The sequence below is a fragment of the Bactrocera tryoni genome, chromosome 1 (assembly GCF_016617805.1).
Source record: "Bactrocera tryoni isolate S06 chromosome 1, CSIRO_BtryS06_freeze2, whole genome shotgun sequence".
In the NCBI taxonomy this organism is placed as follows: Eukaryota; Metazoa; Arthropoda; class Insecta; order Diptera; family Tephritidae; genus Bactrocera; species Bactrocera tryoni.
The window spans coordinates 72,421,181-72,489,957 of NC_052499.1; the positions used below are offsets into that span (position 1 = coordinate 72,421,181).

General features: G+C 35.2%; 5 protein-coding genes across 7 annotated transcripts; 4 read left to right on the plus strand and 1 right to left on the minus strand.

The window, feature by feature from the left end:
* The first annotated feature begins 738 nt into the window (after positions 1-738).
* LOC120782761 (sideroflexin-1-3) lies at positions 739-9,743 on the plus strand. 2 transcript variants are annotated; one of them, XM_040115223.1, is made up of 8 exons: positions 739-995; positions 3,160-3,548; positions 6,621-6,738; positions 7,938-8,013; positions 8,650-8,735; positions 8,792-8,919; positions 8,985-9,142; positions 9,218-9,743. In XM_040115223.1, exons 2-8 carry the CDS (start codon positions 3,218-3,220, stop codon positions 9,302-9,304), a joined length of 984 nt encoding a protein of 327 aa, XP_039971157.1. In that variant the 5' UTR covers positions 739-995; positions 3,160-3,217; the 3' UTR covers positions 9,305-9,743. The 2 variants fall into 2 exon arrangements, with proteins under 2 accessions (XP_039971157.1, XP_039971156.1); XM_040115222.1 differs by having other exon boundaries at positions 740-945.
* A 917-nt stretch (positions 9,744-10,660) lies between these two features.
* LOC120766595 (mitoferrin) lies at positions 10,661-19,801 on the plus strand. The gene is made up of 7 exons (XM_040092199.1): positions 10,661-10,924; positions 11,026-11,641; positions 16,844-16,932; positions 17,039-17,163; positions 17,233-17,468; positions 17,531-17,692; positions 17,797-19,801. Exons 2-7 carry the CDS (start codon positions 11,525-11,527, stop codon positions 18,250-18,252), a joined length of 1,185 nt encoding a protein of 394 aa, XP_039948133.1. The 5' UTR covers positions 10,661-10,924; positions 11,026-11,524; the 3' UTR covers positions 18,253-19,801.
* A 1,301-nt stretch (positions 19,802-21,102) lies between these two features.
* On the minus strand, positions 21,103-27,164 carry LOC120766594 (biorientation of chromosomes in cell division protein 1-like 1). 2 transcript variants are annotated; one of them, XM_040092197.1, is made up of 5 exons: positions 26,819-27,164; positions 25,856-26,748; positions 24,651-25,790; positions 23,863-24,570; positions 21,103-21,332 (listed from the first exon to the last, which is right to left on the minus strand). In XM_040092197.1, exons 1-5 carry the CDS (start codon positions 27,052-27,054, stop codon positions 21,196-21,198), a joined length of 3,114 nt encoding a protein of 1,037 aa, XP_039948131.1. In that variant the 5' UTR covers positions 27,055-27,164; the 3' UTR covers positions 21,103-21,195. The 2 variants fall into 2 exon arrangements, with proteins under 2 accessions (XP_039948131.1, XP_039948132.1); XM_040092198.1 differs by lacking the exon at positions 21,103-21,332 and adding an exon at positions 21,579-21,720.
* Positions 27,165-28,941: 1,777 nt separating this feature from the next.
* Positions 28,942-35,790, plus strand: LOC120782853 (muscle-specific homeobox protein tinman). The gene is made up of 3 exons (XM_040115384.1): positions 28,942-29,117; positions 33,486-34,426; positions 35,329-35,790. Exons 1-3 carry the CDS (start codon positions 28,942-28,944, stop codon positions 35,718-35,720), a joined length of 1,509 nt encoding a protein of 502 aa, XP_039971318.1. The 3' UTR covers positions 35,721-35,790.
* Positions 35,791-55,642: 19,852 nt separating this feature from the next.
* On the plus strand, positions 55,643-57,550 carry LOC120782663 (homeobox protein bagpipe). The gene is made up of 3 exons (XM_040115039.1): positions 55,643-56,252; positions 56,438-56,928; positions 57,086-57,550. The coding sequence occupies exons 1-3, from the start codon at positions 55,643-55,645 to the stop codon at positions 57,548-57,550; spliced, it is 1,566 nt and encodes a 521-aa protein (XP_039970973.1).
* Positions 57,551-68,777: the final 11,227 nt, after the last annotated feature.

Consider the following 68,777-nt stretch of genomic DNA (forward strand, 5'->3'; position numbering starts at 1 on the left):
AGAACTACAAGTACATATATACACAGTATTAAAAAGTTCGATATTTTGTCTCTGAGTAATCACTCAAGCAAATTTAAAAAAGATAATTTTGATAAAAAAGGTTTGAAAATAAACTGACGAAGCTGATTGATTGTTGATTGAGCGACTACACTTTAAAAGGATGTAAGTCAAAAACTATTTGAGATATCGATTTAAACATTTATTATGATATTTTAAAATATATGTCTTATCGCAAGAAAACATCGATTTATTTCTAATTAGGTGTTAAGTATAGTTTTTAAGACAAAAGAGTTTGGTTGTTCTTATCACAGATGAGTCTTCCATGCCTAAATGCAGTCATAATTTTACTACTGGGTTACTACACAATTAAATGGTCGCACACAAAATTTGTTTCTCTCCTTCGTTGTGGTTGTTGCTTTCTATGATTCCCTCAAAGTGCGCTCAGAAGCTTTCTTACTACCTATTACAGCAACACGCTCGACATTTGCGCACTCTTACCTATCGGCAGTTTTTAACTTGGAAGGTTGTGCTGATGCCTCCGATAGGAATGCGAGTTAGCGCAGCCGCCGAGTTGCTGTCTGCAGACGCACCGGGTTTGTCCGTATGTTCCTGTGTGTTTGTACATACATACATATAAATGTATGCACACGCGTCTGTTGATTTCCTTCGTGGCAATGAAAATAAAATGTGAAAGAAACGAGCTACAAGCATGGAATTGGTGCGATTGCGTTAAGACTGGTTATCGCTCAGCTGTCAGTTTTCCGTACACTGCCGACCGTAGCGGTTGAAAATCGTGTTTCGAGCGCGCATTATTTAAACGCTGACAAGTTATACATAAAACAGAAGAGCCAAGCGCCAGCAAGTGGCAGAGTGGGCAGCAAAAAAAAATAAAATTTTTAACAAACGGGAAAAACAAATTTTTCGACGCAAATCGCGCGGCATAAGGTAGGAACAACAATAGCTAACACGACACGCCTTCATTTTTTTGTTAGCAGGTGATTTCTTTATTTGGAATTTTATGAAAATCAAAGAATATTTCGACAATGTTCGTTTGAATGTGCTCTGTCGCGGTAAAGCCTATATTATTTATTAAAAGCAACTTTATAGACGGAATTATGTAAGATTCACCAGCGATAAGCAAGCGTAAATCAGCACAAAAGGTCGATAGAAAAAATTGATTCATGGATTCACTGATATGAATACACACACACACATAAGAAGCAGTATACAATGTATAAGTAAATATGTTCATATACAGATACTAACTGCATGTAACTGCAAATATCTGTTGTTTCCTACGAACCTTTTCTCTTAATGCGCTGAATACTGCTGGCTTTGTCAATGGTTACGTAGCTCCGCGTCCACAAAACGCTTGCCGCCATACAGCTGATCTGTTGAAATATGAACAAGCGTACATACATATGTATGTATGTATGTACATATGTATTTGCGTATTTACAAATGTGTGTACAGATTTATGTGGGATTTGTCGTCTAGTGCATATGATAAGAGCCTCTCCAGATCCGGCCGCCTGCGCTGGCGTTGTAAATCAATAAAATCGCTGTACGCTTGCATGCTAATCGTATGTAAACCGTTATTAGCCATGCAAAGAGATAAAAATATTGTAAAAATAGTTTTTATCAAAAACAGCTGATAAAATAATAATCGAAAATTAAGTGTGAATTCTATAATTGTGAGAATAAGCAAATACATATATGTATGTACATGCATATGTATGTATATATTGTAAATTTGTATGTATGCACAGATACAGTACTCCCTCAATAACCATAAGCAATAAGTTGTAAACAAGTATAAGTTGGAACAGAATTTATTTTACAATTTGTAGCTTGCTTTGCTAAACATAGGTGTGATTTGTAACTAAACATTATGATTATTTGGTTAAAACCAAAAAACCCGTAGCAGCTCCTAGTGATAATTAACAAAAAAAAAAATAAATAATTTTTCCCACTATGAGCGTATTCTTAAGAATGATTTAATTATATTTACCCTTTTTAACGGCACCTAAAACTTGTCTGAATGAACGAAAAAACTCCAGCTTTAAAAGTATTCGACGCAGTACCCACCGGTGGAAGCAGAGGAAGAGAAAGACCACTCCATTGGAGAGATTAGGTGGAGAAGGATCTGACTTCACTTGGTGTCTCAAATTGGCGCCAAATTGCTAAAAGAACGCCATTAAAGAAGAAGAATAAACTTTAAAGGCGTTTATCTCGAAGCGCTGTTTTCAGAGTCGGTGAGGTCGGCTGGACTGATAGTTGACGCAGTCTAGATACATATCAGTTAGGTGATCTATATAATACGATTTTTCATAAGAAATCCGATACTTTAAGCCACACTGAAGTGTAGATCCTTCACAAAAAGAAAAACCTTTTTTTGGGAGTGCCACCATTTTTTAAAAAATTATTCGTTCATAACCTGTTTTCATCTACAGTAATACAAATTTGTTCTGGTTTTTAAATTGAAGATAATTCTAAATAGCAAAAAGTTTTCTCACCGCCAAACACCTCTTATCCTTAGAGATCGACTGCGAAATCAAGTGAAATTTTTCAAAATTAATCAAAGATGTTTTTATTAAAAAAATGCTTCTTCAAAAAAGAGCGCGTTTTTCAGAAAATAGACATTTGCCATTACACTTTTATATCTGACAGTTTTTAAACCAAGTTGCGCTACGTTTAGTTAAGACATAAAAAATATTAAATATTTAATGTATCAATGTTTTTTTTTGACAATTTCTCGATGAAACACGTTAAAATCGTTATTTCGTCTGAAAAAATTATTAATATATACATATAAAAAAGAAAACGAGGCAAACCACTGAAATAAAGTATACCGCTGGTTACGGTTACTGAGTACATACTGTAAGAACATTTGTTGGAGAGAGCGCTGAGGAAGCCATAACTCTCTTTCAACAGTTGAAACTTTAACTGAACAAACACAAACACTTGCCCATACAAATATCGTAAAACGTGAAAGCAATTAAAATAGCAATAACAATAGTTGTTAATATAAAAATAACAACACTTGTTGTTTATTCTAACTATTACACAATAAACATAAGTTAATTAGCTCAATAACCGTCAATAAAAATTGATTTAAAACTTTGTGAAATATGCTTTATTCCTTTATTGCTATTTGCAGCGTTACGTGAAAACACCACTGCCACCAGCACCGCACACACATCGGCAATATCACAAACATGTCATCAACTGCAGCCGTCACACCACTGCCTGCCATCGATATCGATCAACCCAAATATGACCAGAGCACATACATCAATCGTGCCAAGCATTTCTTCCTGCTCACCAATCCGCTAAATCTCTTAGCCACCAACGAGGAGTTGGAGCGCGCCAAGCGCATCGTACACAGTTATCGTGCCGGCAAACCGGTGCACGAATGCGGCAGCGTTGAGGAGCTGTGGCGTGCCAAGTACCTGTACGATTCGGCTTTTCATCCGGAGACAGGCGAGAAGTCGCTGATTATTGGCCGCATGTCGGCTCAAGTGCCAATGAACACGCTGATTACAGGATGTAAGTACGAGCATATTTTCACTTATTTATTTGCTTTTTTTGATGATTAGAAGTAAAGTTTAAAGCCTCAAACTATATGAGTTATCAAGAATAATTTCGAGCAGTAATAGCATTGAACTGATAGCAACGATTTGTGGAGTTTATTTCTACAAATAATTATGTATTTAATTAAAGATGAAGATTAAGATTTATGAGATAGCAACAAATAAACTGGTATGCTCGTGTCGTTTTTGTCGAACATAAATCAAGCTATAAAAAGCTAAAATGATACAGTTTTCCAAACTTTAGGAGGAAGGGGTTGTTGGGTTTTCTTATCAATTAATTAGTTTCAAGAAAAAAATTCAGAATACGCAATAATTTAATTAATCAGGGTTGCAAATAATATTATACTTAAAAAATATATATTTTAATTAAAATTTAATTTTTGTTTATTTTGTTATCCAGAAAATCTTAATTATAATAAAGCTAATAGATATATACATATAGATAATATATATATACATATATATAAATGATCAGGATGAAGAGAAAAGTTGAAATCCGGGTGCCTGTCCGTCCGTCTGTGTAAGCTGTAACTTGAGTAAAAAATTAGATATATTGATGAAACTTGGTATAGTATAGTATTCCACCTTATGGCCAAAAATTGTCCAAGTCCAACCAGAACTCTTCAAGCCCATAGATACCGAATATTTGGACCGCAATACCTATTGTTGACATTATACCGAAAATATTGGTCCATCTGTCGGATTTATAATTGAAATTCAGAGATAACGCTTTCCTGAAAGTATTATGTCTGTGTGCTAAAAATGGGTTGAATTGGGTCAATACTTCCTTTAGCCTAAATATACCTAGCACAACTATTTTCGAGCCTCCGGGTGACTTTATAATGCATATATCGGCTAATATGTGATCTATCTCAATGAAAATGAGAAATCGTGTTTTTCTTATAACGGTGCTCAGAATGAATAAAATCGGGTGAAAACTCGCCCAACACCCCATATAACTAACAGTCTTTATGTACCTGAAAATGATTCCCTGCCTTTAACCCGAACTTAGCTCTTCTTTACTTATTAATTCTAATTTTGAGATAAAAAATTAAGTTTTTAATTAAATATTTAATAATTAAATAAAATAGTTCAATTTTTAATTAAGTCTTTAATTTTTGAAAATCTTGTTTTCAGTTATAATTTTTTTAATTAAACATATATATGCATATGTTGTTTTTTATGCAAACCTTTGAATAGTTGAAGTATGTTTTAAGAATCCTTTTGATCTGTTTTACTCACTTTTTTACGCTATTATGAATAACTTAAGATAGAGGACTAAAAATCGCCTTCTTATTCACATATTAATAATAAAACTGTTTTGCATTTGTCTATCGATTTCAACTTATTTATTATTTTGAATTACTGGCTAAGCAAAAAATCAATATTAAAGCCACAAGCTAACAACGAACATTGTTTAATGTTATAATGTTTCCTTTAAAAAAACATAAATTCACACAAAAAACACTGCGAAATAGCATTTTATTCATTCATAAAATCATTAATGAATGAAAAATTAGTAATGAGTGCTTCACATGTCCATTAACTCAGATAAGCACTCATAAATTCATTGAATTCCTTGAATAGTATCGAGTGATTGAATGCGAAGTGCTGAGACATCGTAAAACTTCAACGCGCTCAACAACAATTGTCGACAAGAATAATAGTGCAATCACTCACTACGTGCGACAAATTATAAGCAATGTACATATGTATGTATATATGAATGCGCCTAAAAGCGAACAAAATATTTTAAAAAGTTTTGAAAAATGTTTTGTACTGGTTTAAAACAAATTTTTTGAATTATTATAGCTTGGAATATATGCAATATTAGAGATAATAGAAGCAGAAGCCATTATTTTTTTTTAATTATTAGTAATTATGAAAATATGTGTAATATAAACAAACATTTTTGTTATAAAAATCTTTTGAGCTATACAATTTTAAATTTGATGTTATATATTTCCATCGTTGACCATTCGTTCTTATTTATATCACTTTGAATTGCTTTTATTTAATATATTCAGCGAGGCGAGAAAATAAATACGTTGATTTTTTATTATTTGCAAATTTACTGATTTTTTGCTCAGGTCCAAGTCATCAAGGTTTTGCGTCAATCAAGCAATTTTAAGCAATTCCAATGCAATATCAATTGCATATTTATTAACATATGTACATATGTCTTTATGCATGGCTACATATAATATACTCGAAAAAATTTTAATTTCGACATACGTGTTGTCCTCAACATATCAAATATAGTATATACATACATATAACAAAGCTCAGAGGTATGAAATAAGTAGATATATTTAAGGGGTTATATCCACTTGCAAGTCAGGACAAATCAGTATTTTGAGTTTTTGGGATTTTTTTTAGAGAAGCGTGTTATGATAAATTTGTATTCCTTTGATTTCGTAACTATTGTTGACATTATACCGAAAATATTGGTCAATCTGTCGGATTTATAATTGAAATTCAGAGATAACGCTTTCCTGAAGAACCTTTGAAAAAGGTTTCTGAGGGAGGGAAATATTCTTCTGCAACAAAAAAATATTATTAATAAAATTTACAATTACCTAGTATTTTTTAAAAAAAACGTACATATATTATTTTCGAACCTATTGGCTGGATAAACATACAATTTTTGTAGAATATTTGCACATTTGATAAGTCAAAAGTTCGATTTTTAGCATTATATGTTAGCGTGTTCAGTTCAAAAATGCCTAATTTACTTACTTAGAAATCACATTTAGGACTATATTTCAGAAATTCTCTCCTAAATAAAGAAAATATAGCCATTAACATTCCTATTTTGAATATACAATTTTTTATCACAATGAACATAGTAGTTTTTCCAACATTTTTTCAGTATTAGACCAATACTTTTGATGTAAATACTGTTCGCTACCGCTGGGTTGCCGCGTCTAGACAATACAAGATAAATAAATACACAAAAAATTATGCGCATTTGACTATTGTATTTTCATGAAATTATTTAAATTTTGTTGTTGTCATTTTCCTGTAGGTATGCTGTCATTCTACAAGACCACACCAGCAGTCGTCTTCTGGCAATGGGTCAATCAGACATTCAACGCAGTTGTCAACTATACAAATCGCTCTGGATCAACACCCATTTCCAAAGAGTAAGTGCAAATTACATTGTGATGAAAAATAACCGGAAATTGTAAATAAAACGCTAAATATTTAATTATTCATCAATATTTTTTGTCGTCTTCAAAGTAATCTCCATCAGATGTAATAAAGTTATGCCAACGATTTTTCCAGTCCTCGAAATACTTTTCATAAGCACTTTTCGGGATGGCCTTCAGCTACTTCAGCGAATTTTGTTTTATCTCTTCGATCGACTGAAAATAAGTTTCTTTCCGATGATTTTTGACTTGTTGTGGAATTCACATGATCAAGCATGTTCAAAGAGACCTGCTACGGTACTCTTTATGAAAAAATTCAGCTTTACCACGCCGAGTCGAGCAAGAACAAGTTTCATACCCAAAATATCCACCAAAATCATACCAACAGACTTGCGAGTGATGTCGAGCTCTCTTGCCATCTCTCTAACACTCTCTTGACGATTCAAGCACCATATTCTTCACTTTTTTAATATTTTCATCAGTCGAAGAAGGTTGTCCAGAACGAGTCATGTCTTCCACGTTGTCGCGACCGGCATTGAAGGCTTTGTAACACTCGTGGGCTTGTGTTTTTGATAAAACTGACTCACCATGAGCCTTTTCCAACATTCGCAACGATTCAGCACACGAAGTTTGGTTGGTAATACAAAATTTGAGACAAATTCCTTGTTCGATATTTTTATACTGAGGTGTACTGACTCAAGCAGCTGCTGTAAACAAAGTGGTTGACAGATCGGGCTCATATAATATTTGGCATATCAATTAAGGACAGTCCTACCAACTTAGCAAAATACATTTTTTTCAACTATCATTTATTCGGGGAATTTGATTACAATTTCCGGGTGCTTTTATGTCACAATTTAAATACGTACTTATATGTATGATTTATGTATGTATAAACGTTGATAAAAATATACGTAGTATTTGTAGCGCCTCCACTAAGAAATTATAACTTGGCAAACATACTAATTGTGTTGTTTTGTTATCGTTTCAATTGCTCATTATATGTACATTTTCGCTTTCGCTTTTTATCTGTTTGCCTTTTAAATTATACATACATACGCACATATATATAAACATCACTTAAGCGATATTTGTATGTATGTACATCATATTTGTATGTACATATATTTGGAGATTTGTATGTTATATGTAGAATATTTAAGATATTGAATCTAATGACGGCTCTCTTTCAGGCAATTGCTTACTTCATATGTATTGGCCACTGGTGGCGCGCTGACCACAGCACTCTCCCTCAACCGGCTAGTGAAGGTGAGTTGTTCCAACATCAAGCAATAACAGCCCTTTCGAGAAAGAACCTGGACGCAAAATGATAAATAGTACTAGTGTGAATTTAGTTACTTGGGGACTAGTTCGAAACTGAGGTAGACATAACGTACATAGTTACAAAACAAGAAAAAAAATGTAATTCGGTTGTGCCGAAACTATGACAGCCTTCACACACAAAAGTTTCCATTAATGAACTTAATTTTGATCGGTCAGTTTGTATAGGAGCTACTTATGTGCTAAAGTGATCCGTTCTAAACAACTTCTTCGGAGATTGTAACGGTAACGTTGTCTCTGACAATAATCCATGAAATAGTTTTCCATATAAGAACTTGACTTTGGGCGGTCAGTTTGTGTCACAACTATATGCAGACAGACGTACACGGCTAAAACGACTCATCTTTTCACGCTGATCATTTACATATATACTTTATAGGGTCGCCGACGTTTTCTTGTGGATTGTACATCCCTGTTTAGGGTATATAAGAGATATGCAGTCTATATGGACAACATAACTATCCTCAAACTTTATTCGAACATTTTTTTAGCTTTAGTTGCAATTTATTTGAACGTACTTTTCACTAACTGTATATTTTCTTTCGCTTTTTTGTTGCATTGCAGAATTTAAACCCGCTAATTGGACGCCTAGTGCCGCTGGCGGCTGTGGCAGCAGCTAATTGCATCAATGTGCCCATGATGCGCATGCAGTAAGTAATTGAAATTAAACGTTTTTTATATTACTAATTTAAATTAAACTTGAAAGAGAGTTGAAAAACGGCGTCACTTTGCTGGACGAAAAGAACAACGAGTTGGGCGTTTCAAAGAAGGCGGCTGCTGTCGGTATCACAGCTGTGGTGGCTAGTCGCATTGCCATGGCTGCGCCCGGAATGGGTGAGCTCTATGTCAAAGTCATGCTTTATTAGATTTTACATAATTTCCATCTTCTCTCTCTGAAGTGCTAACGCCACTGTTGATACAGTCGTTGGAGAAACGTGGCTTCCTCAAGCGCTTCCCCAAAGCCAGCGCTCCCATCCAGACGCTCTTCTGCGGTTTCGTCTTGATATTCGCCACCCCGCTGGGCTGTGCATTCTTCAGTCAACGCGCCGCAATCGGGGTAAGTTAAATTCAATTTTTTGCAGAGTTAAAATTATTTTAATCGATAATTTTCTGTTTTCTATGTACTGAACAGGTGGACCGTCTGGAGGATGACGTGCAGCAAGACATTAAAAAACACAATGCCGAGCTTAAAGAAGTATGGTTCAACAAGGGCTTGTAAGCCAAACGCAGCCTTATTGAGAATATCTTTTAGAGACTCTGCATTTTTAAAGGACAATAAAAAATTCCATTTAGTTGCTGACAAGCGCTTATCGTCGTGAGCATTTGTGTTAGAGAAAAATATAATTACTTGGCATTTATATGTAGTTAAAATAATTTCGCGATTTAATTGTACTTTAGAACTTTTGTAATCATTATACAAACGTTTCTCTTAATACTGCTCGGCTCTCCCACAGCGTTGCTTTGCAGCTTTGTAAAGAAATACCTCATTTGAGAAATGTTCATGCTTAATGATAACTTAATTATTATTAATTTAAAGTGTTTTCTTCATATTTTTAAATGTATTGTACAGGAAATTGTTTAGAAAGAAACAAAACTGTGTAACGTAGACATGTTATTGCATACAAAAATAAAGACTATTTTTGAATTAATGTAACTTCAATCAAAAATGCTTTTTATTTATATGATTATAATAAAATTAAATTTTGTATTTGCTTTTTTATTTTAGTTTGTCAAAACGAATTTTTTTGACAGTGAGTGTTAAAAAATTATTTAAAAATATATGGCAATATAAAATAAATGAAAATGGCAGTGAATTATTATTTTTTACTTTATTTCTCATTTCTTAATTTATAATAAATTTATTTAAAATATGTATAACATTTTTTATCAAATCTCATAGTGGTTAGTAACTTTTTTTTTTTGAAAATTGCGATTTATTATTTTTTTCTTGTTTTTATCGTTTAATTAATTTTATAAATTTATTTAGCATTTATTTCACTCATATTTATAATACGATATTACTGTTCCATTTTATGTAGATTGTCTCTTTATTATTAATTTGCTATCATTTACATATTTATTTTTGTGGCCTTCTTATTTTCTGTTTTTTTTTGTACAGTTATTTATTAAATACTTATTTTAATATTAATTTGATTAACAATTATCCTGCATAATGTAATATAGTACTAATTTTCATAACGTTAAAAATTAAAATTTGTAAATATGAAATATTTTTGTATTTCAAAAAAATATTTCATACGGAAATTCCATAAAATATCTAATAATATTGCTTTAGTACCAAAATTTTATTGCAATATACATTTTGTCATTACAAAAAAAAATATGAATAATATTCTTTTTTAAATAAAATTAATAAACTGAACTCCAACTTTTATACGAAATGTATGACAGCGACATCTGCATGTGATATACTTTTACGTGGATAATAAAGGCCTCGTGTGGCAACTCAGTATATTTGAATGTTTTGACATTTTTAAAATTTACGAAAAATTATCGTAAAGCAGAATACAAAAGATTAAGGAAAAGCGATGTATGTCGTCTTTCCAAGTGCAAAATTGAGTTGGGCGTGCATGTGTTTAATTCCGCGATCAGAGATAAACCTGGCCGCAAAGATATACTGTGCTCAATAAAAAGTAATTTTATTATAACTGGAGTAACTAAGAAGATAGCTTTGAATTTTTACATTCCTACTCGGAGAGATTTTGTAAAATTTTTATATAATAAAACTTCTGGCTTTCCAAATAACTTCTGATTGTGCTAATAGAGTTTTGAGATTTGTGTTCACAGAGAACTTGCGAAATTCAAGCCGTATAAGCAGGTAAAAATATTTTGGCAAACATGCTGAAGTCTAAAATGGTTTGAAGTAATAAATGAGCGGCAAAAATTATGTGTAATGTTTTTTTTTATTCTTTAATATAGCTGTTGCTGTTATCAATTACAGAAAAGTAAGTTGTCGATAGCGTGGAAAGTAAGAAAGTGGAAAACGTGGAGGAAATCAAACGCCAAAGCAAAAGAAACAATAGCGCAGCAGTGGAGAGAAAATCTGGGAATAAGCAGTAGAGCGAGTGACAACTACAGTTCGTGGACAATTGGAAGGGAGTACAAGGTGGTGGTGGTTGTGTATTGGCATCGTTATTCGCTCGGCAAAGAGTGAAAACACATTGCAAACGGTTAGTGACGCGCAGAAATCGGACGGCAGCGTTTGGGATCAGTATAACCATTCACAGGAGGCAAATTTTTTGCCTTTTTTGTTGTAAAGGCAGTTTGTTTACAGGCGATATATAGTGCATATAATTGCTTAAAATAGCGGCATTTAAAGCAATTAATTATTGAATTTGTATAGTAGCTGTGATCAGCACTAAGTTTAATAACTACATTACGTTCTTATTGAATTACTACTGATTTTGCTACAATCGCAATGAATATGGACGACTACGAATCATTACCCACTACCAGTGTGAGCATTAATATGACAGCCGGAGCAATTGCGGGCGTATTGGAACATTGTGTTATGTATCCATTGGATTCGGTTAAGGTGAGTTTTTGTCAAGTGCTTTAAAAAATTATATGTGAAATTAACTTAATGCTAAATCAATCGATTTAATTTAGTTTTTGTTGCAAACCAGCGGTTGAAAGCTGACTGCTCAGCTGTTAGCAACCCTGTCCTAACCTCACATTTAAGCGTCGTGATGTAATTCTTTCCTCTTTGTTGGCTGCTTTATTGTTGTTTTTCTTCCTATACGAAAATGTTATTTTTTTTTTTGGTTCGTTCGATTTCGGCATGACATACCAGAACATAGATGGGTATGTCTATTTATTATTGGTAATGAATGCGTGCTCGGATGTTTTTTATGTATAAATAAGTGCAAAAGAAATTATTTTAATGTATCAGCAGATGTTTGGTTGGTTAAGGATTGTTAGAGCAGGTGTAATTGTTAGTATGAAAACAGGTGTATTGTAAAATCATTGACTAAGCATAAACTATTAAGCCCATCTGCGGTTAATTGTTTGCTGTGCAAAATTATTGTTGATAATAGCAGTAATTGCAGATTTTTTATTTTGAAAAACAAAAAAATGTATTTAAGCATAAAATAGAAAAATGAGAAAAAAACGTCAACTTCAGCTGCATCAATGCTAATAGAACCCTTCACTGGTGCAGTTATTGTGGCTTAAAAGGGTATACAAATATCTTTATGCTCAACAATATGATCGAAGATTGAAGCGATGCTTTGGATAACAATTTTTGTCAAATCAAAAAAGGACCTCAGTTCGATCGTTCAGAAGTATGGCAGCTATATGTTATAGCGCTCCGATATCGGCGTCTCCGACAAATAAGCAGCTTTCTGGAGATGACTGCAAAATTTCAGATCAATGTCTCAGAAAAACTAATTCGCGTTTATACAATCAGGCGGATATGACTAAATCGACTCAGCTCGTCATGCTGATCATTTATAGTTCTTTTTGAATTTACCGCAGCTACTCTCAATTTCAATAAATTATTTATTATTTTTTAACAGTTTTGCACATTTCTGCCATTATTATTTTAAGTTTTTTTTAATAATTATACAATGTATGTCAGTAATATTTTTATGTGAGTTGCAATAAATATTGTTAAATTGCTCTGCCATTTTCGATACGACTCATTTATGGTAGTGGAATTTCATTATTTCAATGTAATTCACGTTCAGGTGCTTATGTCTCAAAACATGATTATGAGTCGGTAAATTTGCTCCATTTATTTTTTATATATGTACATATGTATGTATATAAAGTTTGAGATTGCACGTTGGTTAATTATTTTTGGCTGAAGTATGCTTATCGGCTACTAGTGTATTTGGCCAACAATGTACCTGACTGCCAACTGCTACATGATAAGATAATAACTAGATCTAGAACCTATTTTATGTGAATTAAATTTGTTACTTTAAAATCTAATGCTGTATTATATTATTTTTTAGATAAGGTGAGCGTGTTAATTCTTATGAATTGTTAGTTTGCTACTAAAAAAAACTTATGCGACTAAGACGTAGATCGTGAAGAATGGGAATTTACGTACTTATATTCGTTGTAAAATTTTTGTCAAACATAATGTCCAACAATTACAATATAATATGGTATATATTATTTTTCGTAAGTTTTAGATATTTATGAATAATAATTCAATTTCGTAACTTGGGTTAATATTGCTGATTGTTGATTTTCTACGTGCCGATGTATACCATATATACATGCCTATTATGTTCCCTTTTTATTTTAGTCATCCTCTATATGCAAATTTGCTTTGATAAAAATGTAATATAATTACCGTTCTTCAGTGTCTTATATAATTAATTGGGGGTTCACCATGAAGTACTCATAGGAATAGTATGCAAAAGAAAAAAATACACAAAAATTAATTCATATGTGATCAGAAAATTAAACGATTCAGTAAACAAAATGTTGACATTTGTAGAAATCCCCATAAATGTTTCTCAGAATCATCTGTACATTTATTGAGGCCCACAATATGTCTTGATCTGATAAATTGTTGTAAATTTTAAACGATGTGCTTTTGCATAACAATGCAAAATAATATATAAAGGCATTTAGATGACTAGTCGACATTATATAGAGCTTGAAACTAATTTCGCAAGTTTATCTTCTTACATACCACCCGCACTATTAGTTGGATCAACAAAAAAATATACATAGAATAATGTGATTATCATGCTACAATTTGCAAAAAATGAGAAGCAATTGTGAAGTGTTTGTTTAATCGTAATTTATCGTGGCTTCTGCTCCAATACATAAGTACGCAACACTAGTACATTTGTATATAATATATATGTACATACATATATGTATGTCTGTATGATTGTATGTTTTTACTTTCCGCGATTGTAATTGAACGAGTGCATGTTATTATTATTGTTGTTGTTTTTTCCACTGAGGTAATAAAGTGCGCAACAACAATTGTACTGGCATTTTTTTACTGTCATGTCTTGATGCCTAGTAATTATCTTTTAATTTTTTCTTACTTTTGATTGCAGTAATTTGCATTATTATAAATACGCATATACACTCATACATGGTTGAGTATATGAATATATGTATGTCTATTAAAAATACATTTAAATAATTTAATATAAATTTATATCTACTATACTCATATTGTATATTATATTGGTGCTCATGAATGAGCCTCGCGTGCATTATTCGGTTATAGAATATATGTATATGCACATACAAAGTTGTCTGTATAATATATATGTATGTATAGTAAGTATGAGAATACAATGTCTGTGTATTTATAAAAAATGGACGGCGCATACAGCGCATTTCAAAACTATTTCTCGCATAATGTTACGTAACCTCTCTTGGATTCTTTAACTTTTCTTAAATACACATAATCTCTATGCTATGCTAGGTGCGAGTTATCGATTTAGCTAAACACACATGAAAATACTATATCTACTATATACAACATTAACTGCTTATACGCGCCGTCATGGCATATAATAGTAAAAAAATTTATGTGCGTGATTTTTCGGTTAGTTTGTTCTTGTTTGTATTTTCATTTTAGTTTACACATTTTGCGCGATCTTGTTAGAGTAGCTACATATGTATGTATGTATAGGGCTTAGCATTTATTGACGCGTTTGTCACCTCTTCTTAATTTCTATATAACTAATACATAGAACTTAACATTTTTACCTATGCACGTTTGTATGTTATACTTTGCATTCATAAAAAACATTTTTATATATAGCAAACTTCATAGTATTTCCTATTTTTATACCCTCATAGCTTGTAATACGCAAAAGGAAACGTCGAAGACCTTATAAAATATACATATGTATATAAAAATGATGGGCGTGAAGAGCTGAATCGATTTAGCCATGTCCGTATATTTGTCTGTATATGCGCGGACTGAAGGATTAGTTTGAGAGATACCGATTTAAAATTTTGCACACGTCCTTTTCTCTACAAGAAGCTGCGCATTTGTCAGAACCGCCTACATCCGGCCAGCATTATTAGAATTTAGTTGTCAAACGATCAGAAATAATTCCTTGTGTGGAAAACGTTTTATTTGATAAGATGTAAACATAATTTGGCTTAGATTACTGTCAAAAGCAACGCTACAATATCCAACCATTTTTTTGATCGGACTACTATAGCATATAGCTGCCATAAAAACGGGAAAGTAGAACGGTAAAAGTTATTGTACGGAAAAAAATTTGTATTTGTGACGAGAATTGTAGCTCGAGTGCAAAAAAAAATGTTTTTTCTTTTGGTTTTTTTATTTATTTTTTGTTAGGGTCATTATAGAACATTGAAAAATAATTAACATTTTCAAATATGCTCGAACACAAAGCGAAGTTCAGTTTAAAATTGCTTTTAAATACGCTTTCTTTGTGTGCATATTTTCCAAGCTCCTTTGCAAATGCTATGTTTAGCGTGAAAGTATTTTGTAGGCATACTGCTTTATATACATACATACATTGTATTTGCTTCGTGCCTATTATATAACCTATAATATATTATTCTTCGTTGTGTCACTACTTTCCTACTTCGATAATTGAAAATTTTATTTATTAAATTACTTAATTAACACTTTAGAGAGCTATTTTCTACTTTCATATACATATATCAATGAAATTTTAGCAACTACAAACACTACTTCTACTCAGCTCACACAATCGTTATACTTTTCACGATATCATTTTTCCTGCATCATGCCAATCAATCGTCGTCTATCTATTCGGACATAGGTACAAATGTGTTTTGTTTCCCAATTCGATATGACGATTGTGGCATAGGCATATATAACGATTCTAGGAAACCACGCAAGTGTCGTTTAAGATTTCAATGTTAGATAAGTTTTTACTGTCCGTTCCCCAACTATACTATACTAAATTTTTTTTGTTTTTTAAGAACATTTCAAGGGACGTAACAGCATTATAAATAATATTTTGTTTTTGTTTGAGTAGTGATAGCTGGGCGTTGTTTGCTTAAATCAATTGCCTTTTCCGAGCACACGACATTTTTACCACCAACTGGTGGACATACATACATGCATACACGTTTTTATGCATCTATCTACAATCAAAAACTGCACTCGACGACCGGCTTCTGCTGTGCACCGACCTGAAGTGCAGCAACTTGATGTAGAGAACTTTTCATATTAATTTAGATTACGAAATTGCGTAAAAGCGCTTTATTTACGAATGAAAATGGGATACTACAATTACTAAGTACTTAAAAACAACTAAGCGTAGCATCAAAGGTTAACACCTCACCACACAATTTTGTAAATTACAGTTGTATAGACCAACAAATCAATATTAAATAAAAATAGGCTTAATTTTCATTGCAATTACGTTTTTGTAGTTGCCCAATTATATGAAGTATTGGTGAACAATCAATACCGCTACATCACTCAGTCCATAAAAATAATATGTTTATACATATGTACATATGGATACAAGCGAGTGCGTATTCAAAACCAATATCGCATACTATCCCATAAACATAATATTTATGCATACATATGTATGTATGTATTTACATAAATATCGACCCCAACTTCGTTATTTTTGTACGCAAAATAATTTTCAAATATTAAATAGCAGACTTAAAAATATATTTTCTCAATTATGACTGGGCTCACATTTCATTTTACGACCTGCATATAAGATACACTTTATTATTAAACCTTATCATCATTGTTTGTACACGTACACATACATAATTTCAGACAAGAATGCAAAGTTTATCGCCAGTCACTTCCAACTATGACATCAGCACCACCTTCAAGAACATGATCAAGAAAGAGGGTATTATGAGGTGAGTTAATTGGTACTTTACAAGCCGTTTTTGTTATCTTCCATACTGATAAAATTTTGGCAATTCCATATTGTTTTTCGTAACTATTGATGGCCTGCTGCTACAGACCCATACGTGGTGTCTCCGCTGTTGTTGCTGGCGCCGGACCCGCACATGCGCTGTACTTTGGTTCCTACGAAATGACGAAAGAGCTCCTGACTAAGTTCACCACCAACAATCATGTCAATTATAGTGAGTATAATATTTCATATATACTATATTAATGTTTTTTCACAAAAATTTCTTGTTTTTAATCCTTAGTGGCGTCCGGTGCTATAGCGACACTCATACACGATGCCGTATCGAATCCCACGGAAGTGATAAAACAACGCATGCAAATGTACAATTCAAAGTATAATTCAGTTATTAGCTGTATGAAGGACGTATATCGTACTGAGGGCATCCAAGCATTCTACAGATCGTACTCCACACAGCTGGTGATGAATATACCATATCAGACAATACATTTTGCCACATACGAATTTTTCCAAAATATGGTAAATACCAATACAAATAGCGCTATTTATGTGAAAAATAATAATTATTTCCTTTCCAACAGTTGAATCATGAACGGAGATATAGTCCCGTAGTTCATATGGTGGCCGGTGGCGCAGCTGGTGCAACCGCTGCTGCCTTCACAACGCCGCTGGATGTGGTGAAAACGCTGTTAAATACACAGGAGAATGGGCTCACGAAGGGCATGGGTGAAGCAATCCGACAGGTAAAGAAAGCAGTGGTTACTACCTGTGTTTAAGCAAATTTCAAATCAAATTTCCTCCTTCAAATGTGCAATATAATCATTTAATTGCTTAACTTTGTTTGCAGATCTACGCCGTGGCTGGTGTAAAAGGCTTCTTCCGTGGCATGTTGGCACGCGTGTTATACTCCATGCCTGCTACCGCAATTTGCTGGTCAACATATGAATTCTTTAAATTCTATTTGGCTGGCTCCAATCACAGCACCTACAAGTCATCGATAACCGGCAAGAATGCGTTGCAGCGGCGAGACGATATAGTGGAACCCGCTGAGAAGACAGCCTACGTGCTGCCAGTGACAACGGCCGATGCCGTGGAGGAGCTACCAACAAGTCCAAGTGCAACAACAGCTACAGCGCCCAGTAGCAGCAGCGCGGGTGGAGCGACAGTGCCAAGTAGTTCTACGGCGATCAAAAGCGTTTGTGAACTGCCTAGTAATGTGACGACATCCGCATTAAATCTGCACACCAGACATACGGATGTGAAAAGTACGCGCCCATTTGAACGAGGATACTCGAGTCCGTAATTCAAAGAGTGATACTGAGAAATAGAACGAGTGTCGGAGAGAGGGGAGCAACATGAAACGAAACAAAATATTGTAATATACAAAACTCAACAAAAATCTAATTATCAAGCGACGACTCAATGCCAGCATGGAGCGCACGTTAATACAACATACAACTTTATTACCGTATTTGGCAACGCTGGCGTGTGCGTGTATATTTATTTATTTGTGGCGTGTCTTTATTGTGAGGTCTGGTGCGTGCAGTTGGGCGGGGTGGTGTGTTTAACAGTGTCGACGTGGACCGTCACACTGCGAGTCACCCCAAATACCTTCCTATCAGAGAAGACTAAAGACCACCAAAAGAGTGCTCAAGAACGGTATCTAACTGGCGAAAGTTTTGTTTAATGGTGATGAATGTGATAAATGTTATTTTTTGTTTGTGCAGTGTTTAAATACCCATCACCTGCCTGTTGCATAAACCGCATAGAAAAGAAGCTCAATGAAGAAAAACAGAAGACAAATTAAAATTAACGTTATAGATTATATAGAATATCTATACCACTAAAGAGAGAATAATCGAACCAGTGCTAAAAACCTTTGGCTTTAATTGTGCTGGCAACAGGTTGGAACATTTCGCCAACTCTTGGATAAAACGAACCTTATATAGTATTATGTAAATATGCAAGTCTTTAGCTACACCCCTGCTCAGCAACCATACCTACCGGCACGATGCGCCCTCCCCCTCTCCCCCGTCCGCACATTATTTGCGGTGTAAAAATTCATGTTTGTAAAAATAAAAAAAAAAAATAAAATTATCAATTCGGAAAGTGAAATCAATTTGAAAAATCACTACGTGTTTACTCTACACAATAAAATCTTTGCAAAAGAGCATCAACTTGTAATCTAATTACAATACACTAAATGAACCTAGTTTATACATATATATATAAAAGGAAAGAAAGGAGAAAAATAAAATCACATGAGCAGAAAAATAAGAAATGACGCCATGCGTAGTTTGTAGGCATAATACTCGTTAGCAGCATTTTGAATTTCCAAGAAATTCACAACACAACTATACGAGTGCATAAAATACAAGTCACGGCATCGAACTGCGTTTAAGTTCAGGTGCAGCGCGATCTAGCAGCAAGTTGAAACTATTATTTTGCCATTACCACGCTACTACATGGAATCGACAACACTTCCTAACAACATACATATACACACAATTAAACACATACATAGTTACAAACGTTGCAAGAGAATTTCTACTGTGATTACATATATATATTACACCATACACGCCTTATATGTTCGGAGTTAAGAAGATGATGCTCATTTTGCTACTTGAAAGACAGGTCTTGTCAATACATTTTTGTTTTCATTCTACATATTTAGATTGTGGTTTTAGCGTGGTGACTGCAAGATATGAAAATTGTTAATATTATTTTAAATTATATTAAATGTAAACTCTAAATATATGCTAACTTAAAAATTTTATTGTTATTAAATTACACAACCTTGTAATTTTCAAACAGAAAAGCTGAAAAAATAGTATTTTCGCCAAAATGTATGCTTTGCTTTTTCATTTAATGGGGCGCGGAAGGGGCAATGTGGTATTGGCAATTTTGCGGAAATAAAATTTGGTATGTGCGGCCCATATTCCATATTACCTCGTTCGTCTGCTTGTGTAATAAGTCAGTGATTACTTTCGCCGAGACTCAGATATATATAATAACATAAATATTTGTCGATTAAATATCTACAAGTCATATATGCTCCTATATTCCCTATATCAGAGTCTAATTGTAGGGTGGTGACTCTTCTGGCTAGTTCATCTTCATGCTTCACAGTTGCCAGCCATATCACTCTGAAAAGGGAACTTCGATTCACTAATAGATCAGGTCATTATTGCGCTATCTTCGATGAAAATTTAATAGACTTTAGTGATTTGAAAAACGCTTGGCTATCTGTGTGTAATATTTCTTGTTGTAAAGCCACTTTTGTCAGAAAAAGTGGGGTTTATTTAATTTCTGTGATCTCCGCTTCCAAAACACTACAGTTATCTGGTAGTCGGAAGGCGAGTCTGGTATACAAAATATCTATATATTATTAAAATATCATAGGAGAAGAAAATGGTATGACCAGCAGGTTTATTGACAGCGTGTCGCCACCAAAAGCTTTTTAGATAAATTTAGTTTGCCACAAAATTGTCAATACCCCGAAGGAGACGTTGAAGACCCTATAAAATATGACGATGACGAGCTGAGTCATATTCATTATGTCTGTCTGTATATATGCGAACTAATCCCTCAGTTTTTGAGACACTATTTTTTTTGCACACGTCCATTTCTAGCTGTATAAACTGATCCGGTATTTTTTGTGGCAGGAGTTATGGTCCAAGGTATAAAATATTAAATGACGTCGTTGTCGAGACGTTTGTACATTATAGCAATAATCGATTATTAATGTAAAGCTGTTGTTAAGTGTCACCGAACCACTACTCATCTGAATTAAAATTTCGATATGAACGGGCTAGTATTTAGTATTATCTTTTACTAGCTTTCTAATAGTTTTGTTGGTGATTAGGGGCTAATTGCATTTCAGAAAAAATTGTACCGCGTAGTAAATAAGTACCGGAAAACAACATTTTTACAATAACAAACTGGATCATAAATAACTCGTAGAAACGATTTTTTTTTTTTTAATGAGATGAAGTAAAATAATTTTAATTAAAGTTCTAAAAGGGCTTTTTATTAAAAAAATGTATTTTTTCTTTGTTATAATTTTTTTATTTACAAAAGAAAAAAATATATATTTCATCTCTTACTTTATCAAAGTGCCAAAATGAAAAACTGTTTTTACTTGTATAAATATATATATATATTTTTTTATGCAAGCAATGTATATAAATTTGTAATTTTTAAATAATATTTTTTTATGTCACCGATAAAACAACATCTACTTCTAGATTATAGTATCCATACCTCTACGACGTGAACGCTGACTTAAAACAGGACGCGGTTTGTACAAATCCTCGCTGTTATAACGCTGTTGACTCAATTTATTTACAGACGCAATGCGGCGAACGCATTTCACCTCATCTGTAAAGGACACACACATTAAAGTCGCTTGAAAGGGAAAATCAATACGAACATACACAAAAACATGTAGGTGAAAAGTAAGTAGCGGCAGATTATATTTAAAATATTTAAATAAAGAGACACATAGGAAATTTAAACGGAAAAAGGAAAATACTCAAATAATCAATTGAAAGCACTTCAAAATTAATTAACAAATTGCTTACCCAGCATGGTTTGTAGGATATACATTTTTGTTTTTGTTTTTTGTTTAAATTTTTTTTAATGAACTCTTTTATGACTGACTATGTTATTAGGTCATGCGATACGCGTAGACGCTACATTTTTACCAGTACTTAATAAACGCTTCATATTGAGTTTGGCTTTTCTTTGATTTAATTTGTATGCATATCTAAAAATCAATGAAGAATAGAGCGAAAAGTAAATAAAAGAAAACAACGTGATTACTGTTAATTAATCGAATAAGTAATTAGCAATTTCAAATTTCTTACAAAATTTTCTACCATATTTTTGTTTTCAAAATTTATTTTACAATTCAAATTACCATTTATTTTTGTTTTAATTTATAAGTAGAAAAGTTAGCGTGATTTTGCAAAAAATGAGTGTGTACGTATGGCACCAGTTTTTAACGCTAGTATTAGTAGTTCATAAATATAATTAGAGTGTAGATTTTTAAATTAAATAAATTGATTAAAGGAGTAAGATCTAAAATAATTTTTGTAAGTAAAAAGTTAATTTTCGGTTATATTTCCATATTATATTTCAAATTGCATACCTAAAGCGTTATAACCACTTGTGGATTTCGAAAATTATATTTAATATACATATGTGAATCGGATATACATATATTTGCGAATATTATCCGACGATTTTAAGAGCATTTTTCGTGAAACGATGTTTTCAGAGTTTTCGGGAATAGCCTGGATTGGCATACTTGAAAATTTCACACGATCTATTTAGATATGTACATATATTTGCCAGGCAATGATCGACGGAACAATATTTTTGATAATAATATTGATTTTTTTAAACCACTTTGCAGCGAAAGTCTTATTTTTTCATAAAAAACTACTTTTTCGGTCATTTGACAAAAAAACAAAATTTTTCCTTTGATTTACCTGTTCTCATCTATTGTAATTATAAATTTTAGGTTTTTGGATTTGAGATAACTTTAAGCAGGAAAATTTTCTTCAGCGCCATTATCAGAGGTTCTCCCGAAGACTGGCTACGGGATTAAGGGAGTCAACAATTTCTCAATTTAATTATTTTTCTACTGTATTTTATTATAAATAATTTATTATGTTTATTCATGTACATTCCATAATCCAAAATAAAAGAAAATGACAAAAAAACCTTTTTTATAACTTGAAAGTGGGTATAATAAGTCCTTAAATAAGTCATTGAGGACGTAAAATGTGCACAGTTCCATTAAAAAAATCAAAAATATTCAACTAATATTGACTAATAAAATAATTGTGCAATTTTTTTATTAAATGAATAAATTATTTTGAGTAGAAGATAAAGTTTGAATCAATGGCATTTGGTAAATGGATATTTTTTATTTTTTTCTAAATACATACTCAAAAATATTTTTTATTACGCTCAACTTATTACCTAGTTGTTTATTTGTTTTTGACATTAAAAGAAATTATTGAAATTATTGCAGAATGGATTCACAAACACGGCTAAGGAATTTTTACACAAATGCATAAAAAAATGGAAAATAGAGACAATGGTTAATAAAGAAGTATTCTACTTAGAGTCGCACAAATTTTTTTGTGCACGGTACAACTGTATACCCAACTTTTTTCTTTTTTAAATGTTCAAATCGTGACAAATAATTTATAAAACAAATTGCTAATAACAAGAAAAAATGTCAACCTCGATTGCACTCCACTATAATAACCTTCAGGGGCGTATTTTTTATAGCATAAAAGGGTATAAAAAAACGTTTTACTTGATTTTGATCGGTCAGTATATATTAAAGATATATGCTCTAGTGGTGAGTTCTGAATAATATGTTCAGATATTGTAGCGTTGCCTCTTGTACAATAATCTATGCCGAATTTCATGAAGATACTTTATCAAAAATTGGGAGACTAGTTCGCATATATGCAGACAGACGGACATGGTCAAATTGGTTCAGCTCGCCACGCTGGTCAATTAAATTCATACACGGTTCCGGACGTTTCCTTTTTTGTGATTTAAGCATCGTGGCAAACTTACACAGGGTGTATTAAAGGTATATGTATTTAATCATAAAATATTTAATTTATTTTTACTGTTAAAATATTAATGCGAGACATGTGAAAGAATCGAGCTTATTTCTAGCTTCACAAACCTTTTTACATAATTTTTAGGAGAAGCATGCAAAAAACAACTACTATACTACTTTTCATAAAGAATAACTTTTAAATAAAACAAAAAATATGTGTTACACAATAATGCAAACTAAGTAAATAAAGTCATTAAAACACTGCAAAAATCTACAAAAACAAAATGTGTGTTTTGCCAAAGCGTAATAGAAACTTACCGGCATTTTTATCCAACGCCATATTCTCTTTGGAGTTCGCGCTCGCATCGGATGGAGTGGGTGAGGGCTTACTTTGTACAAGGCTGCCGTTATTATTGCGTTTACGTTTCCCATGCAAGTCGTAGACGCCATCGAACGTGCTGCCGATCGGACTATCCGCACTCCTTTCGCCTCTGTTGAAGTATTCACGTTCTCCAGCATAGGTGGGCACACAATCGATTGTAAGAGTAGCACAGGTTTGTGGCCTTTCACTGCCGTCTGTCTCGCCTTCATTTTGTTGTTCTTCGTAAGTATCGCACATCTCATTGACACAATTGAAACGTAAATTGTTAACCACACGACGACAGCGATCCATTGCGTTATCTATTAAACGCAAGCGATCTGAAAACTGTTCACTTGCTTCTTCGAAGAAAAGTAACTGGCGCTCATTCTCCGTTATGAGCGGGGTGGCAGCTTGAGTATTCGGTACAAGTGGCGTAACAGCGCGTTTAGTTGATGTGGTGTCTATTTGACAATCTTTTAGAATCATTTCGGAGGTGTGAGTATAGGTAGCTGATGATGGTCCCAGATCGATGAAATTGATGTTGGGATTTTCGAGCATATCGCTTAAAATGACTACTTTATTGCCATGTGGTTGTGTCGCCAACGCATTTGTACTTACATCTTCGGTTATCATAGTCGACGCGGTAGCGGGTTTCTCTTCGAGATCTTAAAACAAAAAAAAAATATGGTATATTTTTATGACAATTGGCTAATAAGCTCTCTTGAAATTTTCGTTTCAAACTTACCACTTTTTGACTTCCCTTTTGGACTATGCGAAGAGTTTTTCGTATCTTTAACTTGACTTTGTTTCTTCTCGTTGTTATTCGATATGTTATTTTGACCAGCTTTTTCGTGCTCACCGCCGCCATTTTTACGATTAGCGCCACCAGCACTTCCACCTTCGTCATTCGAATCGGTTGACTTATGTCGTCGCAATTTATTCGCTTTTTCACTATTGTGATCGTCAACGGGCGCTTCAGTTTTGGTAGTTTCTGTATCATCTTTTTTTGAACTACCACCGTTGTTCGAACTGGGCCGATGATATTTCTTCTCATTTTCACGTCTCTCACGCTTCGCGTCGTGGCTCTCTGATCGGCTGGACGAACTTGATGAAGATGTGAAAGCGCTCGAATGTTTCGATGTAACTTGCTTTTCATTTTTGTTACTTGAACTTGTATCATGTGAGCGGCCAGTGGAAGAACTAGACCGCTTGGAGCTACTGCTACGCTCGGTACTATCGTTCTTGTCCTTTGTACTCTTGTCGTGTGTGCGTGATCTATCCTTTCTTCTATCTTTCTCCTTGTGGTTTTTCTCTTTATCTCTGTGCTTGTCTTTTTCTCTATGACTACTTTTATCGCTACTTCTATCCCTATCACTACTCCTATCCTTTTCGTGACTCCTGTTTTTGCTTCGATCCCGATCTTTATACTTGTCTTTAGAGCTGTGCGATCGCCGCTTATCTTTAGAATGTTTTTTGTGTCTCGAAGACGATGACGAGGAACCGTGATTTCTTGAAGTACTTGTTTCTTTTTTATCGCGCTGCTCTTGCATAGGTATTGGAAATACCTCATCTGTTACATTCGCAGGTTCAGCTTTGGGTTCCACTTCAACTTCCTCTTTGTAATGTTGAGTACTTATATCTTCTAAGGAAGAACCGAAACTGCTGTCAAGAGGAGTGGGCGTAGGTGTCGCTGCAGGTGTTGTGATGCCCGTGGGTTGTATGCGTTCCACATCAGTATCAATTGTTAAATTACCAAAGTGATGTGGTGCCTCCTTACTTTCTAAATTTTCACCCATAGTATTCACCTGTCTCGTCGATATATCATCACCTGTTATTGAATTACATTCGCCTTCTTGTTCCAACAAATTCGTTTTTCGCTCAGTACCTATAAATAAATTATTATTTCACATTACACATACATATATAATGGACTAATGCATCCCAACATACCTTCAAATTTAATTTCATCTTTTTTAATATCGAAATGTAGCTCAGACGGGACTGACTTTGCACCTAACATTTCCGATGAATTTTCACTGAATTTTGGCATTTGTGCCTCTTCAGATATATTCGCTGAAGCTAATTCAATAGCTGCTGCTGTTTGATCAGAAATTGTTTGTTGTGGCGTGTTGTGTGTACTAGAATTATCCATGAAACTATGTGATGCATTTGCTGTTACGTCAGAGATGTTACTGTCACTGGACACTTGTGATAGTTGAGAATCTTGCGATAATAGCGCTTCCGTTCCAAACGATATGTTGGCATGTTTCGCAATTTCGGGATCTGTTGAATTTGCCGATGCAGAAGTGTCCTGTGTTTCTGAATCTTGTTGATTACCTGTTTCAGCTTTTATCACACTTTCGCTTGGTATTGCCTCCACTTTAGCGTTGTTCAATTGCGGCTTCATATCAGCTAGATCTTCATTTTTAATCTCTGTCTTTATAGTTGTATTTGGTTCAACACATTTCACAAGCGGTTCGAAAGGTGGTGACTCGTCATCCTCGTCTGCCGTTTTATCATCGACATCCACGTCCATATCCATGACGGATGGGTCGTCTCCGTAACATTCCGATTTTACTGTCGCTTTATCGGAATCAGGACTCACTTGTTCAAGACCAGTAGGCAAAAGGCTGCTGGTTTCTATTTTCAAAGGCGGTCCAGTCAATGGCAGCGGTGGTAGTGGATGCATGATTGGTGGAGGCGGTTCGTGTTTGACGGGTGGTGGTGGCAGTCCTAAATATTTGTATGTAATTTCTTCAATGCGCGGTTGAAAAACGGTGCCTATTTTAGGGTTCACTACTTGATCAACTATACGTTCCACGCCTACATCCAAAAAACCAGATCTGCAAAAGCAAATTAGAAAAGTGTAAATATGTTTCACCACAACGAGCTCCACGCGTTCTATAGACTTACTCTGTGATATGTCTGCGCAATTTCTCACGTAATTGATTTTTATTCATGTCCGGCGTCCATTGTTGTTCAGATAGAAACTTTTTCACAGTACTTTCAACGCGTTGTCGAAGATTTTGATAAGCAGGCTTTGTGTCCACGTCTGCCATAGAATCTTTGCGAAATTCATCGAAAACGCCTTGTGACTTTACCTCATGCAAAATTCGGTCCTCAAGCTGAGGATCCAAATGTGAAGCCATAGTGCTGCTTTTATTTTAGCAAATTTTTATTAAATTAGTTGATAAAAACACAACTTTTTATAATAACATTTAGCTAAACTCAATTATTTTGTTTTTCTGCGCCTCCTGAAAAAAACATTGCAGCGTTGCCAGATGTTACAATGTGAAATGAGTAATTCATAACACAGCGTCCACACGCAAATAGGAATTCCATATATTTGTTGAACACAATATTGCTTATTAAGAGCGCTGACGGAAAGTGGTGCAATAGTAGAAAACTATGATACTAACTTGAAGCCACAGGAAATGGTCATAAATGCGTATTTTTTCTGAAAATTTTAGCGATAAGCTGGTATATGGTTTACTAGTTCCATCCCACTTTCTAATTTCTAGTTGAAAAGTTATTGCTTGGTGCTATAGTGGAATTCTGCCGTCAAGTACTAATTAAGATAAAAACTCACAAAAATAAAATGTATATGTGTTCTAGACAATTTTTTTTATTTAAAAATAGATACATAGAACATAAAGCAGATAAAAATATTAATACGAATTTTTACAGATGTGTATTAACATACCAATAAGACCAGTTTAATTTGCAGAATATAATAATTTCTAAATAATTGGGCATTTTTGATATTTTTTGATTTATAAAAAAGATATTAAATATTTGCGTATGCCATTTTATTAATAATTTTATCTAAAAATTACGCTAACAATTTTTACTAAAACTTAAATAAATGTTTAAAATTTTTTTAAGGAAATTTTTTAAATTTTATTAATTCATCAAAACTATTTACAATGTACTAAATTAATTTTTTGATTTTTTATTTTTTAACTTATAAAGGAATAACATTTGATTTTCGCTTCTTGTTTTTTATTAAATACATTTCCAACAAAAAAAAAAAACAAATATCTCCCAAGAGATTACCACCAGAAATAAACTTTAATTTACACATTTCCGAAAATAATTAATATTATAATAGATAAGATAATAGTAAAACGTCGTTACATAGAGCATGTAGAATAATAAATAATAAATATAATAATAATGAATAATAAGTCTACAATCTCTGATCTTTCATCCCAATTGGAAAGACTATTTTACTTCATGATGTTCATACAAAACAAACATGCCGCAAGACGATGTACAGAGTATTACCAAAATAAATAAAATAATTATTTTGCAAAACATTATTTAAATTTGAGATGGCCTGCTACAAAAATAATACATCAAAAGCCTCGCCAATGGCTCGTTATATCAAACGACAAAATGGCAACGAAACACTCATGAATAACGGAATGAAACATTCCGCCGCAATGTGATTGGTTGAAGCGGCAGCCATTTTTTAAACACACAAACCATTCACGCAATTCACAACATCGCTCACCAATGAAACGACGAACAAGGGGTGGGTAAACGACGGTAACGAAAGCCGTGTTTGTGTGCTTAAGCAAGGCACTCGCTAAGTGTGTGTGTAAATATGTATATTTTGCCCTGTGTCAATGCCATGGCTGACACATGGGATCAGTGTTTTCGTTTACAGTTAATTAAAAGAAGAAGGCAGTCAATCGGAACCAGTCGAGCGGCCCGTCCGCATTTAAATTATACCGCGTTTGCATTGTCGCTACGGTAAATAATACCAATTGCAAATAAAATAAATTTACATACCTACATACTTTAATACAGCTCATATGTACAATAACAAGAAACAATGTGTGGGTAAAAGTACTTTAGAAGGAAGTGGACTAACTAGTCAAAACAGGTGTGCAATTAAATCAATATAAACAATTTGTTTTTTTTTTTCTATTCATCTCCACATACACGTGTGTATGTGTCAGCGAGAATTTCAAGTGGACAGTGCAAATTGTCAAATCAAGTGAAGAGTGCCGTCGTTAAAGTTCAACAATATGTTACAACATCAACAACAATCACAGGTGTCACAGGGATACTACGATTACAATCAAACCAGTCCGACAAATTTTACCAATTCGGATTCTTTAAATACAACTCCGTTTTCAGTGAAGGATATACTGAATTTGGTGAACCAAAACGAGAGTTATGAAGTGTTTGGCTCCTTGGAGAGGTCAGTTGCATTTTTGTTACGTTTAAATATTCGTATTTTGTATATGTATTATCACAGTGGTAAAATTCAATATTTATTAATTTTAATTTGAATACAAATATAGCTGTATTTATGTAAATATACTAACAACATCGTTTCTAATATTTTTTTTGCAAAAAATGTAAATTGTAAAAAATTATATATAAAAATATAATATAAATTTTAAATTTTTTGTGTGTAAATTATCCATCAAAAATCTATTTATGTTACAATTATAAAAATAATGAAGCTAAAGCTTATGAAAACTCAAAAAATTTATTCGAATGTGATATAGTAGTAATTATCAATCGAAATGATAGAATTTTCCTTCTTTTTTAAGTTATGTAAGCAAAAATTAAACATACTGTTAAAATACTTGAGGCAAATAGGTTTAGCTTCTGTCAATATTTTTGTCAATTGAAAGTCATGATGTATAAATATGTAAATATGTATACAGTTCAGTTTTTAAATATGAAGCAGAAAAAATATAAAATATGTTTGTTGGATTAAAGTACAATTTAGGGCTCTGACATCATAATTCAATTGATAAAATGGCGTTAAGCGTTTTTTTTTGAAACTGCATTTTTCGAATCAGGAGATGATGATAAATAATCGTATGTATGTATTCACCAGACTGTAACATTTTCTAGTTTGTCATGAAGGTGCTATAAAGTAATTTGTGGGAGCCTCCGATATTGAGCCCAAAATTAAGGTAAGGTAAATTATCGATAGTATAGCTTCGACGCCGAAGTTAACATCTTTTCTTGTTTTTTGTTACTATCAAACCCTTTTTTATAAACAGTTCCCCTTATTCTTTCGGTTAAAAAATTACTTTCTTTACAACCCTCGGTTTATGTTGATTAAGATTCATTTGTGATTTTGTTTTAGATAGAACGAGTTCATATTTTATCGATAACCTTTGAGGTCTACTTGAAAAACAAGATTCTGAACATTGGCCTAGTAGCCGCTATTTTATTTCAAAACTCATTTATATGTTTAATTAAATATGAAAGAGGAAAATTCGATTTCTAATACCCTTAATGAATTGCCAAGATTGAGCCTTTTCTGAGGGTTCAAAACTGATCTAACCCCTTAAAAAACAGAAATAATCTACGATAAAATATACAAAACTCTTTAGTTTCATAGTATAGTAGTAGCCTTCGTATTTTAATCTATAAAAATGATGTTTCTCTTCTTCATGATATAATATAGCAAATTGATCTTTAGCGGTAATCGGTTTTGAAGGAAGTGATGAAAAGAAAATAAAAGACATATTAACTCTTTAAAATATCCTAATTAGAACTGCATTCTTGAGAATATAATAGATATAACGCATGGGAAACCTCGAGTAGCAGTTAATTTCAATAGAGAGCTTCAGCTTTTGTCTATCATGAGAAGCGGCTGCCAGCATAGAAAAGATCCAATGAAAAGGACCATCAATATGTGTATGTAGTTTAGCAATCAAAAATCCTTCAGGCAAGATTAGATAATAGCACCAAGAGACCAGCAATCTCGTAGATTACTTCTTGTCCGGGGAGGATGCAGTTCCCCCGATGTATCAATTGTAGAAACAAAAATTTGCAAAAATTGTTGCTCAGCCCCGTGCTCATTCGAATTGTTCCTGATCTCCCCCCACTTTGGACCATATTTCGTTAAAAAGCATACTTCGTGTCCTGTTGACAACTGTTAATAACATGTAATCGGAAATATATGTAATTATATTATTCATTACAAATTTTTATATTCACACACAGAGAAAACCTTTTTGATTAATTGCAATAACAGGTCAAAGTCCCAGACCTATCCCAGTTTTTCCAAAAACAATTTTTTTTTATCAATATGGTTTTCTACAAGAGTGATACACTGATTATAGCGACCCTCCAACTTTTCGATTCCATTTTTTACTAGGATTTGTTCTTTGCTTCAAAATAGACCTCAGTTTCGGGAATCACTTCTTTATTCGAAGAAAATTTCTTCCCACCGACAAATTTTTTGAGACCAGAAAATATAAAAAATAGTCCTTGGGGCCTAATCTGGAGAATACAGTGGATGTCCAATTAATGGATTTTTGCTATCGTTTTCATTGATTTGTGACACGGTGCATTTTGTATTGGTCAACAGCACTTTCTTTTTCTTCTAATGCGGCCGTTTTTGGGCTATTTCGTCCTTCAAACAGTCTAATAACGCTTTGCAATAGTCGCTGTTGATGGTCCATCTTTTTTAAGGTAGTCAATAAAAATTATTTTATGCTCATCCCAAAATGCAGACACCATAATCTTGCCAGCCGACTGTTGCGTTTTGGAGCGTGTTCGTCGTGTGCAGTCCGCTCGGATGACCGTCGATTAGACTACGAAGTGAAATGATGGAGCATGTTTCATCCATTGTCACATATCGACGCAAAAATAGCTCCAAACACTGCTCCAAATCATCAACTGGTCCTTGGTTTTGGTCAAAAGATGCGCGGCATCCACTTTACATAGAGCTTTCTTATACTCAAATATTCGTGAATGATATGATCGAACAACTTCACTTTTCGGCCATCCAAAATTATTTTGTGGACTTTTTTGATGTTTTCGTCGGTAAAAACCTCTTTTGGGCGTTCACTGCCTTCATCGACCTCGTTGCTCATTTCGCTTCGTTCAAACTTAGCAAACCACTTTTCAATGGTTGATTTCCGTGGTGCAGGGTAAAAATATGTTGATCAATCTTCAAACCTTTCCTTCAACAGTATTTTTGCCCCCAAAAAGCAATGATTTATTAACAAACGAAATTTCTTTTTATTCTTTTTTATAAACATATTTGACAGCTGTCAAATTTGTAAAAGTTTCTTTTAAAGATAGTGGCTGACTAAAAATTATATGGATTTAATTCTAGTAGCGCCTTCTATGTGTCAGGTCGGGAATTTTTCAATTCACCTTTTATTCAAAGAAAAAATGGTAAATCTTACAAATGAAAGTCACCCTAATGTCTGCTTATACTTTTCTGTTAACTATATTTTCCTTCCAACTTTGAACCACATTTAGCAGTAATAGCCACAACTATATATGTATGTATGTATGCAACCGTTGAAAATGTAGGAATGTACATACATGTCGGTATATTGTATGTATGTATGCATTTAAATAACTCAACACTGTCAGGTAGCCAGAAGAAAAGAAGCTGTCATTTAACTCTGTAGTTTTTTCTATTTATTTACATTTAATAACGCCTTATAAAAAACAATTTTGACCAATTTCCAAAGAAAACACATACACCCAGCAACTCTGTGTTTTCATAGGCAAAACGGATGCACACAAAGATACAACGGGCGAAAAGCAAAAACGAAGAAAAAATTATGAAATAAAATAAAATACAAATTTGAAAGAAAGGTCTGCTAAAGTCTTTACTTTAGACAAAATCAACTAAAGATGAGCGGGAAGCGCGGCAAGGAAAACATCCTACGCAAATATGAGTGTTTGTGTTTGAGACTACGCTCATCACGGTGCGTAGCTGCAGCACTGCTTTATGGCGAACGCACAAGAAAATTTGTTGTGGTTACTTTAAATTCATGAAAATTGTTGTTTTTGTTATTTTTTTTCTGAACTCAGCAAATTTTGTCAAATCATCGACATTGTTTTTTTAACCAACCTCTATGTGCATACACACGTTTGCAAGCAAGTAAAGGCATAGATACACATATACACACACATACGACACAGATGCAAATACATATTTACGTGGTTAACTTTTTTCTTTAAATAGTGTATGTAACTGAGCGTGCGTGTGATTGTGTTGCTGCTGACATATTTTTATTGCTTTGGAGTGAGGTCGATAGAAAGTTGAGACGCGGGCGCCTGCGCAGAAGATGATGACCGTTTTTGTCTCGAAGCAGCAATGTTTGCATATACATATGTTTGTAAGTGTGTAGTGGCTTCAAACTCAGCTGTAGGTAACGCTGCACATGTGTATACTTTGCAGTATATACATATGTAAATATAAGTACAGAAGTGGTCATGTGTGCACTCCATGTTCCGGTCACTGGTTGGCCGATGGTGTCAAGCAGTTCTATTTTAGTAGTGCCGCTCGGCATAAGTTCACATATTTAAAGCAATGTCCAGTGTTGTCACCAAGCAGAGGCCAGCGGGATTTGCGAAATTTTTAGCCCGCTCACTAGTCGCCATACGTTAATGTCTTGCTGCGCTCACATATGCACTCCGACTAATAACGGTCAATATGAGCACACATGTATTTCATTAATTATGCCTACGGGGGGGTGCTGACATGGGGAACCTTTTACTAAATGCTTATTTCCGCTTTTTAGTTTTTACTCATGTGTTCTCTTACTCTCTCCTTCTCTCTAACTATTTACAGTCCCATGCACAGTGATTCGACACCCGCATCTTGCGTCAACGATTACGACACGCAAAATTATCAAGAAACTCCAGTTATGTCACAACTCCAATTGCCCACCATGACGCCGGCGACAATGGCGGCGGTCGGTGCAACAACAACATCCGGCTACCAATATCCTCTGCACAACCATCATCCGCATCCTCACGCCGCTTTCGGTGATTATGCCGCTGCCGCCGCTTATCCGCCGCATGTACACCCACAAGCGCACTTGCACGGTCATCCCGGTCCGCATCCACACGCGCATCCACATTCGCACACACATACACATCATGTACCTCCTCCTTACCATCAACATTACGGCGCTGTGCAATGGTATATGCCAACACCAACCACACCTGCAATGACCAATGGCAACGCGATGTGTGCTCCAGGCAGCAGCAGCGTCTCACCCAGCGCGCCCGGTGCGTACGGTTTGCCAGCCGCGCATCCCACAGCTTACAGCTACAACTATCAACAGCCGAGTGATGCTTACGGTTTGAGTGGCGTGGGTGGCGCGAATGGCGTTGGCAACCTCGAAATGGCCAGCAGTAAAAGCGACTACACTTCCACACCATATGTGACGCCATCACCCACCTTGGATCTCAACAGTTCGACAGAGGTGGGCGATCCACATTCGGCCACATCGGCGATGACAGCAAAATTAACGGCATTACCATCGAAAGTTAGTGGACATGGTAAGTCCACGGTGGCGTCACAACAATCGCTGCAGAACTTAATAGATACGACAAATAACGGTTCCTCAATGCAGCAGCATTTAGCCAATAACGGCGCAGGAGGTTTGCACAATATGAATGGACATTTAAGTAACCAAAAAAGCGTCTCCGACAATGTGCAGGTTTCCAGCGAATCTATTGGAGGAAATACCGGCGGCAGCGGAGAGTGTGGAGTTTCTAAGCGCAGTAAGTTTAGTTCCTTATATATTTTTGAGGTGTACAACAATATCAATCAGTTATCCAAATTACCTTTACCTTAGTCTATTTAGTGTTTCTAACTGGTGAGCCGAAACTTGACAACCATTTTTATATTTTTTTTGAAACTTCAAATTTAACGGTGAATGTGTCCAATTTTCGATGACTCGTTCGAGCATTTAGACTGGTAACTGGCGAATGACATGCGCGATGTTTTGCTCCAAGGTCAAGGAAGCGGAATTGTTCGCATTCACTTTAGACTTTATATTTCCCCACAGGAAAAATGTGTGATATCACACGATCTTGGTGGCCAAACGACCGGTCCGAAGCGTGTCATTATTTGCTCACCGAAATGTCCTCTCAATAAATTCATTGATTTGAGCGAAGTGGATCAATAATCGCTGAACAAAATTTGGCTCGAAAACGTCGGTTCCTCTTGGATCTTTTCAAGAGCGTTTTCGCTTGGGCGTTTCGAGCGGCTTCAGTTCTTGCACAAGAAGATCTCCACGTAAAATGCGCGAAGTCGATCATACGCCAGTCCGAGTTACCTTGGATTTCGTGTACACTCTTAGCTACCGCTGCTATATTTTCTTCACTGCGTGCTAGACGTGATCTATTCGGTCGAATATTATTCAAAAATAAATGCTGGGTCTCAAGATGGACAATGCGATGGTGTTGTGAATAGTATGCTCACTAGGCCGATTATGTTGACCATGTTATGTTCTTTACAGAACGTGAATAATATCATATTATCAGTGCCATAATAAAATAAGAAAATGAAATTCAAGGCAGCTGCATTACTATTATTCTTTCCATATTTCATCTATTCATTAACGGCAGAATGTTATACTTTCGTCTCTTTAATAACAGTTCGTGTTCCATTTTCTTTTCAGGAGACACCTCACAAGTCACTTCTTCGCGCTCGGAACTTCGCAAGAATGGCAAACCGCGTTGTAAGCGCAAACCACGTGTGCTCTTCTCGCAGGCTCAAGTGCTCGAGTTGGAGTGCCGCTTTCGTATGCAAAAGTATCTAACAGGTGCGGAGCGTGAAGTCATCGCTCACAAACTGAACTTATCGCCGACGCAGGTGAAAATTTGGTTCCAAAATCGCCGATACAAGTCGAAACGCGGTGAAATCGACGGCGACACAATCTCCGTGAAACTGAAAGCGGACAGCAGCGCGACGGGCGTAATGACATCGGGTGGTGTTATGTGGGGCCAACTGCATCGCCAGCATCAAACACATCCACAGCAAACGGCGCTGCAAGCGATGCATCACTCATAACACGCAGAGCAAGGTGGATACTGGGAACACATACCCACACATACTTACGGTATTTATGTACGTGTTTGCATACGCGGTTCGCTGAGTGCAAGAATATTTAAATTATTTAGTGCATATTTTAAGTTTAATTTTTGATTTTTCGTTTTAAAAATTTGCAATAATTATGGAAATTCGGTTTACGCCAAGTACCTTCAGAACAAAATGAAATTAACAATTGTAACAGCAAAAAGGTCTATTATGAACGGAATATCCGAGCATAATGTATTTTAATATTAATAGTTAAATAAGTGAGTTGTAAATAAAATGACAATAATTGACTTCGGTCCAGAAAATACAATAATAAAGTGCCATTAAATAAATGAACGACATTTTTTTTATTTGATCACAATCGAAATTCATGGAACAAATGGGGAAAAGAGGAAAAGATGTTTTCATATAAATAAGAAGATGAAATGGTGATGACGTAAGAGAACATGCCGATTGAAGTTGTTTTCTAAGCGAATAATTAAGAATAAAATCGACTACTGGAAACCAAGCAGGAGAGGTGTGTCATTTGGATGGTATGCTGTCGTTGTTGTTCTCCTGTTGGACCCGATTTATGAGCTCCAATAACTACTATAAGTGCATTTATTTTAATTTTCTCAGGATTGCTTGATGACCGTCATTTCCACCCTTAAGACTCATTTCATCGTTGGATCAGAGTATAGCTTTCGCTGCGAATTCTTCTGTAATTCAATTTCTAATCAATATATTTCGGCAACCGGAGCTTTCTTTAATTGCAAAGGAGTGAAAATAGCACTACCGCAGTCCTCTTTGCGTTTATTCCACATCGGTTATAAGTGACGTAATACTTTTCTAAATGATTTTTATTGAAAGGTAACAACCTACACGACAGTATTTTCATAAGATAATGCTCCTACTTTTTTGAGTTCCAGAGCAATGTTATTCAGCGTTATCATCCATATAGGGTTAGTGTATCAGGACCACAGTTTACTCATTATATTCTTAGTCAATGCCGATTTTAAAGATATAATTTATATGCCTACTGATATTTGCACTATAGAAGACTCCATCTGTATCCAAGAGAATACGCAATGTTTACAAGTATTGACTTTATGGAGGTTTTCTAGTATAGATACTCTTAAAAAAGCCAATTAATTAGCAGAAAATACAGATACAATACAGAAAAAATCAAAAAATTAAGCATTTTAAAAATTTGCAGCTAATACTTATAGAGTGTTTCGAGGTTGTCAACAAATTGTCATTGGCATTCAACCCTCCTAGCAACCTAAAAATAATGTCAGAATCTAGAATAATGTTTGGAACCAATTAAAAGTTTGAAAAAAAAATTCACAAAATAACGACTGCTAGAAAAAAACAATTTTATGCCAATATTTTTGACTGTTTCGAATTAAAAAAAAAATAAATTGAATTTTGAAAAATCCTTTTTGTTATATCTACAAATGGACCATTCTCTATAAGTCCTACCAAAAATATATTTTAGTATTCAATCATTAAAAATGCACTTTATAGATTCTTTAGTTTTCATGGCAATGAAAAATTTTAGGCTCTCCTAAACATACATATGTACATAAGGAAACAACATTGGTTCCTTGCTGCGACTCTGGACTAATTAGTCTAGAATTATTTGCTTACAATGCATTGTGACTGATCCATCTGCTTCTACCTCTAATTATTGAACACTTTGAAGAATTTCACAGATTTCTCCATTCTTTACTAAGCGAGTGGTAATAGTATGCTAGCTAAAACATCAAAACATGCTGAAGCAACAATTTGTAATAATACATATCAGATGTTTGGCAGCTGAGACTTTGTCAATGTGGTTAAATACCCGTAAGACAACTTTATCCCAGTTGCTTGTTTGAAATTTTGTTTTCGCGATGGAATCACGGGAACGGAATCGTAGGAAATTTTGCAGAAATGCTTGCGGCATCTACTCTATAACGACCAGAAGTATTTGAGTGGCACAAAGCATTCAGTGAAGGGCGTGAAGTCATCGAAGACTTGACTCATGCGAGTCGTCCATCCGCTTATGACGACAACATCAAAAAGATTAAGGAAGCAATGCTGGAAAATCTCGAGGGAATTACGGGAACGGAATCGTTGAAAATTTTACAAATCAGATTAGCAGGCGTCTATCACGAAGAGGAAGACTTGAGTGACACAAAGCATGCCGTGAAGAGCGTGAAGTCGTCGAAAATTTGCCTTATGAGAGTCGTCCGTCCACTTATGACGACAACGTCAAAGAGAGAAAAGAAACAGTGTTGGAAAATCATCGTATTAGCATTAAAGAAAAGGCATACTATTTCATCATTTCTTATGGAGCACTCAACACATTTCAGTTAATGTTTTGAGTATTTAACGGTGTGTCAATTCTAGACTCGACCAAAATACCTGAATTTGTTGCAAACGTAGAGTAAAGGTCGCCAAGAGTAAGCTTGATAACGTGGCTGAAGACCATACATTCATCAAACGCTTCATTACTGGTGACGATGACGTCGAAACTGTCTAATAATCTAGCGAGTGGCGAGCCAAAAATGAGTCGAAACCGAAAAATCCCAAATAATTAAAGGTTTGTACTGTATCTAAGGAGTTTTCCATTGTTTTTGATGTACGTTTATTTTTGGTTGCCCTAATAATAATCACAAACTTCAGTCTATAATTAATGTTGTGGTTAAATAAAAAAAAGAGGTGATCAATTTCAAGATTGCGTACTTTTTTAAAGAAAAAACACAAAAAATTCAAATTTAATGGGGAATGTTTATTATCATTTGAAAGAGCATTCTTTGGTATTTATTTTTTGAAGATTATCTCTTTCAAATGTTGGCCGCGGCTACGTCTCAGATGATCCATCCGTTGAGTCCGATTTTCGATGACTCGTTCGAGCATTTCGACTGGTAACTGGCGAATGACACGCGTGATGTTTTGCTCCAAGGCCTGAATCGAAGCGGGATTGTCCGCATAGATTTTAGACTTTACATATCCCCACAGGAAAAGTCTAACAGTGTGATATCACACGATTTTGGTGGCCAATCGACCGGTCCAAAACGTGAAATTATCTGTTCACCGAAGTGTTCTCTCAATAAATCCATTGATTAATCCGATGTGTGGGAAGTGACGCCGTCTTGTTGAAACCAAATGTCGCCGAGATCACGAGCTACAGTTTCAGGCATCAAATTGTCGTATATGATGGTGCGATAACGGTCGTCATTGCCTGTTATTTCCTCACCGGCATCATTTTTAAAGAAATATGGACCGATGATGCCACCGGCCTACAAACCACACCAAACCGTTGCTTGTTTGCTGAAATGACAGCTCTTGAATCTCTTCAAGTTGCTCTTCGTTCCAAATGCGGCAGTTTGCCTGCTTACATACCCATTGAACCAGAAATGGGCCTCATCGCTGAACACAATTTGACTCGAAAACGTCGGATCTTCTTGGATCTTTTCAAGAGACCATTGAGCGAGGCGATGCTGCTTGGGAAGGTCGATCGGCTTCAGTTCCTGCACAAGCTGTATTTTGTACGCTTTCAATTTAAGTTATCGACGTAAATGCGTCAAGTCGTTCAATACGTCAGTCCGAGCTGCTGTGAACGGCGTCGATTCGACTCTTCACGATCTTCGTGTACACTCTAAGCTGCGACTTATATTATATATTCTTCACTGTGAGATGGACGTGATCTATTCGGTCGAATATTATCCAATAATGAATGCTGGGTCTCAAGATGGTTGATGGTGTTGTGAATAGTACGCTCAGTAGGCCGATTATGTTGACCATAAGTTGAGCGAAGCGTGCGAAACACATTATTTACAGAATATGATAAAATGCCAAATAAAAATTACATGACAGCTTGCATGACTCACACGTGATCAGTAAAAAAAAGGCTTTGAAAAAAGTACCTCTACTTGGATTTGATAAGGAATCAGAAGAGTGTAAAGCTTCTGATGATATAATGTGATTTCCTAATGTTGTTTCTGGTGCTGTTTTCCTCGGAAAAATAAACTACGAACTAAATATTTGGGCAGAAAAATCATTGTTTTGGATTTGTCACGTATGCAGCGGTAATTAAATAAAAAATTATCTATTCCGTCATTGCTTTAGAACATTAGCAATCATTTTTGAAAAAAAAATCGCAGGTGACTACAATTAGATGATGAAATGGACTCTGCTTCGATGAGTAAGAGCACGCATCGCCACATAATACATCTATACACAAATCAATATATGTATGTACATGTTTGTATTCTTATAACAGAGAAACATTAAAATGTGAACTCGTAATGTTCTGGTAGTTTGAAAACAGCACACGGATGATTTAAACCGATTTGGCATATTGAACTGGAGGTCTGTTATGTGATTCCGAACAGTTTGCCAGTCTATCGATCCATTAGCGGTCACATACGAGTATAGACATACAAAAGGCAGGCAGCAGGCTGCCAGACGGACAGACACACTAACTTACGTGAGACAGACAGCAAGAGCGGGGCCACAGTAGCGGATATGAGTATGGCAATATAAATTAATTTTTATCAAAAGCAACGATCAATTTTCGAAATATGAAAGGCATCGAAATAACAGCAGCAACGCCATTGATGGCCTCTCTGATGGCAAGAAGATGCAACATTTTCGATTTTTTTTTAACCTTTTATTTAACAATTTAGCTGATACGGGTGTGTGGACTGGTGGCTAATGGTGGAGCGCAACAGGGCGTTTGTGGCAATGCAACACACTAGGGCAGGGAGTTACAAGTTGCAATAACAAATGCGTTGTTGTTTTTATTATTTTGATTTGGAACCACAAGTACTTCCCCCCAACACTTTCGCTTTGTTGTCTGCCCTTTCGACACAGTGGCATGCAACTGTAAAAGATTGTGTGGCAATATGCAATATCCACAAACATAACTGTAAAGATGTATGTACATATAGTACTATATATGAGCATTTTGAGTTCATAAATAAGTGAATACTCAATGCAGCTGACATTTATGACAGAGCAACAATAGCAACAAGCCAGCACAACAGTTTGCTGGGGACGAATTGAGGTATTGCACGGATTGTGCGGCAGTGGCATGTCGAAGAGGCAAGGGGTTTCCGCCTTTTAGAGGCATTCTCGTACGCGTGAGTGGCGTATCAATTACACAATAAACATACGCCATTCACAAATCGCAAACCCCTCACATAAACACATACATACATATATGTATATAAATATAGGTCTATTAGCTCCTTCGCAATCAAGCCTACAGAAATATATGTATATCTATACATATATATATACATATAGACACTTTGGCGTTTATAGACATCCGGATGCGTGTCCATGCGCCGATGTCATGGAGTCATCAGCGCGATTGCACTTGCTGCGCAAATACTCAGCTTTCTTTGATTACCGTTAGGGGGTAGCACTGGAAGCAGCTGATTACACTTGAGGATCGCCTCGATTTCGATTTTGTTTGACTTGCTTGACACCCTTCGCTTTGGAGTATAAAGTTTCAGAAAATAATATGAAATATATACTATGCACATATATGTATATGTACCTATTTATTTACGTACGTACATATATACATACATATCGTCACGAGTTGTGAGGGCGGTGAAAATAGAAATCAGAACGTTTACAGGTTAATTCAAGAAGGTTAATTTAATTCAAAATGTTTACTCAAAGAAAAATTTTATTTTCGTTTTGTCATCAAATATTATATTTGTTTGCTGCATGAAATTAGTGAACGTAGACTAAAAATCTCAAATCGGCGCTCTATATTTCTCACTTGAGGAGTTATATCAACTTGTGAATTTCAAATACGCAGGGGGTAACTAATTAACAACAATATGTACCAAAGAAATTTTATTTCTTAATACTACTATGAGCAAAAAATAGTAAGACTTTACCCATAATTTTAAAATTTTTAATTTTTTTTTCAAAACCTATGACATCTTCCTAAAAGTAATCCCCCTTGGCCTTGCGCATATTTTTTTTAATATTCGATTTCCAGAATAGCCCTCAATGCGCTTAGGGGTATACGTTAAAAGTTTCCAATTGACTCAAACGGTTTCACCAGAGCTGACGTTTTAGTTTGCTGAATAGCTAGAAATCACACGGCGCTAAATGAGACCATTACGGTGATTGCGGCAGGATATTGATTGAAAATCAACCAAGAGTTCTGGCCCATAATTCTTGTCTCTTTTTACAAATAGCTTCGGGCAAACGCAGAAAGAATTAGTAGTGCACTGCACCTCGATAATCGAGAAAACTGTTTATATAACCTTGATTTTTTACCTACTTTAATGTATTTTTTTTGGATTAAGCTTATTTTTATCACGATTTCGGGTCATAAGCATAGATCTCAGACTAATCTCCAGTAATAAATCCTGGTAGTCGGAAAGCATTGTTTCACAGATGTTAAGGCGACGCTGTTTTTCGAAAAAATTTTGTGATTTTGGAACCAATCATACTTTCACCTTTCTTACGCCCAAATGATCTCTCAAAATGGTTTTCACTGTTCCTTCCGATATTCCAACGATGCCAGCAAGATCTCTGACTATTAAATCTCAAGCACCAATTGCTTTATTTTTTTGACATGTTGATCATCAGTTCAATATTTTGTACCAATCAGAAGCACTTGCACGCGACAAATAGTTATCACCGAAAGCCTTTTCCAACATCCTGATGAAATTTGATTCCGCATATAAAATTTAAATGTCTACTGAACACTTATGATTTTTTGATGTGATGTTTGGCACAGATGATACTGACTGTTATACAAACCCAGAAAAAAAAATATTTCGACGAATTTTTCCCCGAATTATTTGTCAAAATTTATTCAAATACCATGTACTTTCTTAAGTAAGCTTAAATTGCAGTCGGCCACGTAATAAGCAACGCACTGCATTAATACTTTTTCATTCACACTTACAAATAATTTAGCAAAGTTTCTTCTGTTGCGAAAGTAGAGCCATAATTTTTAATATACCCAATGGTGGGAAATCCTGTTTTGAGAATGATTTTCAATGCTATCAGTAATCAAAAATCGACAAAACCACAGCAAAAGTACCGCGCAAGAAAATACCTCGTTTTACCACGGCTAGAGATGACGAGCGTATCGTACACGAATCTAACAGCAAATAAAATTTGTGCTCATATTTGTGGAAAAAATGATAGTCCACTATCGATTCAAATTGTCAAAAGACGTTTAAGAGAAAAACGACCCCTTGAGAGGATTTTTTGGAAGAAGCCACTGCTGTCAGAGCAAAATCGTCAAAAACGACTTGAATTCAACAAGAAATATCATCATTGTATTCGAAAGAAGTGGAAAAGAGTCTTTTTTTTCGGTTGAAATGAAAATAAATAAATAAAGAGTTTAACCCCAAATACACTCGCGATTTGACGTGTTATTTTCGAAGGGTGTTGGGCCTATAACAAAAATTGAGGATCATATGCATCAGCATCAGTATATTTCTATACTGAGAGATGGAATGCTTCCCTATTCCGACGGCAATATGCCTGTTACATGTTAAATGGTTGTTTCAGCAAGATAATGACCCCAAACATATCACGCGATCAACTAAACGGTGAATGGACGAAGATATGATTTCTTTATTAGACTGGCTTTGGTGCAGTCCAGACCTGAACCACGGGTCAAGTCAGAACTATACGGAGGATGATGCATCAAATCGAAGTTTGGAGTGCTCAAAAATACAGTTGTTTCTGTCGATGTGTGAGAGCTAAAATTGGCGTCGTGAAGAGCGATCCGTATTTGACGGTTGGTTTTTCTGATTTCTTGAAACAAAATTGGGAAACAATTGGTTGAGTAGTACTGAGAATTTATTGATTTGAATTCTGGTGGTTGAGATATTTCCAGTTTTGTTTTTAAAATCAGGCGAGAATAACTTTTGTTGGATTTGGCGATGAGATTTGAGATGAATATTTTAAGTTACTGTAACGACTAGTATGTCGAACTTTTTGAGTATGTTTAAAGTCAAAAATATCAAGTTGTCAGATTACAACACCATATGTGTGGTGTTTTCTTAAAAATATCCTTATATCTTCTTGCCGAAATGTATGTATCTAATCACTTTTGATAATTTGGAAAAAAGTTTATATTACTTAAAAAAAACATACGATAAAAACAATATATTATTAAAAAAACATGTATACATACTTATGTGTGTATGTACGAATATACAATAGTTGCTAAACTAAAAATTTATGGCATAATTATTAGTGAATTAAAAAGGCTAATAACTGCAGAATATAAAATACTACATTCTCTATGCAGTTATTTGATTTTACTGAGTCAGTGAAAAAATCGACAGTTTGTTGTACACACACATATGCTTATTATCTATATAATATGTATGTATATATTTGTATAAGAGTCCGCTTACTGCAAACAAAACGCCTCTCTGTTGCATGCTAAACAAGCAAGCCTACTGCTTGTCCATTTACATACATACATATATAAGTACATATGTATATTACATATTAAAGTATAAGTGACACAACGCCCCATGTCAATACAATTTTCCAAATCGGGCGTATAATCGCTGTCCAACGCACACGTAATAGATTTCAAGGATACTCACGCATACCAACACAAAAATTCTCCACAGAGTTACAAACATCTAACTACACATATAATACATACTTATATAGCAATAGTAGTATTGCAAGCACACATATGTAGAATAAATTTGAACAAGAGCGCTTGAGTGTTGACCACAAGAGCAGACGCTATGGACTCGTATTACAAGTCGCCAGGCTCAACTAAAATCAAAAAAAACTCGTACACACATTTCTATGCTCGTATGTGGGCTATGAAGATTTTCACTAGTCTCGTGGCATGAAAATCGCCGGCGAAGACGACAACGACAACGACAGCGACACCCAACACCATACCTACCGTCGCGTCACACCGGCGCTGCTAGAAGTCTTCGGAAAAAACGGATCTATAGACACATATTGCAATTTTTAGTTACTGATTTAGGGGCAAAAGTGACAAAAACATATGATAATACATTTATTATTGGGTACTCCCATGAGCTCATATGCAAACGGCTACTGTTAGTGTCTGCAGTGTGATCTTAGGGTGGACCAAAAAAAATCGAAATTATGTATTTAAGTTTTACTTTTTTAAATAGTTACAGTTGTATATGACGATAATGCACATTAGAGCTGTGAGCTACGAGTAGTCCATCACTGCTGAGGCAGCTACTTGGCTACTTGGGACTTAAGAATGTAAGCTTACACTAAATTTCCTGAAGAAAAAAGATTTGGTACAAGATACAAAACCAAAAAATTGGTTATTCGAATTTTTCACCTAAATTTTGAGGTTATGTGTAATGTAGGTCTCTATAAAAAATTTATATACCTTTTCATTACCTACAACCCTGCCATATAACTAAGTATTAGCTATAATAGGACTCGTAATCGAGATAAACTGCTTTTAACCCTAAAAAATTCAACCTCCTATTCCTTTTCTCGACCTCAGATCGTCCGTAAACGATTTTTTTCTTCATGTTTGTTACTTTATTTTTCGTTTCCAATAAGTTTCATTCTGTTATAATGTTTTTTGGTTTTTAAAATTATCTACTCTCTCTAAATTTCGATTGGTTGCCTATCAGTTGGTGGATTTGAAAGTCAAAGACCGGTGAAAAGAGGATCGACACACCCCACCTCTTCGTCGATTTCAAAGCTTTTGACAGCACGAAAAGCTGCTGCCTTTATGCAGCTATGTCACAGTCATAACTTCGACGTCGTAGACAAACAGCCAAGTCGCGAGTGCGACTCTTATAAAACATTGTGCCCTCTCGATTCAGATCTCCAGTTTGAGTTATTTCCTTGAGCAGTAGATTGAAGAAGTCGCGCAATAGGGATTTTGTCTACCTTGGAACCAGTATTAACACCAGCAAAAATGTCTGCCGTGAAATCGAACGCAGAATAACTCTTGCCTAGGTGCTACTTTGGACTGAGTAGGCAATTGAGAAGTAAAGTCGTCTCTCGACGAACAAAGGCCAAACTGTATAAGTCACTCATTATTCCCGCCCTGCTGCATGGTGCAGATGCATGAACGATGACAACATCTGATGAGTCGGCGATAGGAGTTTTTGAGAAAAAGGTTCTGCGGAAGATTTATGGTCCTTTGTGCATTGGCAACGGCGAAAATCCGAATGGATGAAAACACTCCAGCTCTGAAAGTATTCGACGCAGTACCCGCCGGGGGAAGCAGAGGAAGACCTCCACTCTGTTGAAAAGACCAGATGAAGAAGGGCCTGGCTACACTTAGAATCTCCAATTGGCGCCAAGTAGCGAAAAGGAAGAACGATTGGCGCGCTGTTGTAAACTTGGCATATTCTCTATAGGGTAGGGTCATGTACTACATACATATGTATACATAACTGTATAATTCACTCATACAAATGCCGTTAGCATTTTTCGGCAATCCTCATCAAGTCCTTGCAACATCTAAAATGCTTGCATAACCTCGCATATGACTAAAGCACTTTCATCTTTTGCTTTTGTAAACATAAAATGATACTGAAATATTTCATTCGCCATACACACCCACACACACGCAAATAGTTGCAGAACAACATCAAGGAATATTTCAAGTGGAGAAATTTGTCATTTCCATACAGTGCCTTACTTACTTATAGATAGTTATCGCCAGCATCAGCAAGACCGGCGGGGAAAGAGCATTTTTCAATTATGCGCCGACGCGACGCGATAACAAGTGCGCATGCGCAGCCGAACATACATACTTGCGGTTAGCGTGTGTGTGTCTGTGTGCAGATGCAAGCTGGCGTCAGCAACTAGTCAGCGAAAGTGGGTGAGTTGCGTCCTTTTAATAGCGCATGTAATGACATTTCTAAGCGCCACAATCTGTCGCTACGCCTGCAACCCAGTGCCAAAGGATCAAAGACAACGGCGGCCGCTGCAGCATTGAATATTTACATACATATATTCCGCCTACAATGCTGTGCGCATGTGCACAAAGGATAATAAATGTCTCATGCAAATGGAAAAGTGCAATAGGAAGTTTGGTAATAAGCAAATTAAGATTTATTAATCGGCCGCCTTTCATGTGGCAATGAGTCAACGTCAACGATTACAAAACAATTTCATTGTATTTTACATACTTATAAACAAATATACACACATTAATACACATACTATGTATGCTTTTTTGTATGTTTTGTGTGCATTAAATGTTGCTGCATCAGTACTGCATATTTTGAAATTTATGAATATACATACATACATATGTACATATGTACATATAAGTTCACATGCATGCACGCCAACTAAATTCATATAGTGCACAATAAATGTAAACAAATATAATTTTTTATTTGTTTGTATGTTTTAAATTTTTTTTTTAATCGCTTGTGGTTTTGAATGTTAGGCCGTTTTTTCTAATATTTTTTTTTTAATTTTATATATGTACATATGTACATACATATATTTTTTTCAACTTCATATTTTTTATTTTATTTTTTTTTGATTTTCGGTTTTGAACTTTTGCTTGCCGATCTCCATTCGTTGTTTGACATGTTGGCGTCAAGATCAAATTGTTGCCCAATTTGTGATCGGAAGATGTCAAGTGGATTTTTACTCATGTTTCCGCCACCGCCGTTCCCCCCAACCGTATAAAAATCACATAACACACATGCAAATGTTGGTATAAAAAGCAAACAATTGAAAAGTGAAACACTCAAAAGTATACCAACGAACGCTCACTCAACTCCACATACACACACGAAGAGTTTGTTTCGGATATCGCGTAAGATTGTGCATTTCGGTTTTTATTAGAATTTAATGTGGGAATCTGTGACATTTTGTTTATGATTTTTTTGATTCGAAAGAATTTCAAGTGGTAATTCGATGACAATTAAAGCTAAATTAATTAGCAATCAACAGAGACGTTTAAAGCGAATGAAGCAAATGCAGTTCAAGGAAGTTAGCGGCAAATTAACCTTTTGAATCACTTCATTTTGACTTTTGAAAGCATTTTATTTTGAAACAATTTTATCAGATGAAATAAAAAGGAGAAGAGAATTCGGTTCCATTAAATATGCATAAATATGACGAAAACTCATTTCTTTTTATATTGAATATCCTATATAGTGAATTGTGGCATCGCCCACTTTCTTGTGAAATCGTATATCTCAGGCCCCGTCCTACCGACTTCGACCAAATTTAGTCAGTGGCATTCTTCTAATATTCCTATGTTACAGTGCGAAAATGGCCTTATGACCAAAAATTGTCCATATCCAACCATAAACCTATAGGTACCGAATATGTGGATCCCACTATATATAGTTGACTTTTGACCGAAAATAGAGGTCAATGTGTGGTATATACAATCGAAATTCAAAGATAAGCTTTTCCTGATAATAGTAACTCGGATCAATACTTCCCTCAGTCCCCATATACTTAATATAAAAATTTTTGAGTTTCTCGGTGACTTTATAACGCTTAATAATAGGATTTTCGAACATCGGGCTGACTTTACTTCATATGATTGGTGATTGTATGTGAGGTACCTTATGGAAACCCAGCACCTGAAGGAATTTTGCCGGTTTTTATTCCAGGAAGTTGCAAGTATATAAAATGTTCGGTTAAACCCGAACTTAGACCTTTCTGCTTGTTTTATACTGGATATGGCTACTCCGAGTCAACTTTTAACCAAATGCAGATATTATTCCCTAAATCACCGTTTACTATATTAGATAAAACTGCTTATCAAGTTCCATTGATTGAGATCAAAGATTTTTTGATTTTTGGAAGCTGATGTTTTTTGCATCTTTTTGTTGTCAAATAAGTTGTGGAATCATGTCAAGCATCAGCTAATAGGCCGAGCTGGACAGTTGGATCTTTTGTTTTCTCTAAAACTTTCTTATAATATCCTCAATTTACGCAAAGCAATTCGTGCGGTTTTCTTCGGTTTTAAGATAGTCGTAGACCGCGGAGGATCAAATCTGGGGGAACAATGGAGCTGAAGACTGACTTTTGTTCGTAACTCTCTGTACCCGAAAAATTTAGGAATTTTTTGCAATTTGTTTTCGTCTGTCGGTAGAAATCTGAGACGTTTGGTTGTGTAATAAGCTAACCTAAATTTGTTGAGTCGATCCAGAACAGATTTTGGAAGATTCTGATCTCTGCTTTGATCACAACACAGCTGAAATCTATTAATTCATGCATCATTACATCGGGTCTATAGAAATATTCGTACAATGTTTTTCAAAAACGCTTTTTTAAGAAAAATATGAACAATAGTATTATTCCAAGTATACCCTATCTGAAGCTATAACATTTCCTGATCTTTCTGGCGATTCGTTTATTCCGTCCAAAAAAAAACTGCGTTGACTTGACGGTCATGAATGAATCAAGTATATTTTGGATAACCCGTTCTGATGTGCTACGTGATTATTGACTGGAATAAATGGTAGTCAGGGGCGAGATCTAGGCTATAAGGTGGGTGAGGCAAAAGTTCTCAGCATGCTCTTCTGACTCCACCAAATGAAGTACATTAAATTGGCGTCATGGATGTTTGACATTGACGTTAATTTAGCCGATCGGCTAGGTTTCATCGCTTACCACAATCTGCAGCAAAAACGATTTCTTTTTGTAGCGCTCAAGCAGCATTTGTGATATGCGAAATCGACTTTTCAGAAAACCACTTTTTCCGTTGCAAAAAGCTCGTTTTCGAATATATTTCCATTTATTTTGTTAGTACTCTTCCGAAAAAAAATCTTTCCATAATTTGCGGCATTACGTATTACATTATTATATTAAAATTACATTGAAGATATGTGTTACTTACAATTACGGATATACATACATATGTACATCCATATCCATTTATGTAGTTCGGTTTCGTAGGGTTCGATTATTACGTTTCGTTCATATATTCGACCCAGAAAACAATCATCGTTTTCTGTATTCGGTTGGGCACTACCGAATTTGTCTGCTTTCAAGAAATCACAGACACAAACCTACCACTAATGATATGTATGAATATGTTTCACATCACTTTGTCTACTCTCCAGTAGGGGGCGCATATCCGACCTTCTTACAGGGAGTTTCATATAAATCAAATTTTTAAACGTACACTTTGTTAATAACTTCAAAATTATTTGAAACCAGGCTTGGTTTTGTACTAAATTTGAATAAGTTTGGTACATACATACATTAATTTTCAGTGCTTACAGATCATCGTTACTATAGCAGAGTTGAGACACAACTGAGTTAATAGCATGTTCACCGTGCATAACAAACTGTATTTTGAGATTTAAGGTGCATGAAAAAGTATCAAAGTGTTCCAGAAACTGAGTTTAATTAACATTTTTTGATGTTTACGATGCATAAGAATAGTCAGAATAATTTAAATAATGGTTGACTTTTAGGTTGCAGGGGCTGAGCAAAATTTTTCAGTTGTGCTGTCGAGTTTCGCTGAAAAAGCAGGCTTGTGTGTATGATGACAAACACCACAATCACTCGGGTTTGGGAGTAATGTGAATCTACTAAACAGCTGAGCTGAGCATAATGTTTGCTTTAGTAGGTATGTATATCTTAGAAATAATATTATTTAATTTTATTCCTTAAAGAATCTACCATTTTGTATTTTTGATGTTTCAAGAATTTCACAAAAAAAAAAAAAAATTTAAAGGATGCCATCAACTATACTAATATCTAGCTTATTTTGTTCAGAAATGATATATAAATGTGTGTTTATACATATGTATGTATATACAAATACATGTATAACCACCAGGCCATCCATCGCTCATAACATCGAATGTAGTACTTTGCGGAAGCTTACTAAGTGATGGCATCAAATTTCTAATGAATAATGATAAATAGTGAAATCACTTGGCATTGAATGTTTGGCAAATATTAGTTGAAGAGCACTTCGATTAACTATAATACTATTAAAGTGAATTTACTATCCACCCAAGAAACAAGTGGCCAAATGCAATACACCCACGGCAAATACGTGTGTAAGAAAGCAACCACCGCCATGACTCCGTAAATGAGCCAGGGTCAGCAAAAAAATTAAAAGAGATACGAATTTACATTCATACACGCAGCTTATAAAGATATGCCGACTCCCCGTAGGAAAATTAGTAATTTGAGTTTATATACTAAGAAATTCGAATTATGATCAAAAGGTTGAAAATTGTGCATTATATCAAACCATTTGGTTCAAGGCATCCTGCTAGGTAAATAACAAAGCAAAGTTAGTAGAGACATTCAAACGAAAAATCGAATACAATATAGCATAAAATGTGCAGATGAGTTCTAAACAAAAATATGTATGTCTTTTAATATAATCTTTATTTTCGTCTTCAAAAGGCGTTGCTCTGATGGCCTTCAGTGCTTTCATCGAATATTGGTATTTTTGGATTCTTCAAATTTTTAGAGCGTCATTTGGTAGTCTGGTCCATATTTCTTCAAAAATGATGCCGCTGTGAACTTAACCATCAATGGGGACCGTTATCGCGCCATGACAACTGACTATTTGATGCCTGAAATTGCAGCTCGTGATCTCGTCAACATTTGGTTTCAATAAGACGGCGTCACTTTCCACATATCGCATCAATCTACATATATTGAGAGAACATTTCCGTGAGCAGATAATTTCCTTTCTTTTTGGGCCGGTCAATTGGCGACCTAAATCGTGTGATATCACACCGTTATACTTCTTCTTGTGGGGATATGCAAAGTATAAAGCCTAATCGAAGGCCTTGGAGCAAGACATCAAGCGTCCGGTCGCCAGTTACCAGTCGAAAATCATCAAACCAGTCATCGAAAATTGGACTCAACGGATGGGCCATTAGTAGCCAACATTTGAAAGAGATAATCTTGAAAATATAAATGCCAAAAAATATTATTTCGAAAAATAACAAATATTCCCCATTAAATTTCTGTGTGTTTTTTTCAAGTATTGAACCTCAATATGGATCACCATATATATTTTTTTTTTTTGTATTTTTAGTAAAATCTTACTTGTTGTAAACCCGAATCTCCTTATTTTTATGTTATCATTAGTTATTTCCTACAGGGTTTGCACTTAGTTTCCTTTCTGTAAATAATTTAATTGAAATAAGCGATTCATCATATCTTAATAGAAATTTAAAGGACAAGGAAAGATATTAAATAACTCTATAAACAAGCTATGACATTTTACAAAACAAAAATATATATTCTTGCACAGCATGTACATATGTATTATACCCGCATGCTGAAATGCATTTGATGCTTTGATTTCTAATCTCAACACTTAAACAAAGATTGTGGACATAAATACGTTGAGGTATTAAAATAATCGCAAGCCAGTGGCGAAGTAATTCAATGCTGCTATAGAAGGAGAGCGTTGAAAAGTCCTTCGCATGCTGAGACTTTATTTGGTCACGTGTCATTGCATTGTTGTGGTTTATTCGCATGAACACAATTACACCTCAGCAACCATTTCACATTACACAAGTAAGATGTGTGTTTGTATTATTTTGCTGTATAACAACAATAATAGCGCCATCATTTGTGACTGTTCGTCCGGTTGCAATATCAACCCTGTCGCTGTGTCATTTATTGCTAATTACTCAAGTATTATTGAGAGTCACTCAAATGTAAATAAATATGTTTCTTTTTTAACGAGGCTTATGTTGATCACATACATATGTACATGTTAGCAGGTCACGACGCCCTACCGGGCTTTGGCTTTTTGTGTGATGCTTAAAAAAATCGGCAAATCCTATTCACAAGAGTGTAAGTAATTGTCGCTTGCGGCCAAAAAGCCACATTACTTACATACGTACTTGTGAGTACAACCGCAAAAGAGACAGCTGAAGTACATACACGAATGTTAACGGGATATTAAAGAGCTTAAGGTATGTTGAAGGTATCGTAAAGGGTGGCGATATTAAAAAAATTATATTGTATTTAGTATGTTCGCTTGAAAAAAGGTTCCCAAAACTTACAAAAAAATAAAAGTTTTCACAGCTTTCCAGTGTGTAATGGTGTGATAACTAATTAAAATAATTATAATTGATTAGCTTTTATATATCTTTCTTTGCGCGATTTGATTTTTTAAGATCTCTTAATCATTTTATTTTGTTAGATATTATTTATTTTTTAAATGTATCTCAAAAGCAAGTTTATTTTAAAATTTTAATTTTAATCAGATATTTCTTTAGCACTCATTAGTGACAAACTTTTCTACTTTTATTAACCGATTAATTAAATCTATACACACACTAATATTATTGGTGGATTCTGTGGTCTCAATCGCACAGAAGCTTGTTATTAAAGCTCAGAAAAGCAATAACACTCAATTAAAAGCAAACTCACTCAAAGGTGGGAGTAAAGAGCGGCTATTTATCACTCAGTGGAGGCCATTTTTATCATTTATTCACACCCAATCACGTGCTCCAAAGAATATAAATGTATGTATGTTTCTTGCTGTATGTCGATTAAAAAAATAGTATTATTTTCTTTTGCTATGAATTAGACTAGATTAGTTTGAGTTTTTGGTTTGAAAAGGTGTCTTTTAGTATTTTTTAATTAAATAAAAATAATAAAATACTTAAACATCAGCAGCAACGAAGCTACAATTCTTCACAGGTGCTTCTTTATAGAATAAAATCGTACGAAAAAATCCAACCGTTTTGTCCAATTTTCGATGAGTTGTTCGAGCATTTCAACTGGTAACTGGCGAGTGATACGCGTGATATTTTGCTCTAAGGCCTGAATTGAAGCGGGATTGTCCGCATAGACTTTAGACTTTACATATCCACACAGGAAAAAGTAATGGTACACAGGAAAAAGTAAAAGTATTACACGGTATTGGTGGCCAATTGACCGGCCCAAAACTGCTCACCGAAGTTTTCTCTCCATAAATCCATCAATCCGTCTTGTGGAAACCAAATGTCGCCGAGATCACGAGCTTCAATTTTAAGCATTAAATAGTCGGTTAAATGTTACATTCTCACCGGCTTCTTTTTTCCAGAAACATGGACCGATGATTCCACCGACCCACAAATCACACCAAACCGTTATGTTTTCTGGATGATATGGCAGCTCTTAAATCTCTTCAGTTTGCTCTTCGTTTCAAATCCCGCTATTTTACTTGTTTACATACCCATTGAGCTAGAAAAGGGTCTCAACGCTGAACAAAATTTGACTCGAAAACGTCGGATCTTCTTGGAACTTTTCAAGAGCGCACAGAGCGAATCGATGTCGCTGGGTAGGTCGAGCGGCTTAAGTTCTTGCACAAGCTGTAAGATCTCGACGTAAAATGCACCCAGTCGTTCCATAAGTTAGTCCGTATTGCTGCGAACGGCGTCTAATCGACTCTAAGGAAAGAAGTTGCTTGAAATTTAATAATTTTCTTGGCATCAGAGAGATAGCAGAGGGTCTTAACATCTCTTACGGATTTTACGAATTTTTTGGGAATAAAGCGTGACAATACTAGACTTTTAAAAAAAGATATGGATGCGCAGTCACTTTCTAGCAATATTCTAACTAATGTTTTGACCAAATACGATAGAAGAGTCATCACTTATCCACCAATTTCGCCAGAATTGCCCTAATGTGACTGTTTTCTGTTTTCGAAACTGAAAAATTCACTTCGGTTAACGTGAAATAAAGTGATTTGCTGAAGACACTGAAGCCTATCCTGCCGTAGCTTACAACAAGTGTATGGACAATTGCATAACCGCCTATTTTGAAGGCGATAATAAAGAAGATTTCTATTAAATAACGTAAACATGCAGTTTTTTTGTCAATTCGGGTTAAATTTCAAAGTTTTGTACTTATATACATATGTATGTATATAGTACATCACTACCACCTGTTACGATGTATAGTATTTCGACGACTTGCCGCAAATTAATGTGCCCCAATTAATCGAGTAGCTTGTCTAATTTGACTTTACAAGCACGGGGTAAATGGTGAAAATATTGACATCTTTTTTAGTTCGCTTTCACAACATATGCGCATAAATATGTATGTATGCAAGCATGTACATATGTATGTATAAACAATTTATCGCGTAAATACTAAAGTTTCCCAAAGTCTTAATTCACACAATTTACGAAACCACAAACAAATGAAAGTAGTCACTCAATGGGAATACAATAACAACGCGTCTGCTCGCACCATACTGGATGCTAACGGTAATAATTGCACTCATAAATCACTTGAGGTAGCAGAATGATGCTCGCGCTCAACCAATCAGCGGCCAACACCACCACTACCGCTACGCACGGCACAAGAGCACCAACCACAGCCGAACAGTGCAAAGATTTTAGAGACGCTGTGCGGCGCATGAGCGCTGCCGGCAGCAAACGAATCAGAAATTGAGTAGGAAAGCGCTCAAAGTGGGGCTGCTGAGATGCTTGAGATGATCGGAGTGTGCGTCTCGATGCCTGTATGTATGTATGTATGGATGCAAATGTAAGTATGTGGGTATTGAATAAAAATAGAATAATTCACTGAGTTTACCATAGAGACGCCACTATTGCGAGTACAACAACAGCCGCACCGCTTAAGGGTCACTCGGCTGAAAAACACTCGAGTGGCACATAAACGGGAGGTGGCCGAGTGCTGGTGTTAGCGCTTGTGCTCTGACTGCGGGCGACCTAGTGAACGCTACCAAGTGCGATCGAAGTATTTAAAATCTAACTGTGCGTGGTGAGTTTGTTCAATGGTGTCGCATGAGCAGACGTTAACGGACGTGTCAAAGGTTATGTGGAAACAACCAATAATAATAGTTCGAAGAGTGTTTGTTGATAAATATTGAAATAAAGAGTTTGCAAAGCCATATATATTTGCAAAATTAAAAAAAAAAAAACAAAAATCATTTAAATAAAAAAAAAAAAAATATTAAAAATTGTGGCATGTTAACGAATATGGAGAATAGTGGTCATAGTGTTGGTGGCGGTGGTGCATTAGTGAGCCTTAGTAAGGCGGCGCTCACAACACCTTTCTCCATAAATGATATTTTAACGCGCAACAACAATAGCTTAAACGCAGCACAACAACAACAGCTGCGACGCCGACTCTCCGACACGGAAATGTCGTTTAACGCAGAAGCAGCAGCCGTCGCCGACTTTCGTCAAAATCAGGTGCGCGAATTGAAAGACGGCTTGAAAACGTCCGCATCGTGTTGCCACATCGGCGCGGGTGAATTCACTAGCAGCAAATTAAGTGCTGCTTTAGAGAACAGCGCCTCACGTAACTCCTCCAATAATCCGAGTCCAACTTGTGAAATTCGCACAGCGGTGGCAAAATACTCGGCGCCCACAACGGCGGCACGCGGAGCGGGCGGCGCACAAGGCTGCAGTAGTGAAACTAACGATTTCATGCCTTACTACATGGCCACCTTGGAGAATAACAATCACAACGATTACCAGCTAGCGCGAAAGTTCGGTTATATCGGCGCGGGTGGTTTGGTTGGCGGACGCGATTGTCCCATTGACATGCGACGTTGCAGTAATAATGAATCAGGTAAGTTGGCGTAAAGTTTTAAAAGCTTTTTAATGGCGGCAATGCATTAGCGCAAGCGAAACATTGTGGTGCATTGTTAGAAGCGGCTAATAGACTCGTGTTGGTGACCAATTTTTTAAAACTGGAACAAACTAATTTTCAGCAAGTAATTGTATTATATTTACTATAACTTTTTTGATGTTTAGACTCCGAGTCTTCGCCGCCACCGCCAATGTTGTCGCTTTATGGTGGCGCCTCTGCGCATTCCGCCAACAATAGCTGCATGGGCAGCACTTCGCCTACTATGCACGACACAGATGCGCTCAGCGGTTCGTTGAGCCGCAAGAAGCGTTCGCGCGCCGCTTTTAGTCACGCGCAAGTTTTTGAGTTGGAGCGTCGTTTCGCACAGCAGCGTTACCTCAGCGGCCCGGAACGCGCCGAAATGGCCAAGAATCTGCGTTTAACCGAGACGCAAGTGAAGATTTGGTTCCAGAATCGCCGTTACAAAACGAAGCGTAAGCAAATTCAACAGCATGAAGCTGCGCTGATGAGCGCCGCCACGAAGCGTGTGCCGGTGCAGGTGTTGGTGCGCGAGGACGGCAGTGGTGCGGCGGCGGCAGCAGCGGCTGCTGCTTATGCACACATGCTGCCGACGCATGGCATTGATCCGGCGCTGCTGCATATTTATCGCCATCAGGTAGGCAAGCGACATTTTTATTGCTAGCTAAATAATTATATGCAACATTTTGTAATATTTAATTTAAAAAGTTTGAAAATTTGAAATAAATAAAAAAAAAAATTAATAAATATTAACTAACAAAAATATTTGCTATTTTTGTTTCCACTCGTTACAGCTGCAAATGGCTTACGGCGTTGGTGTCTCATTGCCTCAAGTATCGTTTCCCTATTTCTATCCGCAAGCGACGAAGATACCACAGCCCATACCGCCGCCAAGCCAGTCGTCGGTAAATGCTCAAGTTGCTGGCAGTTTTGGCGCTCACGTTGCGTCAAATCACTCAAATACAAACAACAACAATAATAACAACAGTTTTGACATCACGAAAAATGCATTGAATTTCGCTAAAATGGAGCACGGCATGCGTTATATACAATGTTCCTCTGCCTCCTCATCACCCACGCATGGCAACACGCTCGCCAGTGGCGACAGCAGCAGCCCATCGAGGTCATGCTCCAGCCCAACGGCCATGGATGCCGCCGGCGGCATGTTGACATCAGCCATGTCGGCGGATACGGAAAGCTGTGCTGAGACGCACTCCGCCACGACGGAGGACTGTGATGAGAATGTGGAAATAGATTAGATGATCCGTTAGTTAACGCTTCTTAGTGAAACGTTGATGTGTGTCTATAATGTAAAAGTTTGTGTGGCACAGTGTTGCAAAACTAGCAAGTAATATGATAAAAAATTAACAAAATTTGTGATAGTGAAAGTTTTAATTGGCTTAGTGGGCATACATATGTATACTTTTAGAATTATGATTAATTTTAGTTAGTTGCTTAGTTTAGTTTTAGAAATAAGTAGTGTGAAAAGAAATAACGCACTGAAAAAATAAAATTATCTTCAATAACACAGTTTATGTATTTTTTCTTGGACAACATGGTTATGTATGTGTTTGAAACGTTGGCTGAATTGGAAAAATTATACATATAAACGTAATTAATACATTATTTCATCAAAATAATAAATTTAAAAAAACTCGTCCTTATAATTCATGAATAGCATTATAACTGCCAATGAGACATCAGTTTATGAGTTTGACTTGCAAACAAGTCAGCAATCATCGGAACGGAGGAAAAAAAGAGCCGAATCCAAAAGCCACGCCAAAGTCGCTCAAAAATTAAGGTGATGCTCATTGTTTTTATTCGATATTCGGGGCTTGGTGCATCATGAATTTGTTCTAGAGGAACAGACGGTCAATAAGCAGTTCTATTTGACCGTATTGGAATGTTTGCGTGAGAACATGCGTCGAAAACGTCCGGAATTGTGGAAAAACATTTATGGATTTTACACAATGATAATACGATACAGTCACTATTGTGACCGAGTTTAAAGCCAAAAACGTAATGAATATCACCGAACAATCACCGTATTCACCAGATTTGGCTCGGTGTAATTTTTTTTCTTTTCCCCAAACTGAAATTTTTGCTCCGTTTAACCCATTTTCATTTGATCGAAGCGATATAACAACAAAGCTGAAGAAGCTGAAGACCATCCCATAAAATGCTTATCAAAAATCTTTCGAAAACCGGAAAAATCGTTGGCATAAGTAATTACATACATCAGGTGGTTATTACTTTCAAGGCGACAGAATAAATATTGATGTATAATCAAATATTTTGCATTTAATTTACAATTTCCGGGTACTTTTTTGTCACAATGTATATACCATGAAAAGTTATTTGTTTTGAAATTCAAAAGTAGAAGTAACCACTTAAAGAAGAATATAAGTATAAACTGAATTTTAAAATTTTCAGGGGTATGACAAATTTTCGCGGTATTTATGTATATTATAAACAGAATGTAAACGAATATGGTGGTATGGAACTATGGCGTCATTCTGGATTTTCGAACATCATTATTGATAATAAGGGTCAGTAAGGAGCGTCTGTTATTTAGAACAAATTTTATAAATTTATTAGGCTGCTGATGAATGGTCTACTGAGAAAAAAACAGTTTTTTCTCTGAGAGTCTTATTGTTTGAAAGAGTTCATAACACTGGTAAATAAAAATCCACTTGTTTTTTGTGACATGTACGGAACAAAGTCTTTATTATGTAAAAATTGCCACAAATGCAGAAAATAGCTACATATTTCTTCTATCACCTATGTTTTTTTGCTATGAGGATTTTTGTTAAAAAAAAATATAGATAGATACAAGTATATTATTTTATTAACCAAGAGTACCTTAAAACGCTACTGCCGACGTTTTTCGGCGATATTTTGTTTCTGGAGTAATCGACAAGCAAACTGGCACTCCACTTGCCTTGGTACCGTTTCTCCATAGCAGAAATGTTTTTCTCGTATTCGTCCACGACCCCTAAATTTTCGAGGAATAATCCAGATGGGAGTCCAGACAGTGAATTTTAAGGGACATGTTGCAACCCATTTTTTATAGGCTGTAAGTAATTCAGTAACAAGATCTTTGTAATTGTCAGCTTTCACATTTCCAAGAAATTTTTTAACAACGTTTTTAAGAGCACTCCAGGCTCCTAATTAAGTTTCATTGAGCATTTTATCAAATGTTTCATTTTTCATTAGTTCTCTTATTTGCGGACCCCAAATATGCCCTCCAAATATGCCCTCCTTAATTTTTCCTTTACTGACTCTTGGAAATTTTTATTTCAGATACAAGAACCCTCTTCCATTTCTATCCTTGCCTTAACAAAATTCTTCATTAAACCCAATTTTATATGCAAAGGTGGTAGTGATACCTTTTTGGGATCAAGTAGAGGTTCACTGTTAAGTTTTTTTATTATGTTCTTTCCTAGAGATATATATCTATAATTATACGAAATTTAATCTTAATATACCCATTATTTGTAAAAGCAGCTGGATCTACTGTTAGGCCTTGAAAATCGCTGAAGCCATAAAAGCAGAGAGTTAAAGATGCTAAAGCATTATTTATGATTATTACATTTTGGCAGCAATATTTTTTGATAATTTCTGAATCAGTAAATAAAGTTGCATTTATTTCTTAATCTTGACTTCATAACGTGGATCTCTACCTCAATGCCATATTTCTCATTTATAGAAATTCTTTTATTTCAAATAAATTAGAAAGTTCTTCGGAAAACAAACCGACATTGGGTTTCTGGATTTCTTTCTTCTTTTTTGGACATGACGCTTTAGAAAATGGTTTTACTCTGATAATATATTTTATATGAGTTGGTGCTTTATATTGTTAAGGGCTCACTTCGTTAAGTTTTTAAATGTCATTTGTTCGTTGCAAATTCTTTTACACTTTTGAGGCAAGTGATTCAAACAAAATAGAAAAAATATCAGTTTTCATTTATATAATATTATATCGAACAATCCCTTAGTTAACACAGAAGAAATTTTAAGAGCATATTGATGCACGGATCACTGTTTATAATCACATTTTCGTTTGTTTTCCTATTTTTCTATTGGCAGTTCCAATTTCGGTAGCATGAACTTCATTGAGGCAGCTTCTCCAATGAGTACGTCATCAGTCGCAATATACATACATATGTATGTAGGTATGTAGGTAAAATTCTTGGTTACCGAGCTCACATCGTTTAATACCGCAAACCTAAAACATTAAGAAGTTAATTTAGTATTGCTTGCGGCAAAGTAGTCTGGGTGGGCTGAGGCGGCATCACAAGTGTATGTAATAGGCTCACTATTGCACTTGTGTTTGGCGAGACACGCTGACACAATGAGACACACTTCACGACGACAACAACGCTTAGAATTGTCAAAACAGTCTGACCAATTATTATTAATTAGCCAGCATACAAAATTAAATAACACACAGCCATAGGCATATGTATGTGTGTGAAAAAAGTAGCCGAGAGCGATAAAACTGCTTTAAAACTGTTTTAAAACACACTGGCTGACCACTTTAATGCCTTCTAGTGTGTGTGTATTTGTGTATGCGTGAACAGCAGGAGGTCTCTCCACTGTTCTTGTGTCGCTTTTCCAATGCTTGTTAGAGGTGCTAACAGTAAACACAACGGTAATAATTTTATATGAAACGGAAGTTGTGGGTGTGCAAATGAATGCCTAAATATTTCTTGGTGTGTGCGTGCGCGTATAACATATACATATCTACATAAGTATGTATATTTTAACATATGTTTTTGTTTTAGAAACAATAAATTACGTATAAACATACTCTTATATAGTAAAAGGCTAGTGATTAAAAATAGTGCAAAACAATCGCACAGAAACTTACATTCCTATTTAATTCAAGTACTTGAAGAAAATTTGTAGCTTCTGTATTCGAGATTTTTCATTTAAAACCATAAGTACACCAATATATACTAACGCACATACATATGTACATATGTAGTAATAAATTAAATTTCACTTTTAATCGGCACATCCGCAATAAGATCTAATCTAATTATTCTTCAATGATCTAGCTGTTTAGTGCTTGTATTTGGCTATTCGCTTATAATTCAGAGGCAATTGAAATTTTTATACCCTGAACAAGGAATATTAAGTTTGCTAAAAAGTTGTACTTTGTAATACTTGGATGGAGTTGTCCTGACCTTGAAAAATGTATATAAATGATTAGCATGGCGATTTGTGTCCGTTTAGCCATGTCTGTCTCTCTGACAGTCTGTATATATGCGAATTAGAGCCTTAGTTTTTGAGATATCGAGCAGAAATCATGCACACGTCCTTAATTCTTTAAGAAGATGATCATTTATCGGAGCCGCCGATATAGAACCACTATAGCATAGAGCTGCCATACAAACTGACCGACAAATATTATTATTATTATATTATTTGACAAATATTCACAAAATTTGGCAAAGGTTATTGTTCTATACAACGTCACAATCTTCGAATATATTGGGTAGTCGAAAAAGTCTTTTCGTATTTCTAATCAAACTTTCACTTATTTTTTTTAATATTTATACTAATAAATAAATAAACAAATACATACATATATATATTCTTCTTTGGTCGACCACTTTTTGCCTTTTTCCTCTAGAGACATTATTCAATCAGCGTGGCATTCTTAACTTCTAATATAAAAATTTCAAAATATAGCGATTTCTTCTTATTTTCACTTATTTTTGAACAACTGTAACTTTTTTTCAACTTCCCCGAATTTAATTTTTTTTGTATTAAATGAAGCTCACCTTTCTAACACTATATGGTATAACACAAGGTGATTGGTAGCACTGGAGATATACGACTGCTATTGACAAAGTACGAAAAGTCTTTTTCGACTACCAATATTTCACGCTAACATATATGTACATACATACATAGCTTTTACCCTGGCCGAACTGACTGATTAAAATCAAATTCTTTTTTTTGTTTCCTTTTTTTTTGACAAGATATCTCCACGAAACTTGACATAGGCTATTATCCAAGGCAACGCCACAATCTCAGAGCATGTTGTTCAGATCGGGCCACTGCGACATATACAGGTAGTTACCATACAAGCTGATCGATCAAGATAAATGTTTTATTTTTTTTGTTATAATAAATGCACCTGTGAAAGGTATTACAGCTTCTTCGCAGCCGATGATAGCGTCTTACCTCTTTCTTTCGATTCTAAAGCCAGAAAAGTTTACTATAATTGCGCTAATACGGTCATAAGTTACGTTAAATTGCCGCACATGTCTTAATATATGCACAAGTACACATATGTACATACATACATACATGAATATGTGTAAGTGCTATGCTTTTGTTTTTGCCCATGCAAACTGCAAGCGGTTTGCTCAATGCAAGGATGTTCTTATCTGCACTTGTACATCTACATACATATATGTAAGTATGTACATACATTTCAATATTTAGGTACTTGTAGTTGAATTAGAGCAAAGCACTTAATGCGACTAATGGAACCGATGATCGCATCGGACTAAATTATTGCTCATATTGCGGCTTGTAGTGCGTTAAAATAAGCAATCAATCATGATATGAGTGGCTTTATGAGGCAAACAGGCGGTGGAAATTACTGCAAGGGCAGTGCTCTGTGCTCTCAAAGTGGGTGGAGCTGAGCTTTAGACTATAATCCTACATAGATTGAACTTTTTTGACCTTTTAATTTTATAGCTTAAAAGCTTAGCTTTTAAATATTTAATTGGGTGTTACATATAAGTTAAGTTTTGAAAACTAGAAAAAACAGAAAAACGTTAAATTCGGCTGGAATACTCTTCACAAATAGAAATATCTAAATCTATCAAGTAAAAAAGTTTCTCCTACAAGAACTTGATCTTGATCAGTTTGTTTGTTTGGCTGCTGTATCCTACTTGTATAGTGGTCCGATACCGGAGTTTCCAATACGGAGTTTTTGAGAAAAGAACGTATGTACATACATACATATATGGACAGACGGGTCTCTGACTTTTCCTTCTGAGTTTTAAACATCGCTGCAAAATTAATATACCCTACCCAGGGCATAAAAGACATATTTCTAAAACTTCATATTTGGTATTATATATATGTATGTATAATTATATAATATCGTATTTATAATACTTATATTAATTTTTTTTAGTTCCAGCGTGGCCCGAAGTGTGTATAACAATGATTTTAATACAAATATTCTTTTTAATTTTTTTATTTATTTCTCCATTTTGTATTTGCATTATTTTAAAGTGGCTTCGATTATAATTTGCATTAAAATTTTAATTTAGTTCAATCGTAAGCAACACAAGCTCATAACGGAATGTTGTTCTTAAGTAATAATTGGCTACAATTGCAAATAGAAATCTTTTAAAAATTTTGTAATCAAAAAAGTGGAAAACTTCTGGCATGACATAAAATGGAAGCAGATCGGTTACAATATGCATGTTTGCACAGTTGCATGTGTATGTGCGTAAAAGTATTTGCAATTGATGGACCTGCTCGACGTCTTAAGTGTTTGGGTCAAGGTTATGAAGTGCCACTTAAGAGCACAGTGGCGCAATTTTTGAGTTAAGGAAAGGACAGTGAATCTAGTGGCTTACTGCAATCGGGTTTAATAATATTAAGAGTTTATTACTTGCTGCAATATACATATATTTTCAAAAAGTTCCTAGGTGGAACATAGGGTCTCAAATTCTTGCAATACTCGATGTAATACTAGAATACGAAGACGTTTTGATATATTAAATACTTTTTATAACTACTTTAACTTTGGTATAAGAAGTGTGTGAAAAAAATTCCGGTGAATAAAAATTTTAAATTTTGCCCCACTGTACATACTTGCTCATTATGAACATACTAATTCCTTTGAATGTTTTATAATAGCACTTGTGCCTTGTTCCTCTTAAGTACTCTTTTTTATGATTTTTTTTTTTTGTTTTTTAAGTGTTCTTAAAAGTGTAAAACTTTAAGTGGATAATGCGAAATTTCGTAAACTCAAGATTCTGAATATACAGACAATGTAGGATATGATAAATAGATTTTGATCGTCTCAAAGATGCGCGATTTTATATTCACTTATACTCGTTTAATTATTTTTTATGACTTTTTACGACAGTGTAGAGAAGCAAAAATTTATTAGAGAAAAAATCTTCTAAATGAAAACGCTGAGTACATAAATTTATAAACTCAAATACTATATATGTATGTATATACATATATACATACTTACATGATCACCTTGCTCAATAGGCATATAGGTATGTATGTACACACGTATGTGTTTAAAAAAAAAGATAAAGTTTTCATTGACTAAAATATTATGCGCACACGGTAAATGTAGCAGAAGTGTTTTGGGTAGTCTATTTTATCACATAATAAGGTATTCACTGCAGCTATCTAAAACTTGCCTCATGAGAGTCCTCCATCCATCTCTGTTAAAGACAAAAAACAGCGCCTCAGCACATTTCGCTTAATGTTTCGGGTATGAAGCGTGCCAATGCTATATTTGACCAGAATCTTTTGCAAAAACGAAGTCGCAAAATAGATGGTTGATAACGTACCACCACATATTGATTAAACGCTTTACTACCGGTGAAGAGACGTGCGTTTATGAATATGTCGTCGAAACTGTTCAACAATCTAGCTCTCCAAAAATGGGCCGAAACTGAAAAAACCACATCAAAGTCGGTTAAAAAGCGAGTCTTATCGTTGATGTGATTCACCAGAGCTCTGAGAGTATTCGACGCAGTACCCGTCGGGGGAAGTAGAGGATAAGGAAGACCTCCAGTCCGTTGGAAAGACCAGATGGAGAAGGACCTGGCTTCGCTTGGAATCTCCAATTGGCGCCACATTGCGAAAAGAAGAAACGACTGGCGCGCTGTTGTTAACTCGGCTATAACCGCGAAAGCGTTGTCTACGCCAATAAAGAAGAAGAATAAACTATGTATATATGTATGTATGTACATATATGAAAATGTAGTTTTTTTCGTTAGTTTGTTTCAATTTGAACACGTCGTCCATCTTCATACATAAGTATGTACATACATATATACAATACCTTAGCATTTTTCTCTTAAAGGTACAAATTCCGAATTAAATCACCCAATATTTTTTTGAAGTCCAAAGATAACCAACAAAGATTTATCCTTACACACACTCACATATGTATGTATAGCTATTATCCATATACATATACGTACATACAAATGTATATGTGTATGTATGTGTATGTACGTATTGCTTACATCGCATGATTCCTTCCTCTCGTTATCATAAGCATGCATTCACCTATACATATGAAAGCTTCTATAACTTTAAGTCTATATGTATGTGTGAGTATTCAAACGCACATTCACAGTTGCTTGTCTACATTTACATACTTCCAGCATTTGGTTTCCTAGTTTCTAGTTATCCGCCCGATGCTTACCGCCTACCGTAGAAACCGCAGGCGAACTGCTGCAATCACTGCTGGAAGAATAAATTGATACTTTGTTTATTGCTTTGGAGGCTGTACGCTTGTTTGTAGAAGCATCGCAATAATAACAAATCTTTCAACGGATTGTGCCAATAATGCAACGAATACCGACGTCGGCGTAACTACAACAATTTACATACACGAAGAGATGTGTGCGTGTGTGCGAGGCTGTGTATTTGTGGCCGTTGCTTTGCTGAGGAACAAATTGCTTAAGCTTTCTGTGAGGCAGTAAAATGAATTGATTGCCGCAAATTAAGGAAATGAATGCACGTATAACAAATTCCGTCGTAATAAAAACAAATCGTTGATAATTATATTAATATTGAATGCATACATAAAATGCAAACGTTGAAAAGTTTGCAACTATTAATTCCTACTAATTGGTAAAATAACCGTATTTTAGCATTATGAAATCCGCTCAAAGATTTATAGAGACTTTTTTATTTGATGTACTCGGTAAAAATATGGATTGACACAATGTTGGTGTTATGAGAATGAAAATAAGGTATAAGGAAAACAAAAGTTTGAGATTATGGTGTGTAAGAAAAATACCTTTGACTTGGTGACAGGCTACTCAATCACTACTATTATACGGATACCGCAATATATTTTAAACAATAATCGTTATACATAATTTTGAAACAATATAAGTAACAATGTATACATGTACATATGAATATGTATCTATGTATGTAAAATATAGATCACTTAAGGTTTATTGCACGAGTATCTTTCTTGTATTTGTAAGTTGATAACAGTTCAGGTACCCTACGTGAATTACAAAAAATAAACCCGATTTTGGAATTTAAGACAACATAAGGGCACATACATATAATGTAAAATTCAGAACAAACAATTTTTTTTCATATTTCTTTACATTATACATTTAGTAAGTAAGATCTAAGTTCGGGTGAGTCCGAACATTTTATACTCTTGAAACTTGCAAGACCGGGAACTTGACTTATACTATAGGTAGAATTAATACATACGTCACAGACTAATAAAATGCTCCCGGGTGTCAAGGTGTCCCGTATACAATCACCAATCATACGGAGTAAAGAAAATTCTGATAATAGTTATATGGGTGCTGGGTCAAGTTTTCGCCCAATTATGTACATATATCTATTTTAAGCACAAAGATACACTGTTATAAGCAAACGACGCTCTCTTATTTTCATTGAGATAACTCACAAAACTGGAGGATGGAGCAATATGTAGAAGTTCACGCAAGTGAGGAAAGTTGTCTGAGGCCCATTCACTTAGAAGTGGCCAGAAATGATTGTTTTATATTTGTATGGCTTAAGCAGCTCACGACTTCCGGTCTTAGACTAAGTATCCTCTGGGTAGCCAAAAAACAAAAGAAAGTAAGAAGAGGAAACGGGTTTGTGCGCTGGGTTTGAGACCTGCCACGTAAAAATACACCCCAATGAAAAGAAGAAAACAGCCTCGGATGAGAGACTCCCTTTTGATGACGATCACTGCAATCGTATTAAGGATTACGATTTAAGGGCATGCACCTGGAATGTCCGTCCCTTAAGTGGGAAGGTGTAGCTATCCAGTTGATTGAGGTCCTCCTAAGAGTAAAGGCTGACATTACAGCCGTCCAAGAAGAATGGACGGGTTAAGGACAGAGATAAGTAGGTCCTTGTAGCATTTGTTACAGTGGCCATATCAAGGAGCGGTAATTCGCTATGGGATTCGTGGTGAGAGATACAGTTCCGAGTCCTGGAATTCACCCCGGTGGATGAACGTGTGTTATTTGTGTACCCGAAAATGATAGAATCAAACAAATCACCAGGAGGGCCTTAGAAAGAAGGTGACTGGCGGAGGTGAAGACTTTACTGCTGAAAAAGATCTTCAATCCAAAAAACAAAAATTTATCGTAGACAATTATTAAAGGACTGAGTTATGACTTTTCACAAAATGGTGGCTTCCCAAAGAAGTCTTTTTTGTAGAAAAAAATATTTTTATCAAAATAATATTCCTTCCATCATTTCCAGACAAATAAAGCCAACAAGATCGTGTGTAAATTTTAAGCCGATCGGTCCAGCTGTTTGGGAGAAATTTTACTACGAACTGTGTATGTGCATACAGCTGTTGACAGTTAATTAGAAACGCTACATAGTTTGAAATAAATGATGTTATTTTCCAATAAATCACTTATTTGACTGCTTTTTCACACATTTTTTTAAAACTTACGTTAAACTTAAACTCTGATAGTAAAAATTGTAATTAAAAATCTTTTTTTTTTTTGAAGATTTTAACAAAAATGTGTATATTCGATGATTTGAGGGCGACAGCTTATTAGAAACGAAAATATTTTATAAGCAAAAAATATTGTTAATAAAAAAATTGCTTACTTTCAGGCAGTATTTTGTTACTTAACCTTTTTACTTTAAAACTGCTTCACTAGTGTTGCTTGCCATGCCGTCCTAATTTCATCAAAAAAGGCATCCATATTTGTGATATTTTTGATACCTACAGCTTTTTAGACATCAAACCAGATGTGTTCTCTTCAGGGCACTGCAAAATATTCATAGAATTTTCAACAAAAAACGTTTGTGTCAACTTTCCCTTATGCTTTGGATTGTTATTTTGTTGGAATTTCTATATAATAGGCGAATTCCTCCTTACTCCATGGCAGAATGACATTTTTCAAAATGTCGACATATTTCTCCTTTTTTAAAATTACATCAATCGCATGGAGCGGACCTACACCATTCCAGGAAAAAAATTACCACACCATGATTGATCCTCCACCATGCCTCACTACGCGCGAAACATAGCGAGGATCAAATTCTTGATAGATTGGTCGGCGAAAATACCTTCGACCACTAGGATCTATGTGATTAACTTTGGTTACATCGCTCCAAACAACATACTGCCATTGATTTGTTGTCCAAGATCAATAAGAGTTGGAATAATCTACGCGTTGTTTACTTTGAATTTTAGTCAGAAGTGCTTTCCTACCGTGAAGTCCAAATTCGACCAAACGC

Bases quoted from the DNA above. Each gene is read 5' to 3' on its own strand.
- LOC120782761 (XM_040115223.1), top strand. From the start codon at position 3,218: ATGTCATCAACTGCAGCCGTCACACCACTGCCTGCCATCGATATCGAT. The intron at 6,739-7,937 runs GTAAGTGCAAAT...GCTCTCTTTCAG, and splicing joins TCAACACCCATTTCCAAAGA to GCAATTGCTTACTTCATATG. The intron at 8,014-8,649 runs GTGAGTTGTTCC...GTTGCATTGCAG, and splicing joins CCCTCAACCGGCTAGTGAAG to AATTTAAACCCGCTAATTGG.
- LOC120766595 (XM_040092199.1), top strand. From the start codon at position 11,525: ATGAATATGGACGACTACGAATCATTACCCACTACCAGTGTGAGCATT. The intron at 16,933-17,038 runs GTGAGTTAATTG...CTGCTGCTACAG, and splicing joins AAGAAAGAGGGTATTATGAG to ACCCATACGTGGTGTCTCCG. The intron at 17,469-17,530 runs GTAAATACCAAT...CCTTTCCAACAG, and splicing joins ACGAATTTTTCCAAAATATG to TTGAATCATGAACGGAGATA.
- LOC120766594 (XM_040092197.1), bottom strand. From the start codon at position 27,054: ATGGCTTCACATTTGGATCCTCAGCTTGAGGACCGAATTTTGCATGAG. The intron at 26,749-26,818 runs GTAAGTCTATAG...TTGCTTTTGCAG, and splicing joins TTGCGCAGACATATCACAGA to ATCTGGTTTTTTGGATGTAG. The intron at 24,571-24,650 runs GTAAGTTTGAAA...TTTTGTTTTAAG, and splicing joins AAAAGGGAAGTCAAAAAGTG to ATCTCGAAGAGAAACCCGCT.
- LOC120782853 (XM_040115384.1), top strand. From the start codon at position 28,942: ATGTTACAACATCAACAACAATCACAGGTGTCACAGGGATACTACGAT. The intron at 29,118-33,485 runs GTCAGTTGCATT...AACTATTTACAG, and splicing joins GTGTTTGGCTCCTTGGAGAG to TCCCATGCACAGTGATTCGA. The intron at 34,427-35,328 runs GTAAGTTTAGTT...TTTTCTTTTCAG, and splicing joins GTGTGGAGTTTCTAAGCGCA to GAGACACCTCACAAGTCACT.
- LOC120782663 (XM_040115039.1), top strand. From the start codon at position 55,643: ATGTTAACGAATATGGAGAATAGTGGTCATAGTGTTGGTGGCGGTGGT. The intron at 56,253-56,437 runs GTAAGTTGGCGT...TTTGATGTTTAG, and splicing joins TTGCAGTAATAATGAATCAG to ACTCCGAGTCTTCGCCGCCA. The intron at 56,929-57,085 runs GTAGGCAAGCGA...CACTCGTTACAG, and splicing joins TGCATATTTATCGCCATCAG to CTGCAAATGGCTTACGGCGT.